Here is a 71320-nt window from a genome sequence, read left to right on the forward strand (position 1 = left end):
AATCTTTCAAGATTTTTTGGTTTACTGTAGTGTATCCTATATTTTATGTACAACAGCTAGCCTACTGTTTGGCGCTCCCTGTGCGTTTGTAACGCATCAGTGTTTTAGGTTACTATAAATATTTTCAATTAAATGTCATGCTTGCAACCAAACAAACACTCTTGGATCCCACTAGTGTTTAGTGTTTCTCCTGTCATAGCTAAGTCTGTCTATGTGTGTGTGTGTGTGTGTGTGTGTGAGTGAGTGAGTGAGTGATGTCAAGGGGCGGCGATGGAGATTGTAGGAGGCGGGGTTTACAAGTTTAGGGCCAATCAAAGATTCGCTCTCCCGCAGCCTGGAGTCCCATTGGTTACAATGTGTGTGTGTATCATCCTGTTGTTGGTTGGCTTGCTAGCTGTTAGCTAGCGGCTAATGTTAACGCTAGCGGTTTCGCCTGTTTCTCATAATACTGCTCATACCGTCAAACATATAACAAGGCATCTTTTCCAAATGACAGTTCTACTGTTAAAGGTAAGTCCGTTCCTCCCAAACGGCATTGCAGCTAGCCAGTTGGTATTATTTACCTGCTAGCAGTAGCAAGCTAACGGATAACCCAGCTGACAACACTTGCTGGCTTAGCTAGATAGCTAAGGTAACGTTAAGGGTAAACATAAAGGGACAAAGAAGAGTCACAGAGAGATACAGAAATGCAATTTACTAGTTATTGGTTTGGTTATATTAGGTCTGATTCAAAATGCTGGGCTACTAGCTAGCTCAGGTTAGTCCACATTAGCTGTCTAACTAACTACTCAGTAAGCTATGATTGCTTGTGTGTTGTGGTTTCATGGCAACTTTATAGCTGTTGCTCCTGTCTTGTATCTTAGCAATGCCACTGTACCAAAACATGGCTCATACTGTGCTGTAATTTATGGTATAACACTAACGATAGATCAGTAATAGATAGTCCCTTATATTATTAAGTAATGGTTTGTAACTCAGACCTATAACATCACATAGTAACGTTAGATTCAACAGATCAGGTCGTAACAGCCACTGTGTATTTAGTATTAAGTATGCCTCAGATGTAGACCTAACTAAAGATGGTGATTCATTACAGACCGCTTGATTGTGTCCAGGACGATGAATGGAAACCCTCCCTCAGCTGTGTGGAGATGACCTGCCACCCCTTAGGGAATGGTCAGGATGGGGCCAGACGTGCCCCTTCTCAATGAGTACAAGCAGGAGTTCTTCTGGAAGCGCTTCCCCCAGACCGTGTTGGGGGGTCCACGCTTCAAGTTGGGCTACTGTGCCCCGCCTTATGTCTACGTCAACCAGGCAGTCTTGTTCCTGACACCATGGCTGTTTGGGGGCATCGGTACCCTGCTGTGCCAGCTGCAGCTGCTGCAGGAGCTCCACGCCGCAGTGCTCTCTGGTATGCTCATGTTCGGGGCTGCAGCGGGTGTCCAGGCCCTGGCGCTGTACGCTGCCCGGAGGAGTGGCACCGTGGAGAGGCTGGGGGCGCCCAACATCCTGGCTGATGAGGAGGAAGTGGAGTTCACCCACTGTGTCAGCCCAGAGACTGTAAGGTTCATTGCCCCCGGGAAGAGGTTTGGGCTGAATGTGGTGCTGCATACAGTACTGGCTGGGGTTCTCTGTGGCTTTGGGACGTGGTACGTGTTGCTCGGCAAACTGACCGCTCTCTACGGCAGCATTGGCGTATCCCTGGTTGTCTTTGTGCTGAGTTGGGTGACGCTGTGTATAGCAGAGTATTCCCTCATTGTAAACACAGCCACGGAGACGGCCACTTTCCAGGCACAGGACACGTATGAGATCACCCCTCTCACCCGGCCCCTCTACATCTTCACTTTCATCGCTGTGGACTTAGCTGATAGGTGAGCAACAGCAATGTGGTTGTCTAATTAACTGGTAAATCCTCTTATAGCATGCCACTGTATTTTACAATCTAAAATCATGTCATGGTAGCATAGCATCAATGTTGCCGTAATTCTGTCAACTTGTTGGTGTCATTCAGGTTCACAGGCCCTGTCCCTGAGCTCCAGCTGGCCAGTCAGGTTCTCCATGTGCTGTTCCTCTTCCTACCTCTGCTGTGGGCGCTTGGTATGCTGTCTCCCCTAGACGCCCTGCTCCTCTGGGGCATGGAGCAGGCTCTCGTGTTTGGTTTGGGAGGCTCACCCATGTCCAGCAACCTCAGGTAGTTATTTGGTCACATCTCCCGATTCAATGAGTTATCAGTCTAAACTGTAGTAGAGTTTTTTGTTTGTCAATATATATGTAATGAAAGCTTAATAAAAGTAGGGTATGCACATTGCTGTTGGAGGACTACTGTATCATCAACACTGTTGGATAGTAACAAACACATTCATATACTGGAGCAATGAGCCTCAAGCATGACTCCTTCAAACAGATTTGATCTTAAATCCCTTATTAAAATAGTTTTCACCTATTCAGCGTTAAATAACACATTTTCACAAATGGCAATTTGAAAATATGGTCCCGCACATTGAATTCGCACATTGAATTCAGTATGACTGCTTTTAGTATTAAGACAGCCTTGCCAAAAGCTAGTCACCAGGCTAATGTTAGAAATTTGACTTATAAACAAATGTTAGAAAATTTGAAAGTAGTGAACTTATCAACAAATACCAGAAAATTAGAACGTGTTTGTAAATGACCCCAGTCGCTCTTTTCTATGCTTTGATGAGATCCTGTGGTACTGTATGGCCATGGTTACACTCATCATTTCACCATGAGTTTTGAGATCTAATTCCAAAGATTGGATTCTGTCAGATCACATAGTTGTATGTCCACAATTGGCCTGAAAATGTCTGTTATGCATCTCCTCTGTCTGTATCTATATAAATCTGCTCCTGCCTTGCTATTTCACGCTCTCTCTTTCCATCTCTCTATGTTGCTTCTATGCGCATTGTGGCTGAATTGCATCCAAACTACATAGAATTCCAATCACGATGCAAGCCTAATCATATATCTGATTTTGAAGATACAGCAATGTGGGCAAAATCAAATTTTTGTGCGTTCAGACTTGTCCCATAATGCGTCCGACCTGTTGTGATTGCATTCTAAAAGTCATATTGAAATGACAAGTGTGACCCTATCCTGTGTATTCTCTGTCCTGACTGTTTGTGTGTACTCTGTCCTGCAGGCTGCTGGTGATGTTTGCTGTATCTGTTGGCGTAGCTGTTTGTAATTTCTTCATCCCGTCCAAGCTGGGTGTGGTTCTCTTCTCCGTCTCCATGGGATTTCTGTTGAGCCTGGACCTCAGCCAGATTGGCACTCTCTGTGGAGGGTCCAGGCCGGCCTGCGGGGACCGTGGATGGCGTAGAGGGGGGTCACCTCCTCCTCCTAGTTCCTTTGGCTGGCGTCTGGGCTGCAGGGAGCTGCTGCTGTATTTAAGCGTGCTACTGGTGGCCATGGCAGAGGCAGGACTACTGCATCATTTCCTTGGTTCAGCCCAGCCCCAGAGCTTGGTTAGCGGACCCCAGGCGCCTGTCAGCTACCTCCTCCTTGTCCTCTTCATCCTCTGCTGGGCTCTCGGAGAGATCCAGGGGGCCTATGTATTTGGAGGGGTGTTGCTCAATCCCCTGTACCCAAAAGGAATGTCCAGTGTGCAGACATTCAAGCAGAGGAACAAAGGTCTATACGTTGCTGCAGCAATCAGAAGAGTCCTTCTCAATCTTGGTGAGCTCGTCATAGATGGTTATTTTGAGTCTCTGATGTTCTTCGGTCTTCATCTCTGCCTCAGGCGTTTGCTATGTGAAAACAGAAGAACAACAGTGCTCTGTATATGCTCTGTCTATGTTGTGTGGGTAAATGTGTGTTGTTGTTTTTTTACCTAGTATTTATTATGTTTCACTCCACAGTGTCTCCATTTGCAATGATCGCTTTCCTGTCCATGGACAAATCTCTGCAGCTGCTCCACACAGCTTCCCTCAGTGTGGGATTCACACGGGCCTTTAGAGTGGTACGCACAATTTTTTTTATTTAAGCATAAACATGGACATAACAAACAGAAACTATTCATCCCAATGAGTATATTTTTTTAAAACCTCCTCTTCTAGTGATCTCCTGTTATTCAGAAGAAATCAGTCAAAAAACGTATCAGTGCATATCGATTGGTGATAATGGAGAAAAACAGATGCTTTTGTCTGCTCTGGGTTAGCAGGATTTCTGTGTTTTTCTTAACATTAAATGTGCTTTTGTGCAGCTTGGTGACTGCAGCCTGCAGCGTTTTTTGTGCCTGTCATGTTGAGTTCAGTGGCTGCTCTATGTTGATGTGCAGGTGTGGCAGAGCTCAGAAGACGCTCTGCTCCAGATGGTGGTGGTGGTCTCAGTGCGGCTGGCAGTTGGAGACAACACACTGCAAGGCTGGGACAACCTGGGAACTGGAGTCCAGCTTCTTCTAGTAACTTACTCCCCTCTCTCTCCCATACCATCCTGTCTCTCTCTCACACTATCTCTGTCTAATAAAGCATAAAATGCCTAATAAATGTAAAAAAAAAAAAAAAAAGAACAACTTCAAATATTTTACCTTCTTTCAGCACCATAGGCCGTTCAAAACCGTATATCGCCTGGGCTTAAAGGATAGTTCCAGTTATTTTCAACCTGGGCCTCATTTTCCTAGTTTTTCCCATCATGACATTTGATTGTGTTCAAAATTGTGTCATTTACTTCACTGTAGAGCTGTAAGTAGCTTCAGATCACCACTAGTGCTGTTGTCCAATACACACTCAAGGGCCAAAGCAAGCTCCAACTGTTGAATCCAAAAGTGATTAAAAAACATCTTTTCAACACAATAAATCTCACACTGTAGTTCCATGTCTTTAAATATCTATTATCAAGACATTTCAGTTATAATAGTCCATTTGATACCTTTTTAGCGTTGCTGACACACTTCTTGTTTACTCTGTTGGCTGCCAGATTTCTGCTGCGTTCAGGTCATATCGGAAGAAGCAGAAGAACAAAGCTTTCATTGCTTCAGCTTTCAACGTTCTTCAGGTTTTACTTATTGGAACACCCTCATCCAAAATTATTTGTATTTCTGAATTTAAATTCAACCATAAACGAACCACAGTATTTCTCCTTTTTCTGATATTTTGGATTTTTAATACCTTGGACTGCTAATATCAGTGGATGCGCTGCTATGTTTACTGCTTGTGTTGACACTCTAATTTGTGATGCCTGGTGAGAGATAGCTGAGCCCACAAAAGATCCCACATATCCTATTTGTAATTACCACTAGCAGGTTCATGTGAAGATTTATTGTTCTAAAGTTTGGGAAATTTGGTTTGCAGATAGGGTTTACTGAAAAACACAGTAAAATACATAATAAAAACAGTAAAAAAACACATAAGAGCGCAATGAAGTACATAACAAATCACCGCAACATATACCACACAAACATCAACATCTGATGAGTAAATGGCATCAGTGCTCTAAATGTTCACTTGTCTGTTTCTGCCTGACCCAGGTGGGCCTCCTGATTGACAGAGTAGTCCAGTTCCTGGCCAAGCTGAAGTTCACGCTGACCGTGTTGGTGACGTCTTGGACGGAGAAGAAGCAGCGCCGTCAGTCGGCCGGAACTCTCCTGGCACTGAATGCCTCCCTGTGCCCGCTGCTGCTGGCAGTGCTGACCCTCTCTGCCATGCTGTCTGCCCCTCTGCTGCCCCTCTTCACCCTGCCCATCTTCCTGGTGGGGTTCCCCAGGCCTCAGCGCAGTTGGCCGGGGCCCGTCGGTACCGCCTGCCCCTGCCCAGACTCCATCTTCTACCAGCAGATGAGTGGGAGTCTGGCCTCGGCTCTGAGGACGGCCTTCGCAAGAGGGTCACTGGGTTAGTTGGCCAAGCCTGATATCACTTACATCCGTCCCTGGTGTCTTCCTCTTCATCTTTCAGAAATATTTTGGAAGTGAAAGGTGTTTGATATTTCGGCATTTATATTATATTTAAAATTAGAATTAGTATTCCAGTTTTATTCCAGTATTTTTTTCCCCAAAAAATCCTGTTCATTACATGAAAAAAAAAAAAACACCCTCAAGAGAAAACCACTCTTTGTTCACTGTCACAAACAGAAATAGACTGCAACTAGATAAGCACTCTTGGTCTAGAGTGTCCAATTGTAGTGCTAAGTAAAAAGTGGTAAAAAAAAAATATGGATTTTAATGAGATAGAAACTAAATCTGATATCACTTGATGAGGCTTGAATTTGGATTGATATTTTGCTATGAGTTACATATTTCTTCTTACTGATTTTGCCATGCTATTTACTGCCCGCAGCAGTAGGAACACTCGAAACCAGGCTACACTTGAGTTGTAAATAGAGTTCATTAGCATTCAGAATTTATTTTTTCTTACAGTGTGTGATGACTTTTAATTGCGGTGACATTGTGAACTTTCAGATGGGTCAAGCAGGGACTGTATGCAGATGAGAGAGCGTGGAAGGAGCGCCTCATGGTTTAATATTAAGAGGAATGTTGTTGTGAGCAGCTCATTGGAGCTGCTGGCAGTAATGCAAGCTCGCATGATCCAGTTGAGCTTCCTGTGAAGTGACCCGAACAAAATAGCTCTGATCTGTATTCATTACATCCAAATGTTTCCACACCATTAACCGCGTAATACTCTTAGGCCAAACGGAGCCGCTACTGGGATTTTTGTACAGTGCTCTATGTGCTATCAGGAGGGGGCAAGAGAAAAAACAGTGCAAATACAAGCTTAATTATTTATGGATTGATGACTCAAAACAGAAAAAAAAACTGCAGTAGTGATGTCATCACTCAATCTTATTGTTTTCTTGGCTAGCTTGGGGTGCCCTAGCTGTGATGTATAATTCAAAATAAGCGCTTGTTAAGTCTTTTGATGCTCACAGCCTAAAGATGGCAGTTTGTAGTGTTCTTTTGCTTTCCTCTGCCCCCTGTGTGACACCGGGGGTTGTGGCGCAGTGAGCAATGAGCAGGAAAGGAGTATGCCCAGCATGTCACTTCCCATCATGAGGTAGCGTCTGTGACTGTTCCGAGATGCCATTATGGGACATGACATTATCCTTGAGCCATGCGAACACTAGTCAACTTAAAACAAAAGCCTCCATCACCTTGCCACTGCCATTCATCCATTTTTAAATAAACGTCTGCTCTTTTCTGCCCTCCAAAAATGAAAAGCCCCCATTGTAGGAATTCTCCAAGTCGTCTCCCATAAGAGGAATGAATTTTAGAGACTAATGGAAAGCCAAGGCCAAGAACAGATTCAATATTTAGATCTCTGTGCAGTCAGCCAGTTTAAACAGTATCATGACCTTCCTGTACAACTGCGATGGTAAGCGTCTCCCTGCAGCTCATCCGGTAGCCAAGTTATCCACATAGTCAGCAGAGAGATGCGCTACTGATGCAAAATGAAAGGGCTGTGTGTCCAGGGGTCTCTTACTTATGTATATGTTACATGATGTATATGTTATGTGTTCCCTTCTTTCTTGCCCTCAATTCTCGTATCACAACGTCTCTCTCACTAACGTGTTAGACGCACGGATGGCTGATGATTTCCTCCCCCTACTGTAGGTTCTTTAGCCCCGGGCTCTCACTTCCTCGGCCGCTTTCAGGACCGCATGGTTTGGATAATGATCCTGGAGAGGGGATACGGCTACTGTACTGTCAATATTAAGGTACTGTATCTGTTTATTTCAGTTTGGCATTGTTTGTGTGTTAGGAATCACTGCTGTTGATGTACAGTGATTCATCAGGAAATTTAGTTGTGTGTGTGCTGTGTGATTTGTTACAGGGTCTGGAGCTGCAGGAGACTTCTTGCCACACAGTAGAAGCACGAAGAGTGGACGAGGTGTTTGAAGCAGCTTTTGAACGCCCCGAGAGGCTTGGTTTCACCCAGGGCCTTAACCTGCATTGGGGTAACGCCCTCACCCCTTGTGCCGCCCTCCCAGTGCGGGTCTACTCTGATGCCCGAAATGTGCTCTCTGGCATCATCGACTCTCATGACAACCTGAGAAAACTCCAGGACGACTTTCTGAAGGCGCTGGTCTGGTTGCTCCTGCGCTACTGTGTTCAGAAGCAGAAAGGCTTTCCCTGGAACAGCGAAGAAGGGCCAGCAGGTGGAGGCAGGAAGTCCCAGTCTTCCCAGCTGGCCCAGTCCACTCACACCCAGCCTGTAGAGGCTGTCATAGTGGAGTCCAATGTGTCCTCTCTGAAGTTTAGGCAAGACAGCTCTAGTTTGACCTCCTTCGGCGACTGGTCAGATGAGGATGACTTATTTGGACCCCAACCAGCCAGGCGGACAGTGGCATTAGTGAGTACAGAGGCCCAGTTGGGACACACAGCACTGCAGACCGGGCCCTCCCTCCCAGGCTCTGTGGAGATGGACAGCCTGTTTGAAAGCATGGCCCTCTCGGCCCTGCAGCCACTGCAGCCTCTAGGACTAAGCCTCGGGCTTCCAGCAGTGGATAAGGGCCGGAACCCAGAAGTCTTCAGAGAGAGCCCCGGATCTCTCCCTCATTTAAATTTCAGCTGCCCTCAGTCAGAGGTGTTCAACCTGCCCACAGGATGGAGGACAGCCCCCTTGCTACCATCCCGCTTGCTGCAGCTCAGGCCTTTGTTCCCTGAGGACTGGTTTCGGTTTACCCTGGGGCAGTTTGGGCCTGCCGTGCAGGGCGAGGCCTCGGAGGACATGACCAAAGCCCTGAAGGAGGATGAGGCGCTGAAAGAGCTGCATGCTCAGGTGGCTCTGTCATGCCTCGTCTCCTTGGGGGCAGAGTCTGCCTTCACCAGCCCCAGTTATGTGTACAGGCTCTACTGTGGAGACGTACCATGGACAGAAGGACTCGACTGGCTTTCTTCTAGTAAAGAACTTTACCAGCTCGCACTTCGAGCTTTCAGGTAAATGGGCAATGGGCAGTGTATTCTAGGTTTTGATCACTACAGCCACAAACACTTATTCCTGTCCCAGCAAAAGGTCTGTGATTTCATGTATGTCCTGCCTCTGTGGTTTTGTTTGCCTTCAGGTTCAGTTTCAAGCTGCTGTTTGATCAGGCAAGTCTGGGGCCCATGGAATCCCCTGAGGAACTGTTCAGCACCTTGGAGGAATATGAAAGGGACTGGTACATTGGCCTGGTAACAGAGAGAGGCTGGCATGACAGTGTCCTGCAGGAGAAACCCTTCCTCTTCTCTCTGGGACACGACCTCACTATGGTAATCAAACACACCAGTCATCCTTTGTATTCTATTTTACATTACCTTACCAAACGTAGGGGACATCTGTGGTTACCTCACATACACCCCCACTCTGATTAAATCATTGCCATACAATATAAGTTATCTAACAACACAATTCAGAGTTTGAGGCAATCTAATTTAAATGTAATATAGTTACTAATATAGTTATAGTGCTGTGCTTGTCCACAGGGTACTTACACGGGGCGAGTCCTGTCCCTGCAGGAGCAGCTGGTGCAGGTTGGCCGTCTGAATGGAGAGGGGGTGCGCGGACAGTGGGCCAACCTGTCCTGGGAGCTACTATACGCTACTAATGACGATGAGGAGCGCTACAGCATCCAGGCTCACCCCATCATGCTGAGAAACCTAACTGTTCAGGCAGCAGATCCCCCTCTAGGGTACCCCATTTACTCCTCGGCCCCCCTCCACTTCCCCTGCCTCTGACCCATGGCTCCTTCTGCCCTTCCTGCTGAACTCCCATTCACTGTCTCTTCTATTCCCACAGTCCGGGGAAGGAAGAGGATGCCTTTCAGTTGATACTACCACAGCAAAATGTCCTTTTCCAAAATGAATGGTTGTCATTAAGAGATTCATGTTAAAAGTAAAAAAAAAAAAAAAAAAAGCAAAGGAAACAATGTTCATCTCTGAAGTTTTATTGTTGAAACTTACTTTAGTTGAGAAGAGTATGTATGGGATCCTTTTTTGCATTTCACATGGATTTGACTTTTTGGTTCCCTGCGCCACACAGGAAGACACGGTGGCATTAACAATCTTTATTCTTGTGCAAGTTACAAAATCTGTTGAGCAAGTTGCAGCAACAAAACAATGTTGAGTGCTTTCTAGAACAGTACATTACAGCAGACATGTTTGCTTTTAACATTTATATCCTAAACAAGAGTTATCCCACTTGTGCCACTAATTGGTTTCCACAGAAGCACATAAGTTTTGTGGTTTGTTTATTGTTTGTGCTTAAAAAAAACAAAGTGAAGAAATTTGCCCACTTCCCCTTCAGGAGATGCCAGCTGAATACCTCCGGTCTCATTGTACTTTTTAGGTTTCACAATTTTCAGGTGTTTCCCTCAATGTCCACAAAAAGGGACATGAATTTTAATGTTTTGTTAGGAAGTGTTAAATTCAAGGATGTGCCTTGGGTTTGTCTTGCAGTATATGTGATGTGGTTAGTAAATATTTGCTATTGTTTTGTTTACAGTTCACTTGTTTACAATTTAGAATGAAGAGTTAATTAAATTTGCCATAGTCTCCTGTATATATTCTTGATTTTATATGTGTAACTGTATATACTTATAATAAAATAGCTTGCCAGAAGCAATTTTGGTATTCGTTTCACTAAGCAAACTTTGCAATACAGGGATTTGAACCAAACTAAATGGTATTAGGCATTCAACCAGTTAGTGCCAGTGGTCAAATGAAATATTATTCCCACAATCATGTAGGCTCTCTGCTAGATGTTAGCGTGAATTGGAAGTAGTTTGGTATAAAGATAGTAAAAGCATCAAAAAATGGATTTACTTTTCATTTTAGATGAAAGCACTGCTCTATATTCATATAATATAGTCTTACATTAAAGTCTGAGTGGGCACATCCAAATTTTAAAGGTGACAACTGGGGGTGAATTGAAAATGCACCCGAGTCTTTTTTCAAACCCTGTAATGCCCTGGGAAGAGAGCTGCGAGCCTTTCAAGCAGTTGTGTCCTTAAACATTTTCCTTTTATGTAAAAGGAAAGACCTTGACATTCTGCAGGCAAATCCCTCTCAATATCCAGTTCAAGCATTAGGAATGCAACAAACTATGTTTTCCTCTTCAGTGTGTGATTTTCAGGAGGACTTGGGCTTAGTGAAGTATGCCGAGTCTGCATCCTGCAAAAGAAGAAGCTCGCTTTTAGCATTGATGGTCGACTATTGTAAATGATAGCAAATTAACAATCTTGCAAAATTTGTCAACAGGCAAGTTTCATTCAAATTCATTGACATTTCTCATTCTTCTTGATAATGCTGCGCAATGGTGTGGAATGTGCTGGTTCATTATAACTTGTTTATCAGTCACATACTAGAGTGCACCAGTAGACTCTGTCCACTATCCAGTTTTGTTTCTATATAGCCAAAAAACAGGCCTAACTCCTGGTTTATTAAACAGGCTATGAATGCAGTGTTAAGTTAATATAGTAATTCCAGCCATATAGCAGCGATCTACCACTCAAAAGGTTTCCGGCTACACCTGTAAATTTAGTGCATCCAGGTGAAACATTTTGTAAATCCAGAATAATTGCAAGATGCATGACCCTGACTTTGCTTTACTGTAGTGACTTCACCATTTAGGAATAATCTTTAGATTTCATTTATACATGCAGCCTACACACAACAGTTTTTTATTTTTGTCTTTCAAAATGATACGTCACAGGCCTTACTGTAGCACTCTCCCAGCTCAACCTATCCAACTCGGGTAACACTGTGACGCTAAAATGTCTGACCGGTTGGAACATGACCTTTTTGCATGGCCATCAGCTGTCACTGTCCAGCAGAGGCCACCAGACACACCGGTCAGTCAGTCAGTCAGTCAGCGCCGCCGGGAAGTAGTCATGCTCACTGTCAGACCCTGGCCACCCCCTTCTTCTTATTAGACTGAAGCAAGGTCAGTAACAGCTGAGCCCCCCCCAGCTGTTAAGAGACAGCTCTAAATAGTGTCTGCCACGTTCTGCTTTATTCAAGTATTTTCAGACTGTTCACACAGCGAGAATCCCCCAATCCCAGGTCTGATGAAGCAAGGTCAGCCTTACACAATGCAACAGCAAGGCTGCGCAAACAGAAACAAACCAGACGACAAACACAATGCCTGTCACATATTAGCACTTTCTGATTGGCTCTATGTAAAATTAGACTTTTGATCCAGTTCCTGCTACAGTGCATTGGCTAGTCTGGAAGTCTGCATAGTCTGAACTCTGAAAACATTTTTGCAACAGCACATGAAGGTTTTTAAGACCAAATGAAAGACTAAAAGCATCACTGGGGCGATCAACACTAACAATAAACCTAGCCTATCATTAAGTTGAATATGTGCCCTGGAAACCATCTTAACCGTTAGTTGGGTTAGTTAGTTGTGTACCTACCAGGCCAGCTTTGAAATTCTGCACTCTTTTTCTGCCCAGCACGTTTGTGATGAACCAGGCCCATGTGGGAGTGTACTGCCACACGTAGTAAAACAGGAGAAAGGGCTGCTGGGCTATCCACATTTCCTTGGCACCATTGGCAATGCCCACCAGGATTAAACGCACACAGCGGCTCGTTGGCATCTTGTGTTGCTGGTCACCAACTGTGGTTATAGGCTTAGGTAAAGGAAGAGAAAAAACAAAAAAGGAAAACATGTCAAGTTATGGAACCAAACCAGTCTCCCATGAAATGGCTAATGGCATATCAAACAAATATTGAATATAACAATAAAACACAGAACAATCTTGTATTCAAAACTTCTAATAAGCTGCATGACTAATAAAAAAGCCTTACCGTGCCCAGTTCCTCTGTGAAGGCATTGTGGACAATCTGTGATTGCACAGGCCCTGGACACACTGTGCTGATGAGTATTTTTGGATAGTCGGTCAGCTCAGTCCGAAGGGAATTGAAGAAGCCCTGTGGACATCACAGTAACCATCAGCAACACGATGCGCTCATTCAAGATTATGATTGGGCAGGTAATAACTTGGAAGGATATTTATTTTCATAGATTAAACTGGAGCCAAGTTAAGGATTCAAATCTGTTTGATCTGCTCCAGTATAATAGGAGCCTATTCCAACAGTGGTGTACAAACCAAGGTGCTCAGTTACAGTAACTATAACACAGAACACATAAAATAATTACATGACACACATTCCACTTAACCCTTAAAAGTACTAACACTTAAGCTGAAACTAAGTAAAAGAAAGGGTAAAGATAAGCACTCCTGAAAAACAAAGTCAAAAATAAATGAAATAAATAAAAACTAATGGAAAACGCACAGTTATGTAACACAGCTCTGGATCAAAGAAATGATACCTGCAGAGCATGTTTGCTGGCAGAGTATCCGGTTGCCAGGGGCGCCCCGGTGAGGCCGACCACACTGCTGACAGTCACAATACTCCCGGAGCCTCGCTGCGTCATGTGAGGCAGCACCTGCTTGGTGAGTGAGACCGTTCCCAGGAAGTTAAGCTCCATCAAGGCCTCGTACACGTCGATACTGGTCTCCAAGCACAGGGAGCGCTGGCTTCGCCCACCATTATTAATTAGGATGTCAACCTGAATTAGCACAAAAGTGGACAGAACCAGAGAGTAAGTAAGAAGTATGAAATCTGAATTATTTTGCAGATAATCAAAATGCATGGATATGATAGTGTGGTTTGACCACGATTAAATCTGAGCACAGTAGTAATGAAATGGGAAAAATCTAATAAAACATCTGAGTCAACTATGAACTGTGTTTCTTGTTAAGCACAATTAAAATTTGGATGAGGTTGGATGTCATTTATGATTTGACATGACAGTTGAATATTCTGTCTTTTAAATAAGTCAAGACAATTTTAAGCATGTGCTCAGAGAGCATGTCTACTATGTGACTGGAACCTAAATCTTGTGATTTGAGTAGTTAATAAAATGGAAATATTCATGCCGTAAAAACAAGATTACTGAAATCCCTGTGAAATAAGTAGAAATAAGGAAAAAGGACTGTATTATAAATGACAAAGTGCAGAGGCCTTACATTGCCAAAGTGCTGGATAGCAGCTTTTGTTTTTGCCTCATGGGACGTCCTCTCCAACAGATCAAGTGGAAGAACAAGAATATCCTGATCTTGTAGGTTGGAACGCTCTTGAGGAATAAATGATGAGGAGAATTCAGCTGATCAAGAACTGAGTAAGACTTAATGGAAAAGAGTCACAGTGAAAGTATATAAGTAATTTATTGGTGTGTGGAAAAGATCACTCAGTCCTATGGCAATGTAATAACAAAAATATATGTTATTATCACCATGTTCTACTGTCAAGTTGCAATTGCACTAAGAGGTAAACACTAATTTTAAGTAGGACTATATGACTTTCCTTTTGAACTTGAATGTTTTTTAACCAGGCGATACTGCAATTTGAGCAAAAAGAAAACCTCCACTCACCCAGGCAGCGACGCTTCACCCTGTCCAGCTCATCCACGCGGCGGGCAGACAGAACGAGGCGAGACCCGCAGCCTGCCAGTTGGTAGGCCAGCTCCTCTCCGATGCCACTGGAGGCTCCAGTGATCCACACCACCAGACCTTTCAACCTGGCCTCTGTGGTTACACAAAACAGATGTTACACAGATGTTTAAACTGCTGGATCTGGGGCTACTGTACATGAACATCAGCCTCTCCTGTCAGGACAGAGATGAATGAGACCATGCTTCAGTGGAAGACTTCCTGGTTAAATTAATAGAATAATTAAGATGTGAAGGCAAAGTTTCACAGCATAGACCATATCCTTACAAAAAAGTCACATGTGAAAACCCACATGTGAATTCAAAGCACATGTGCTTTCTGGATACATGTTAGTTTTTTATATGTGAACATTTTTCCTCATGTTGTATTCTGACATCACTTGACATTTTTTACTTTAGATGTAAACATTTCCATTTCTAGATGACGTGTTTTTTTGTAATAGTTGAAGTTCAAAGAGGTGAATTCAGAACCAATAAATTCAGATACATGGTTTTCAAAGTAAAATATTTCAATGTTATGAATTCAGCTTAATTTTCAATATTAAGTATTCAGTGGCTGCTAAAACTCAGTTTTTTATGGCCCTTATTTGCCATCATACATCAGAACCTCACTCCTTCCAGTTTAACTATAAATGCACTTAAGATGCATGGTTAGTTCTGCTGACTCACAATGACAACTGAGAATGTCAGAAGATAAGTAAACTTTGACCTATACAGATCTCAGAGGAACTTCATGTATGTGGTCAAACGTGAAAACCCCAGTATTGTTTGAGTGAAGCGTCACTGTCAAGCCCCGCTCCGTCCACAGGTGACAGCCATCAACTCATCAACAAACAGCCACTGCCATGGTCTCTCTTGTAAATAAATAAGGGGGATCAAACAATCAAAAGGAAGCGGGGCAGGTTTAGCTTTAACTTACCTGGTTTGGTTCCTACCACGCATGCCCACAGCAGAGTGAAGTCAGCATCCGCAAAGATAAAGCGCAGGAACTGAATGAGTAAGTACAGCGGTATAAAATAACACACTGCGGACAGAAGGCAGAAATCCATTTGTAGGAATTAAAATAGTGGAGCACTTGACTTGGACGATGTAGAGACTTGGGTGAAGATTATTGTGTAAACCACGGGATATGACGCCACTTCCGGCCTGATATTTTCAAAATAAAACCTCGTGTTTATCACATGACGTTCTGAAGGTAGATGGGAACACAAATACAGCAGATCATGAATTTACATTTAAATATGTGTATCCATGTAGATCTCAGCCTCTGGCTAAATCGTTTTGCTTCAAATCTACAAATTTCAAAGGAAAAACATCTTCTGGAGTTAATGTCTGAGTTTTGATGCAGTCTTTCTGTTTCATTCTTTAATTAAAGCTGAAAAAACATTTGTTTTAAAAGTAGACAAATCTATAGGGTGTTATGAATTTGGCACTGAGATTAAATTTAAGGCTTTTGTTTCTATCTATCTATCTATCTATCTATCTATCTATCTCTATCTGCTTTTATTTTGACATTAACATTAAGGCCACAGTCTTCATGCTGGACAGTAAAGAGCTTAGCCATGCCCTGAGGCTGCAAAAGTATTTTTTGTGCTGTGAATGTCACAGCCTCTGGCAATGATTGATTTACTGTGCAATTTACCAGGACAGACTCCTGTACTGTGCATAAGTTCCTGAGACAGACAGCACATCTATAATTCATGTAGTATTGGCTGATAACCACACTGTCACAATAAGCTGATTTTGAATTTTCTGTGCTGGCTGGTTCATGCAAGCCTCATTCAGACAGTTACTGGACATATGTCTGATTTATTTGGGATTTATTCTACAATGAGATCTTTATCTAAACCCATAAACTCCCTTAATCTCATGCACAAATTATCCTCAATTAAAACATTATCAAACATTCCATGGCAGCCATCATTAGTGAAACTCCCATCCGCTACCATTCAAGAATGCTGACTTGGAATGTCTTCTTTCTCCACTCTAGTTCTGTATTGCACATCTTGATCATATTACAGATTAATGTCTTGGTATTTTGAGCCCAGTGAGATACTTGTTCACAAATATTGATCCAACTGTCCTACGTCAAGGTCTCAAGGCCAAAGTTTTCTGTAGGACTCTTCATTTCTTAATGTTTCTTCTTTTTTAACAATTGCATCTGTAGATCTGTTGTGCAAGCCTGTGGTTCCCAAACCGTTGTCCAGGTACCCCTGGGTCCTTAAGGGGCTTGTCCTTGCAAAATGACATAAGTCCAATTTTACTGTTACTTTGTTCATTAGAAATTAGCACAATGAGAGTGTATAAAATGGTTACCCTGGTTTGGGATTTGTGACTGTCCACTGTAATCTCTCCACTTCCAGTGTAGACAGTTATGGTTAAATTATGGTTAAGTCATATGATGTAACCACAGAATCCCTCTCAGATGGGGTCCCAAATGGGGTCATCAAATGGATCTAATGTGTATCTAACTGGGGTCCTTGACATTAAAAAGTTTAGGAACCCCTGTATACACATTACTGTATCTGCCAGAACTGCCAGAGCAGCCAGAGCTCTTCTGGGATGATGTCATGTTTTCAAGTACGCAACCTGCAACATCCGGGTCCTCTATTTCTGTTTGGCTCTGTGCTTCTCAGCAGCTAGCTAGCAAGCTGTCAAGCTGTCAAGTGGAGAGGCTGGGACAAACGTTTCGGCTTCTCTCTATTTGGCCACAAAAAGCTCCGGCCCACAATTTGAAAAGAAAATCTATTAGAATATACCTTAGATCGCCAACTGAGATAATGTAATGCATCACGGGCGTACGCAAACAGGGAGCTCCGCACTTACACAATTTATATGCACTGAGTCTGAGTGACGATTGCTAGCTAACTAGCTAGCTAGCTTAGCTAAACCGCAAAACCCCCTCATCTCGTCGGTGTACCCTCTCTGGTGTGAACTGCGACCAGTCAGTCCTTGCCACTGTCGCAGCTTCTGTTGCTGTTAACCGATATTTTGGATACTTGGTAAGTCATAACGGATAACGACTGCATGATGTTTACTCGTAAGCTAACTGTCAAAATGCTGTTGAGCAACGTTAGTTGGTTAGCTAGCTGTGTTAGCATTTAGCGATAGTAGCAAGGCCGCGGGCTCTCCTTGCCTGGCTAACGATGGTAGGGAGAGGCCTGTCAAAGTTAGCTGTGAGGGACAAGGGTCAAGGCCCACAACGAGGCAAGGGTGTTTGTTTATTTTGGTTGTGCTCTTGCCACAGAGTTGTTAACTTTTTAAGTTAATCGCCAAGAGCGAAAGCCCCCCTTCTTTGTCAGTTTGCTAATGCTGTAACTTAGCACACCACTAAGGTAACGTTAGCATTAGTTAGATTTGTCAAATGTCACGAAATTGTTTTGTGCTTAAGTTAACGAGTAACCAGCCAGTCGGTTAGCTAGCTTACGTTATGCAGGCATTTAACATTAGCTTAGAATGACGTTAGCGTTAACCTAAGTAGCTAGTGTGTTGAGCTGCTCTGCAGTGCGAGGGTCAGATAGATGCTGCCCAGTGGTATATTCAAAATACTATTAAGTAGTTGGTAATATTACTTTTAATGTTGCCTTGATCACCCAGTGGTTATAGGGCGTTTTAATTTGATCTATACTAGCATTCAGTGTGCCTAATATGTAGCCAAATATGTACCCAGGTCTACTATTTTTAGACTAGAGCAGGGTGCCTGAACTCAGCTCCAAGATGCTAATCTTTTTGCCATAAAAGGATGACAGCCGTGCCATCTGTTTTTACCCAATTTATATTAGAATTTTTCTCCTTCTATGCAGTACTCAACATACATATTATTTTTTGGAAAATGATCTTGAACATGTCTAATTAATTTCTGCCTAATAAGTTGAATGGAAGCAGTACATTCCCACACAGTTCCTAGTTGTTGGTGATATCAGAACATACATTTGTGTCTCTCTAAATAGATTTCATTCTTTTTATTTGTTTTGTAGGTTTTAAGAGGGACACAATGGGGGCGTTTTTGGACAAGCCAAAGATGGAAAAGTACAATGCCCACGGTGAGGGTAACAACCTGAACTATGGTCTGAGTAGTATGCAGGGCTGGCGGGTAGAGATGGAAGATGCACACACGGCTGTAATTGGTCTGCCTCATGGTCTCGACCTCTGGTCCTTCTTTGCTGTTTATGATGGGCACGCTGGCTCCCAGGTGGCCAAGTACTGCTGTGAGCACCTGCTGGAGCACATCACGAGCAACCCAGACTTCCAGAGCGCTCTGGAGGAAGAGCCCTCCGTGGATAGTGTGAAGAGCGGAATCCGCACAGGGTTCCTGCAGATCGATGAACACATGCGGACCATCTCTGAGAAGAAGCATGGTGTGGACCGCAGCGGCTCCACTGCAGTAGGGGTGATGATTTCTCCAGGCCACGTCTACTTCATCAACTGCGGAGACTCGCGGGGACTCCTCAGCCGGGGTGGAGCTGTGCACTTCTTCACACAGGATCACAAGCCCAGCAACCCACTGGAGAAGGAGAGGATCCAGAATGCTGGCGGCTCAGTCATGATCCAGCGAGTTAACGGGTCTCTAGCTGTGTCACGGGCTCTGGGAGACTTCGACTACAAATGCGTGCATGGAAAGGGCCCCACAGAGCAGCTCGTCTCACCTGAGCCTGAAGTCTATGCAATAGAGAGATGTGAGGGGGAAGATGAGTTCATTGTGCTAGCCTGTGATGGCATCTGGGATGTCATGGCCAATGAGGAACTGTGTGAGTTTGTCAGGTCCAGGCTAGAGGTGACAGATGATCTCGAAAGAGTCTGCAATGAAATTGTTGACACCTGCTTGTACAAGGTATGGCAACGCTCACAAAATGAACAGTGGCATTAGTAATACACTTGACTTGTTTTTGGTATCATGATTGATTTACATGACATCTGCATATTTTGTTCTTTGTTTTTTTTCAACAGGGAAGCCGGGACAATATGAGTGTTGTGCTAATCTGCTTTCCAGGGGCCCCAAAGGTATCTCCAGAAGCTGTGAAACGGGAGGCGGAGCTGGATAAATACCTGGAGAGCAGAGTAGAAGGTAGGGGGAAAAATAGTAGTTATGCACGCTTCTCAGCCTGGGATTGGGTATTGAGAACCAGTACAGAATTAAATACTGGTTCCTGATTCGTCAGAACCAGTGTCCAAAATTAACCTTTTTTGCTCACCTGCCAACAATTATTGTTACTGGCGAAAATAATTTATTAATATAAATTCATTTTTCATAATTCTTCTTTTGATTTGATTTTCTCCTTGTCAGAGAGTGTGTACGGTGACCAGAGTTTGAGAACAGGCAAAGACCAATGACTGCGTTTACCCAAGGCAATTTAAATGTTATCATCTCAAAAAGTTACCAGCCAGCGTGGTGGGTGTAACCCTTATCGATTTATCCATCAGAAACAACTTTTATCAGCAGCTGGCTCTTGGCGGGTGTTAATTTTGGACCCTGGTTAGAAGAGAAACACCAATAAGCTCCTGGATAAAACATAACTGCTGTTAGTTCTTAACTGTGTAAATTATTTTCATTATTTCACACACAACTTCTCAGGCATTTCCTTTATAGACCAGCATAATGACACTTTTTAGCAGGCCCCTACCAACAAATGTAACAATCTACAGTGTTCTGTGCATTTGAGTCATGGTGGAGAGGTGAAACCGTTTGGAAGTGTGGGCCAACTTTACTAAAGCAAACGGAAATACATGCTAGGTGCAATATATGTTAAAAAAGATTGGTAACATGCCTTGTTACCAAAATAAAAAAGTCCAAAAGTGTGAACTTAGTGAAACAAAAAAAAAATGGCAAGGTGACTTGCTACCTGGTAGCAGTTTTGAATCGCTCTTAATTTCTATCCATAGATACTAGTCAAGCCGCAGCCATCGCTTGCTCGAGTGGTAACTCCCATTCCCTTCACAATTGCTACACAAGAGATTCGTCTTGGTGTTATAGCTAAATGATAGCAAGTTTAGTGACACAAATCTAATGTGCAAAGGGTTCATTCGGTTTTGGGGAATAGAAATGGTTATACCATCAAATATGATATTTTTTCTAAGAAAAGATGTAAAGTTGGCTAATAGCAATAATAATCTACATTTAATTATACACTGATGCTAGCAATCATTTTGTGTGAATGAGTCACATTTTCAAAATAGTAGCTATCTCATTTTGGAATTAATCTTTACAGCTGTTGTCCTGTACTGACCCGACAACCAGAGAGAACTGCTTGTATGTAAAACCAAATTCTGGTTAATATTTTTCTACTGTAGGTAGATGACCTTGATCCTCAACCCCAGTTACCAGCCTCTTATCAAACACCCTTATACCTTCTCATTATGAGGTTGGAAAAAAAACATATTTGAAATCACAAATGTATCAAATTAGCAGTAACTAGTGATGGGTGGACAAGGATCAGTGCTGTACAGTCACACTCCATTACGTCAGTGGAGTAGAGTGTCATTAAGAGTATTGATAAGTATTGGTTTTGATAAGCTCTATCGATAATGGTCTCGGTATAAGCCTCTATGCTGCAAGCCAAAAGTAAGGGCACACACACAAACACACAGATGTTACACTTTACAGTAGTCTACTGAGCTACTCGTAGCACTTTTGTGCCTTTTTATGGTTATGATGGCCTCATATCTTAGAATGCCAATGTGTGGTTCACTGGTTCATAGTTTATAATATACTTGTTTTTGCATTTTATAAAATGAACAGGCAAAAGCTCCGCTTCATGAAATGATTATAGATACAGAGTAAAATAAAATACCAAATTGTCGTTTTCATGCATCCTGTTGTCTCAATAAATCTAATAGCTGCCTCCTTAAAATCACATCACTTGCTGTAGAGCAAGTGGAGTATAGACCTCATGTAATAATGGAAGTGAGTGAAAGGGAATGCGTTTAATCGCACAATTCAATCAGATATTTATTTTTACATTTTCTACCCATGTGACTGAATATGATTTTGTTCTCATTGTTCTCCAACAGAGATCATCAAGAAGCAGGGTGAAGAAGGAGTCCCGGATTTGGTCCATGTAATGCGGACGTTAGCATCTGAGAGCATCCCAAACCTCCCTCCTGGAGGAGAGCTGGCAAGCAAGTGAGTCAGCTTTGTGATTAGAATCAATATTTTGTTTGGGGTCTTTTTGTAAATTTCTGACAGAATTGGTTATTGTCCGAGTTTGATCATTGAGCACAAATTTTTATTTTCCCTTATTTTCATGAAAGCTAACCTGTACTGTTTTTTTGTTTTGTTTTGTTTCCCCTCAGACGAAGCGTTATTGAAGCGGTGTACAACAAACTGAACCCCTACCGAAGTGATGACACAGTAAGTATCCCAGCTTGTCTAGCTGAAAAATGTAACTCCCTGTAGGTGTGCTTTGTTTGAGTGTGCACGCTTCCTGATGTGTGACCAGCAAATTTCAACCTTTTGTGGTAATGTGTGCCATTACTATTTAACAAGATGGATCAAGAAAATAGCTTTGTGGTCAAGTGTTAGGGCTATAATGGAATGGAGTGGCAATTTCTAAAATACAATCAGAAAAAAACAATGGACTAGTGACCTGTGTGGTATGCTGGGATAAGATGGGACAGTCTCCAGCCCCCTGCAAACCTGAGGAAATAAATTAAAGAATCATTATATTGTGGCAATACTACAATATTGCTGTATGACTGACACCAGCAGAGCACGGTCACATTGTGTCCCTTAAATAGACCTAGTAAAACTTGTTTTAATTTTGACAAGGAGCCACAGGTGCACAATTGCATTACATGTTCTATGCCAAAAGATTTGAATCTCACACCACATTAAGGCTGTCAGAATGAATTTCAATATTTGAATTGCAGTGGAATGTCAAAAAATCATAAGGAATTTGAATATCAACCTGCCTGTCGAATGCATCAAAACCCATATTTTTAAAATTGATTTATTTTACTCAGTGAATGGCAAGAATCAGCAGAACACCAACTACAATCTTTTTCACAAACTGAATAACGGGGAAAAAACTCCAGATAGAATTTATATCTGTTTAGAATGTAATTCATAGTCAAAATTGATTTTTAGATAGGGAAGAGCTAAGTGAAGTGGTATATGGTTGGTTGGAATGAGAACCTGCATACTCTTCCATGGACTGGGCACCACTGGTGTAGAGGGAACTTTGCTCATCGTTCCTGTGGCCTATGTGAACGCAGACAGACCACAAAGCTATTGCCCCAGTCCATTGAGATACTGTGCTTTCAAATAAGCAGATAAGCTCACTGGGTCAGCTACTTGTCATCGTGCACATGTCTTTTGGTCCTTGACAGTGAAAACTGGCACTTTGTTTCAGTGTTGCATCTTTGTATGGGGATCGACTTTTAAAATTACTTCAACAAATGGAGTAATCTAAAAAATTACAGTACCTTCAGAAAGTGGTCAAGCCCTTGACTTTTTCTATATTATGTGGTGTTGTAGCTTGAATTCAAAATGGATTAAATTTAGATTTTTCTGTCACCAATCTATACAAAACTTTCCATAATTCAATAAAATGCAAATTTATTGAAAATGAAATGCAGAAATATCTCATTTAAATATGTATTCAACCCTTGGAGTCAACACTTTTTAGAAGCACCTCGGTCAAGTTGGATGGGGAGTTATCTTAAAGTCATTCCTCCTTCTGAAGCCGTTCGAGTTGATCTGGCTTTAGGCTTACGGTCATTGTCCTGTTGGAACATAAACAGTCCCTCCAGTCTAAGGTCTTTGGTACTCTGACCCAGCTTCTCCTCAACAATTTCTCTGTATTTTGCTCCATTCATTGTTCCCTCTGTTCTTACAAGTACCCCAGTACCTGCTGCTGCAAAGCCCCCACACAGCACGATGCTGTCACCACCATGCTTCACGGGAGGCATGGTGATAGATTGGTTATGAGCTTTCCCCCAGTCATAGTGCTTAGCAGTACAGCTTAAGAGTTCAGTGGTCATGTCATTAGACCACAGAATCTTTTGTCTCATGCTGTGAGTCTTCACATGCCTTCTGCAAACTCCAGGTGTGCTGTCGTGCCTTTTTTTCCCCAAGAGTGGCTTCCCTCTGGTCGTCCTACCTTACAGCCCAGATCTGTGAAGTTCTTAGTCTCCTTTCTGACCAAGGTCCTTCTTGCCTGGTTGCTTAGTTTGGTCAGACAACCAGCTCTAGAAATCTCAGCACCTCCATATTTTCTCCATTTCACAGTTTTTGAGCATTCTGTGCTCTGTAAGCTCCCAACACTTTAAGAATTGTTTTATACCCTTCCCCAGATCTACAGTTTGCCTCCTCAATTGTCTCTAATTGTATGGGCAGTTCCTTGGGCTTCATGGTAGAGTTTCTGTTTGTTTCTGTAAATGACATACACTGTCATCTGTGGCCAGTTATAGGTGTTTCGTTCTAAGTCATGTCCAATCAATTGAATTGGCCATAGGTGCACTCTAATCAAGTTGACATCTCAATTATTATTATTATTATTATTATTCAAAAGAATTTGGATGCACTTTAACTAAATTTGTCATTGCAAAGTAGTTTAATACTTTGGGACTCAAAACATTTCAGTTTTTGAATTCAGGCTGTAACACCACAAAATACAGTAAAAGTTGAAGGGGTTAAATACTTTCTGAAGGGACTGTAATTGATCAGATTATGTAGTCAGATGCAGTGGTCTATTATTGGAGGATCTATGTCATAACACACAAATAGGTCAATAGTGTGTCAGCTCATCTAAAATCCCTACAAGTAAAATGGGAGAACAATGAATGCATACAGTGGCCATATGGTCGGCAGCAACAGGTCAATGCAGCTCAATACTTTCTCTCCTTCTTTGTGTGTAAACTGTGACTAACCCTGGAGACTCTGGTAGGTATTTTATATGAACTCTTGTGAAGGTAACGATCCTGCATTGACGAAACATAATCCCACTTTGCAACAACTCCAGTATTATTTCCATGAAATCAGATGGATTGTTGCCTTTGAAAGTGGAAGGCCATTATGATGAAGTGGTAATTATTGAACAGATGCTACTACTACTCTTCAGGGTTGGACCATGTGAGCTATTTTTCTGAGCAACAACAATCACAACATTGAAATTTAAGTGGGCTGACAGACCTAGTTTGAAACGTCCATTACCTGCCAACTATAACTTCTTTTGTGTCACTTCTGAATCATTGTTCTGCTTTTTAAAACAAGTCTCTAGACCTCCACATCACAGATTTCCACCTTGTATTTTGGCACAATCATTTAATAACCTCTGATCATTCAAATGCTATTTTTTTTTTTTTTGTCTCAACAAGGGAAAGCGTTAATGGAGGGGACTAAGAATGGTTCCAAAAAAAGAGATATTGATAATCCCTTTTAAAAAATGTCAGCAATGTGAGAGAAGGTCTTAAAATAAAGGACATATTTGAAAGGACATCATTGGCAGAAGTTTCTGAATAACAAAACAAGTATGTTGTACAATACTGTACAGTACTTAATTATAATTCTGAAAAAAAATTTAAGCAAAGCTTGAAAAGATGTCATTATTATATCTATCCCTCATGTTAATATCATGGTATAAAAGTTGTAAATATGACTATTTTGTGAACTGAAATGACTAATAATTATTTAGTGGAAACTGGAAAAGGGTTTGAATCCAGGAAGGCCTGCTGGTTTCATTGAAAGTTCAATTGACACCTAGTGCCAGAAATGCCTTTTGCCACTGTCAGTCTATTGAGCAAAGACAGGAACAATGTTCTAGTTGTAAATGTTTTTTTGTTTTGTTTTTTTCACGTCTTTCCACTATACATTACACTTATTGTCATCAATTTTTTGATTTTCCACTCAACTCATCATAATACAAAACAGCCTGGCTTGAGTCAACCCCTTTAGTTTCATGTAGCTCTGTTTCAACAGAAGGTGTCGGCTCTTTCCTGGTTTGACATCACTGTCTATTGAACATACCGAACTGGTCTATCAGTCATGTTTTAGCCGTTTAGGAGAGACGAACTGAACGTTCTGTCACCAATTCTGGGAATAGTGCAAACTCCATTACGTCTTGTTGAAGAATCAAACTGATAATTCAGTGTATGCAAGTAGATGCGCTTAGTGAAAAGGTAGTCGGGCATGTGCATGATAATGGCATAATGCTGACTCTGCCTTAAATTAGTAGCTGACACTTGCCTCATGCTATTTTATTGGTTTGGTTCCTTTAGAATTCTTTATAAATCGACCCATATGCAATCAGATATGTTACATGACATCTTCGATTGCCTACTTACCTTTGAAAATGGGTTATAATCAAGCACGGGTACAAATCATGTTATAGCTTATGTGAACTGTCCAAGTTGGGTGTATTTTTTGATGATTGACAAGGATCCAGGGAACAGACTTGGCAATGCACAGACATTTTTATTCACCTTTTGGCTTGTTGTGATCACATTTGAGAACGGCCTACCCACCAGTGGCGTAATGAAGAAAAAAAACAGGAGGGGGCTAGATCTAAAATCACTGACTGGGATGGCCCTATACTGGTCCTGAAATTACACTAGTTTCACAGATGCTAAACAAGCAGTTTGTCTCTCAAGTGAAGTAAGTCTGACATCTTGCCTTTATTTTGGGACAGTGTAGTAGCATTCAAAATGAAATGAAATATATCGGCTGTCAAAAGGCACAATCTATGATCTATGATTTTTTTTCACAAGCATAAAATGAGCCTAAAGGTCTGGATTGTGCTTTTATGGACAGTAGTTGTGGTGTTTGTTTTTGGCAGTGGAGCAAAAAATACAATTGTGGCCCTACATTTCCCTTTTTTTATATATTTGTTTACAACCCAATTTTAGCTCTCACTTTTCAGATAGCTTATATATGTATATAACATAAAATAAATATAACACTTAGAATTTTTAGGGGAGTGACATTAAGCTCAAGTTAAAAATTCGTAATGTTGACTTAGTAGATAGTCCATACTAGGATTTCTTGCTAATATCACTTGTCACTTCTTGTTTGAGTTCAGCTAACGTTGCTGCCACAAGAATGCAGAAAACAAATAAATAAACATCTAAGACAAAATTTATATAAAAATATTCTAGGGTGACTTTTGCACAGTACTGTATGATTTTCAGTGATGTATCCCACAGAAAATGCTCATCCAACATGACAGTTTCATCAGTCATGAGAATAATAGCAGACACAGCCAACATGTGCTTTAGCTCTTAGCCTGTAGTTAATCAATTTACTGAGCAAATCATTAGCCACGATTAAACCAAAAAATCATCCTGTTCACATGGGTGTCCTGAACCAAAAGTGTTGTACCAAATGGATCAATTTTGACATTTACCGTTCTACCGTTCTAATGCCAAGTTTATGTTGAAGTGTAGAAGTGAAAGGGCATCAATTGTTTAGGCAGTAGTGATTTTCGTGTTGTAATGGGTTTTCTGCGTTGTTCTACCCAGGACTAAATGTTAATACTCACAATATGTGTTTAATAACTCAAATAACGCATTGTTTATCAAAAATAGGCTTTCAAACATTGCCCTTTGAAAAGAGCATAAAAGAAATCCTTAAGAGGGCAGGAACATTTTTCAAGTTTAAACGACCATACTTGTGTACATGACCATTTTGCTCATTTACCCATGTCACACCTCTATTTCATAGCCTGAATCTAGCCCCATGAATGGCTCAATTTTGTTTTTGTTTTTGTTTTCATCCATATTTGTTTGTCAAGCATGTGACCATTTGAATTTCGCAGTTCATAATACTGGCTCATGTGTCTTTGGGGCTGCTTTACTGAATACATCATGGCCAGGACCAATGATATCCTGAGCCTGACCAATCACACTGCAATATGGCTTTATAAATGTAGGCATACAGACTAACGGCGTCCATTCCACTAGTTATTCAGTCCAACCAGTGTCCCTGTTGCCTGTTGCTCAAACTTCAGCTTCAGACTGCCAGTCCCAGGAATTGTGAAATGTGCACATGGTTAACAAGCAAATTCAATTAAGAATGGAATTGTGTGATTCATGGGGCTGGATCCATGCTACTGTTTCACCGGAATTTAGGCTTTCTCCAGTTACGTTGTTTGGTTTGTATGAACAGGGGACCAGTCCCTGTGAACTATAGTTTCACATATAGTCTGTGGCTTTGGATTACTGAGACTGTCCATCAGTGGAATGTTTGTTTAAAATCAAATGGATCTTGTAAGCAGCAGAAGGAATGTGACATTGAAACTCTATGTAGAGTAACGGTGCGTTCACACCAAACGCAAAGCGAATCTTCGCCTCACGTTACTCGCGCGAGTTTGACCGCGGGATCATTTGTGTTTACTCACGTTACTCGCGCGAGTAACACAAGTACACAACCCGCGAATATTCAAGTAATGTTATGCCGGGAAAGCCAGCTGTGCTAACGGTTGTGCTAACTGGGGCTAATGCTTGTGCTAACTTGGTTCATAGTAATGTACAACCGATAGCTGGAATAAAATAACAGACACATATTTTCAGAACTTAACAGGTAGTCCAACTTCCTCACTGACTTTTCTCCAAGCCCTCTCCTTTTTGTTACGCTCTCTGTATGCCAGGAGACTTGTGCTCTGGGAGCCCACAGATGGCTACTATTAGCTTATCCTCCATTTTGTGATTCAACGCCAGGACGTCAGTGACGTTGGGAGAATCTCAATGCTGATAGGCTTTCGCGGCACAGTGTCACGCGAATTTTCCGCTCAAGTTGAAAAATTTCAACTCGCGCGAATACGCGACTGAGGCGAATTTTGCGTCATTCATGTCGCGCCATCTGCGTTATACGCGTCTTTGCATTGACTTTGTATGTAATCGCGCCGCGTGAAAAATTTGCTTCGCATTTGGTGTGAATGCACAGTAACACACATGCCATTAAATAATAGAAATAATGGAGAATTTAAAAATTGAGCAAAATGCTCACCAACCACCAGAATGGTCCTTGGATTGTGAAGGTGGATGTTTTTTCAAATGGCAACAAATGACCTGTTTGGCGAAATTAGAGAACCAAATAATTATTGAGGCGTGTTAAAGGTCCCATATTATTCAGTTTTCATGCTTTTGATTTAAAATATACTATGGCTCAGGAAAAGAATAATGTTCTTCATGATGTTTTGCAAATAAATGTAGTTTAGTTAAAAGGGTATTTATAAAATGAATTTGAAGACTAAGTCCTCACAGGCAGATCAGGCACAGTACTAGACCCTGATTGGCTGATTTCAGTGAGTCTTTAGTGAGGGGAGCCAATCAGGACCAGGCCCAGTTGTGATGCGTTGACTGGAGGTCTGAAACTGCCTGTAAGAAAGGAAGGATGTTTGAAAAGGCAATAACTTTAAATTTAACCACTCAAACAAATTAATATTTTAACAATGTGTTCATTAAACATTATTGATCATATATGTTTATAAGTAAAGGAAAAGTTAAATTCCTGTAATAGGGCCCCTTTAAAATAATTATTTGTAAGGGTCATGTGTGAAGGAATGGTAGTTTGCCAAAGCTAATTGAAAAATAAATCACAAAACCAGCCAGCTGTTTACTATATTACACATGGTTAATACACACTAACTTCACATGGTGCAAAGGACATAATTTTTTAGTAACTTGAAGGTCTTAATTTTTGAGAGATGCTATACAGTTTACTTCTAGTTCCTGTATTTTTGTAGTTGTCTTGTACACTTGGCCAGTTGTTATACTGCATTCATAAACAAAGGTATATTTGGCAAAATAATGATTTATTGTTTTATCTTAAAAGCATTTATTTGTAGAAATAGGATGGTTTTAAAAATTGCTGTTGATACTTAAAGATCTCGATATCAACTCCTGGATGACGTTTATTATCTGGCAATATATATCATACATACATGATTAAGCCTGTCCAGCTGTTGATACAGAGATCCCATGGATGTAGACCCCGAGTCTGAAGGGTTTTTCCTTCCTTTCCTCTCTTGTCAAGGACTCAGCGTCCACAGACGACATGTGGTAACACAACCTCCTACCACTAACACAGCATAGAGTTTACAAACCACCATCCTCTCAAGACCCACAGCAGCTCAGCTCAGCAGTCTGTCTCTCCGCCACTCTGAGCATTTGGTTTCTAAGAAGGGAATTTCATGGGATGAGGAGGAGGAGGAAGAGGAGATGCATGCACACAACCCTGGAATAGTGCAGCACCAGTCCACTCTGGAGTTCAGGATCCCCACCGTCTTGTCTCCCCTTTATGTTCACCCACCCTAATACTCCCCTCTAAAGTAATCCATAACAAGTGAGTCCACCAGGTCTTCTTTCTTTTTTTTCTTTTTTTTTAAATAATCAGCTTAAGTAGTAAGATTATTTTTTTTGCTGTAATTAATTTGATTCACATTTCCTTGTGTGTGTTTGTATATTTCTGTTTTTGTGAAGTGCAATTGTCCTGTACAAAAAGCCTGTATTTAATGCAGCTTGATTTTAAGTTAAAAAATGAAAGAAATGAAAAAGAGAACCTTTTATGCACTATCTGCCTTTTCCTGCTCTTCTGGAGTTCTAACAAATGTCTATTCAGTGAATATTACTGTTTGTCCTCCAGGCACTATGTCTTTCCGCTTTTGCTTTTTTTTTTTTATTTTTTTTTTTTTTAGTTAGTCTTTGCTCCTTTAAGAAACGGGTAAATTGTATAGGTTGACAGCACAGTAAGCTCTCTATATCAAACCATTCAAATCCTAATTATTTTCTTTCTCCTGTGCTTTTTTTTATTGTATTTTATTTTTGTATGTGGTTTTCTGTACATGCTCAAGTAATAATGGCAAAGTGTTTCTCAGTCGTTTTGGAAGTGTGGAGTGGAAATGTTTTTTTCATCTCCTTAAGGCAGACGATGAAAAAGGAGTTTCATTGTATAAAGATAAAGCTCATCGAGACCCCTGTTAACACGTTTGTCTGTGCGGATAGATATGTACTTGCAAGCGTGCGTGGGTGCTTGTGTGTATGTATGTGCGCACGTGTGTTTGTGTAGAGGTAGATCTGTATGTGCAACTCTAACTTAACTTTGCTATGGTAGTTCAGATAGCAAACCAACACAGGCTGGAGCTTAAGGGAACTGCTGTCCCAGTGCTTACCCATTGTCTGCCCTTTTCAGCCATCTTTCCATATCAAGACAAAATAGGCTTTCACTACTCCTTATTCCAAAAGCTTTGGATAACACAGTTTACATGCTGTAATGCTATTTGAACAACTTCAAGCTATATATCATAACGATATTGTAAACTGAGATGACACAAGTAGTTCAATTTACCCATGGTGTATAAAGGTTTAGAGCTAGTCAGGGCTTTGACTAGTTTACACACCGATCTTTGTGTCATGTTTGAATATAATTTCCTAAAAATACATTGTTACCAATGCCCATCATGGGTGCCATATGATTTATGATCTCTTGTTTCAGCTTTATGACCTCCTATGCCAAGTTGTTGTTGTTTTTTTTTCCTTAAGATTCAGATTTTGTATGTGGTACAGATAGAATTTTAGCTCACACCTTTAACATCATCTGCTAATTTGACTGATGTGAACAGTTTAAGCACTGACTATTTTGGAGAGAATCACCCGTTAACCAGTCTGGAGGTAGGAGAAACTGTTGACTCTTGACTTCCAAGGTTGTTCTTCTTTTCAAATGGTCTTTATTTGGAGATTTAAACCAAGAACAAATCCGCTAACTGCAATGAGGTCTCATGGTTGTATAGCACCTTTTTATTCCCATCGTGTTTGCTCTGCTTAGAACCCTCCCCCACTGCACCAGAAGCCAGAGCACAATACAGTTTGCTGCTATAGTGTATGATCTGTGGGTTGATTTGCAGTTAATTTTTCCCTTCTTTTAAAAGATGGAATAGTCACTGACTAAATCTGTATTTAACACACACAGTAGATATATTTCTTGAAGAGAAATGGTTTTATTTCAGATTTATTTTCTGCCATTAATTGTCTAAAATTGCATTGTTTGAAATTTATGTATGTATATATTTTTGACTTAAACTTTCAAGGAATAAATCATGTCGCTTGATTTAGTTTTTTGCCGTGGACAAAATGCGATTCTGTTTTGTCTTGGGATGGTTGATTTATTAGTTTGAATATTTAGGCATAAAAAGTTTTCCCTCTTTTGGTGTCCCTCTGATCTCTACTCAGGGTTTGGACAGTTTTATTTATGTAACAGAGCATAATGTACTAAATTTATAATTCTTTGTTAATCTAAGTGACAATCCTAACTATTTCACTGCATTTGGGTCAGTGGTGCATGGTGAGTTATTATATCTTTCACAGAACACAGAGTTTCACTTGTTCAGTTTCAGGAAGGTCCTCAATTAACTGCTTTCCTAATGTGCGTTTGTGGCAAAATGGCCAAAGGCCGCTTAGACGTTGTCATTGCCAAGCCCATATTGCAAGAATCACAATATTATACAAAGGTCAGAGGAACTAGCTGTCAGATTTAACACTTAAAAGATGTCCAGGCCTTAGAGCGACACTGACTTGATTTTGAATTTAACATTCAGCATACGATATTTCCAAGCAGACAGTTAATGTAGCCTCAAACAGCTGAAACTAAATCACACTTCTGTAAACACAAATAACAACATAGTCATAATTCTAACGGCTCAAAAAACACATGGAAGTAGTTCAGGCCCTCTTGAGATGGGGAAACTGAATTCTTGTGAATTTGTTTGCATCAAAATGTACTTTCATTCAATATTCCCTCTCGAAAAAACCACAATTACAGAGCAGACTACTAAAACCCACCATACTTAAGCTGTTGTGTTTAGAATATTGTTTTTAACCCATCTCTTTTTGGTACAATACTTAATATACTTACCTACATGATGTAAACGATTAAAATCTCAACTCTTAAAGGCAATGTATTCACTGTATTTGATAACCTCAGATTGGAGAGAAAGCTATTATCGGTGTATTTCAAACTGGCTTTTTTATTTAGATAAGCAGTAGGTTTATAGAGCATCTGTATAGCTGTATAATTTTGCGCTGGATTGCTTGTATTTTGGTAAGTGAGGTCACTTAATTGTCAACCAGTTTTCAGCACCCAACTACTTATTGTGAACTTGGTAGGTGTTGATGACTCTTATAGGAACGTGTCATTACATTTTTCTGCCAGCTTAATAAGGAACGTACGTATATTTCTCTACAACTCGGGGGGCCATCTCCTAATTTTAGATGCCCGTCCCACTGGACTTTCCTGCACTTCCCCCTGGAAATTCAACAGTTCAGGATGTGGCCCTAAAATGATGCTGGTTAATAAAGCATCGTGCTTTAATGCAGATTTGACTCATCTCAATAATTCCAGAGAATCAATAATGTGGATGTTAACTTTCTGTCTTTACTAAAATTCGCTGAAGTTAGAATGCTAGCAGATATTTACAGTGGCTTGGCTTCACAGGTCTGGGTGTTTTATTTAAATTATATTCACCTTCCAGTGCACCCTCCCACCCCCGACAAAAATGAACAACAACAAAAAAAAAAGATCCCAAGCATCCACTCTCCTTGTTTTAATATTCATGAAACTGAAATACCTCATAACGTTTATAGGAAGTGTGTTTGTCTTGTGTTTTGTAGATCTAAACTGTTTAGAGAGCAGTCCATTCTCTGGAGATCGACATCAGTGAGAGCAGTTTTCTAAAGCCTTGTTGTGTCTCTCTTCTAGAACTTATGGTCTTGTTACACTGATCCATTGGAGTGGGATAAGCCTATGCTTATGTACAGTATTTGACTGAAGTGTCTGATATGAAATAATGATTTAAGTGGCCACTGCAAGTGACGGCTTGTTTTAGTAACTAGGAACACTATTGACCTTGTCTTGTGAGACAGCGCCCCCCCAAACAGCACCCCCAAACCCTCGCTTGTGTAATTTCACCATCTGGTCCCCTTGTGTGATATTCACTTAATTCAAAGATCTAGAATTGTATCAAAGTTCAGGGTTTTAGAAATGTGAGATGTGTGAGATATTAGGTGTGACTAAATGACAATAGTCATATGCACTGATCATCTGTATAATCAGCTTTTTTCATAAAATTGTTATTGTAGAAAAAAGATTATAAAGCTATTTACAGGGTTACCTTTGCCTGGAATGCGTTCTGTATATTCCTGTACAGAGGTCTACCTGGCGGAGGTTGAAGAGATTTTTAACGCTTTCGCCATCCTGTACATATTGATGTACCTCGGTCGTGGCGTTTACTGTGTGACCCTTAGTGGCGGCTCATATGTCCCCTTGCAGGGAGACCTGAGCCTCACTTTGCTGACCTTTTTCAGCTCATAAATAAGCTCACCGATTTGCCTTACCCAATCTCATGTTGCCCCCTAAAGTACTTGTTCAACAGAACACTATGAGGACTAATGCTGCTGACATTACGTCCTCATAGATCAAAACCCGTCTCCATGTTAGGGTACTTACAGTTTCAACAAAGTGACTTTCTGTCTTGGTAGTCACAAGGTACAACTTTTCAACCATTTGTATACTATTTTTTTTCCATGTTACCTTGTTGAATCTTGATCTTGAAAGCTTATTTAATTTTTTCACTGCAGATGATGTCATACTTTTAACAAATGCAAGTGTTTAACATGGTAACCTCGTAAAGCATTCAAAATGTGCATACATACATTCATGTCTGCTATATTTATGATTACATTCAAGAATAGCTTTAGAGTGCCGTAGATAAGTATTGTCAATGTTGATTCAAATGCTTCTCAGAGGCCTCTGTGAGTGATTTTACAAAGTTCAATAACTGTATATTTTGTATTATGTTCTAGCTCCAAAGGAATGGCAGAAAAAAGAAAATGTTTAAAAAAGCTTTGTTCCCTGAACTAAATTGTACTATTTGTGTTGTCGATTGAACAAATTGCATTCCTCGCTTGTGAATTGATGCATTTCTCTCCTTGCTCCCTGAGTTTCCTCCCCTTCTCTCCCTCCTTTCTTTCATTTTTTAGCCTTTGAAGTTTGAATAAAATTTCTAGTTTGCAGAATGTATCACTAAATAAATGGGTTGTTACCTTGTACCTCTCATTTCATCACTCTTTATCTGTTGGCCATATTGCACAAGAGAAACTTTCTGCGATTTCAAATTGAAAATACTTTCGTTTCCAGGCATAAATGCAGTTAAACAGCAAATGCTGGATTATGTAACATAAATAGTGTTGAGTCTTCTGTAAAAGCCAGAGATGAATGCAAGCCAGGAAATGCAAAAATGCTTGTTAATATAGAAACCTACTGGGCTAAATCATGTTGTATGTTGAAGCGTCATTTGTGCCATCCTGCCTGCAGAAGTTACCCCACTGGAAGATGCATTATGCTCCAGACTCTACCTTTAAAGTGCACTGACTGAAGTAATAGTGTGTAGACGTGCTGCAAATGATACTGCTTTGTTTCACATTATAAGTAATGCAGTAGAGGCTTTTCTGTCATCACACAACTCCAGATGCAGGTTAGTCTTAATTGCCCTTGGCTTGTGTCTTCGAAAATAATCTGTAGAAAAGATGGTGTAGTGACTGTAAATTGCAGTGGGGGAAATGTCAATCACTTTCTGGCACCAAGGCTTCATATTGCACACGCAAGCCTAGCGCCTTAATGCTATGAGCTTGTGTTTAATCGTCAACAAGCCCTTCCAGGTTGCACGGCTTGAGCCACATGAACTCTGCAGCACGGTGTTGTTGACCTGTCTGAACATTGGAGCTGTGTTTGTCTCCCTGCCTCTCTGTCTGTGTGGTGGAAGCGTGAGGGGCTTGAGCTCGGAGGATGGGTCAGGGCCGTCCGTGGCCACTGGGATTAGGAACCATGGGAGGGATTACTTTAAATGTCAACATAATGTCATGAGCCGTGTTAGAAGGTCAAACGTTCAAATGGTGCTCAGTGGCAAGCAGTTAATAGATCAGGTACAATTTGGATTGTTGTGCTTCCTGTGATGAATTGACTAGCATGCTAAAACAAGCTATTTTTGGAGCAGCTTTTGGTCCAATATTCAAAGGTACAAAATCAAGAATATCTCATTATTGTTTTCTTATTCTTTAGTTTGATGATTTGAGCACACTGCTGTTAATTCAGAAATTCTCAGTGAGTTAACCTCTGCTTTTAGATAGGGAACAAAATGTATTCAGTCTCCCATGGCCATATATATATATCAATGGAATAACCATGTCCCATTCACTATTTGAGGAGCATCAGCCAGCCAGCCAGCCAGAGGGGGGCAGTGTTAATAGCTGTGCATGTATAGAAATACCAGCAGTGGCCATTCTTACTCTGAAACATGATGTGGCCAAACAATTAAATGAAAGATGATTGATCAGGAGAGTCAGAGTTTGCCTTTTGTTATTTAGTAGTTGTCTATGGCAGGTTTTAGATCCACAAACTAACTGCATAAACACTCAGGATTTACAAGGTGTTGACTCAACTTCCTGATTTGATGACCAGACAGAAGCTGCAGAAATAAATTCATGTTCATGTATATCAGTCAATTACTTACATTAGCTATTATGCTCATTGCCGTGGTCTTATGTTGCCCTGTTAGCTGTGTTGTATTTAGTTTTGTCCCCTCTGTTGCTTTGGAAACCTTTTTTATGGCTTGCATTGCAATGCATCCTTGCCTCTTAATACCCTTAAATATGAAAAAATCTGACAAAATGTGAAACCACAACTCTAGCTAAAACAGGCTTTTTTTATGCATGTACGGCTCTCATTTATCCATTTGCATGTGAAAGCTGTACAAAATGTAACTCATTAGATCCTAGGCCACCTGTGCCCCCTAATGAATCATGCTGCCCTTATATTCCTCCACATCAAAAAGCAGCCGCATCAGCAGCGGCCATCATCAAATAGAGCTGGCTCGTCATCTGCCTGCCATTGTTTAGCGCATGTCATGCTCTGTTTCTCATGGCGGAAACCCATTTGAGCTTGACTAATGCAGCCATGCAGACGCAGCAGTAAGAGGTGGGGGCGGCAGGGCACACCGCATACTCTGTGGATGGTTTCTACTCTGAGGTCACTGAGCTCCACATTTGCTAATTTGCTTTGGAGTGTACTAGGAACCATCTTTTTCAGGGTTGCCCATAAAGGAAGAGAAATTTGAATGCTTATGAGTTAAGCACAGAGAAAGCAAGGGTTGTCTTTGATGGGCTAATCTTTTCTACCAGGTCAGAAAAGAGTTTCATGGACGACACGCGGCTTGTTGATATACTGGCTTAAGAAATGCATTTCACCAGGGTCGAACCCGCCAACACTTACAGTCAATGAAAATCTCACATTCAAAACAGCATTAAACATTCATCGGTCAGGACACTGCTTCATCTTTTGCCTTTGTTCTCCTGTACAGTTACCATCTCTCTTATGGCTCCTGCCTCACACCGGTCCTCCTCGCTTTCTCTCTCCATTTCCTCTATCTGTGAGTGTACTTGTTGCCCGAGGTCAGTTTGTCACAGAGAACACAAGCTTTTCTCACTTGGTTGCAGCGATTCAATGATTGGAGTGTACAAACAAGCATATCAAGCAGGGATGACATCTAGCCCCCCCCCCCCCCCCCCTCTGTGCCCTTCTCTCTCCTACAGACACAGACACTACATCAAATATGTCCTTCTTTCTCTCTCCCCCGGTCCTCCACTCTCTCTCTCTCTCCCTCTCTCTCAGTCTCTCCCTCTCTCTGTGGGAGTGAGTGTCCCCCCCTGCATGAGGTGGGTTACACAAGCCGCTGCCCTGGGAATCCCGGGCCAGCTCATTATCCCGCACCCCAGAGACACAGCTCACTGTAAATTAGGACACCAAACGAGGCGGCCTCGTTAAAGACCCACAGATACACTCATTAGCATCAGCACCTTTCCTTGTTAGAGCCTGTATCAGCGTTCGCTCCCACCGCCACATTGTGCCCTGTCATTCCTCCGCACTGACTGGAAGATTTAGGATTAATGTCAGCTCTAGCCAGCGGGTCGGCGCTGCTATGGTCCAGATATGGGACTGATTGATCAATGGTGGCGGAGAGCTGTGGTATTTGTTGACAGCTGCCCGCTCTACCCCTACCACTCCTCCCCATATTTCACTGTACTGAGGAAACACACCCTCTGTTAGGATAACTCTTGTCTGGCAAGTGGCTGGCTGGTTTTGTGTCACAGCTACGTTGACCAGGGTTTTCATGATGTCCTGCAGAATTTACCAACACTCTAGTGAGGCTTGTTTCTTGTCTGTAAAGTGATCAAAATAAGATGAAATTATATTGTTTCTTTTACCTGAAAGACATTTGATTAATTACCCTGTCTCTTTCTTTTTTCTGGAGCAGTATTTCTGGATTGTTATCTTTGCACTGCCAAAGGCGTATTTGTTCGGTACCTCTGCCACTGTCTTCTGTCAATCCATAGCAACAATTTTCTTCATTCCTCCTTTTTTCCAAGACCAAGAGTTGTCTCTCACTGTGAAGATGTATTGATGTGACTGATGAGAAATTGTTTTTCTTTTGTACCTGCCCTTACAGAAAAACCACATGTGGAAAACCACATATGAGTGTTCCCACATGCAGCATGCAGGGCTTACTTAAAACTAGTTCAATAACAAGAACAACGAAAACAATTGACACGTTTCTGTGCTGAATGAATGAATATTCAACACAGCATTATTAATCTATAAACCTAGTGCAATAAGGATAACTGTGGAGCCCCCCAGGGGTCACCTGGTACAAAAAAATGATGCGGAAATCAGTGGGCATGGTTTTCTTACAATTTACTCCTAAACCGTGCCCACAGATTAGTAAACCATGCGCACAGATTTGTAATATCTACGTTGATAACATCAAAGAGGGACTTTTAGGCCTATATACAGTGAGCCAGAGCCATTACACACAGCTTGGCATACATATAGTGAGCTGTAATAGCCATTAGGCACCTAGAGCATATGTGAACCATAACCATTGATTAATCACATCAGTAGGTATAATTTATGATCCGATGTGTGTTTTGGTGACAATATGAAACCCATTTACTCCCTATGAATCATGCTTGTAGAAAAAGCATGTTAATTAAATTTTATATGCAACTCTGTGGGCCGCTGTGGTGTCCGTTTGACGTGATCAATATACATATTACAAATCTGTGTGCACGGTCTACTAATCCGCGGGCATGGTTTAGGACTCCGTGCGCACTGATTACTAATTCGAGGGCCCGGTTTACTAATCCATGTGCACGGTTTACTATTCCGTGCGCGGTTTACCAATCGGTGCCCGTATGGATTATTTTTTTCTTACCAGGTGACCCCTGGGGAGCTCTGTAGAGAACAGACAAAGCAATGCCATATTTTTATGCTGAATGACGATTGTAAATTGTGAAAGACAGATACCGTTCAGGTCTGTCATTGCTGCTGGGTCGGCAGCTCTAACTATCGCTCCCGGTGTGGTCAGATATCGGAGTGCGCAAATAGCGGCGTGTGTGGGATTTACCTCATGTGGAAAGCGCACTTTATTTCTGTTAGTTGAGCACACAGTGCAGAACAAACACCCGGTTCCCTTAATTTGTCGCACCAAGTGTCAAACGGTTTCCCGTCTCCACCCGTTTATTCAATCCATACCTATCGCCGTTTGTTTTTCCCTCCTGTCTCAGTGACGCGTGTATCTTCACCAGCTTTCATAAACTTCGTTTCCATATTTCAGCTGTGCTACAACACGGAATCGGTGCTACATTGTGATAGAAAGTAGGTTGCTGTTTATTGGATAAAAAAAAAAAAACTTGCTCGCATTCCATTGGTAAATGTAAAATATTGCTTCGCTTCGCTGAATATGATTGTATAAAACGCATCAAACACAAATACCCACGTGGAGTATGTTTTTTTTGTCGAAAATAGTTTGTGAATCTAAAACGTCCATATGCCGGAAATCCCGCACCTGGCCGGAGGTCTTTAAGCCCTGCACATGTGATCTTGAACCACATGTGGTTTTTGGACACACGTGTTTTGGTTTTTCACATGTGATTCAAACCACATGTGAATATTCCCAAATGTAATCTTAAAAGCACGTGATTCAACATGTGGTTATCCACATGTGATCTTGAACCACATGTGGGGCACGTTCAATCTGAAAACGGTGTGCACCGTTTTGCTACGGTTTCCGGGTTGAGCGTCATGTTTCCTCGAAACGGTGTGAAACGGTGTCCAACGGGCTTTGAGGTACGTTGTTTCTCGTTTGGTGGGTCCGACAAAAGTCCTTGACAAATGCGTCCGCTGCAGCTTGGTGTCTGCAACAATTGAACTAATTAGAAGACATGTTTGTATCTTTTGCTATTGTTTGTACCATTGTGGAGTGACACTTTAATAAACGTTTCTACTCCACTCTACTCTAAATATATAAATATTACAATATCATATCACAACAACAGTGATCAGCAATAATGACAGGTCTAATACTCATAATAAAATAATTAGCTCATATAGATGGTAACAGTCTCGAAGGTAAGAAGTGGATTATCCTTCACCTGAACTGTTTGCCTTGTCATCCTGAAATGCAAACGAGGCAAATGTTGGATCATTATACTTAGGAAGCACAGTTTCCACAAACCCCTTCACTCGATTGGGATGTTCTGTGCTATTCTGGACGGCAAGGGAAGTGACTGTAACATTGAGCGTATTTTGTAGTATTAAACACGTATTTAAACCTATTTCATCAGGCTCCGAAAATTCTTCGAAAAGAGCGCAAAGAATGGCCTTCTCAGCTGCCATAGTTGCAACACTTGCGTAACACAACAGGCTGTTCAACGCACCACCGTTTCCGTTTAAATCAATGTTTTGCTACGTTTTGTCGGGGCTGAATGCAGCTCAGGTTTTTGGACGTGTTTTGGTTTTTCACATGTGATTCAAACCACATGTGAATATTCCCATATGTGATCTTAAAAGCACATGCGATTCAACATGTGGTTGTCCACATGTGATCTTGAACCACATGTGGTTTTTGGACACGTGTTTTACATGTTGGTTTTTCACATGTGATTCAATTCTACATATGTGGAAAACCACATGTGAATATTCCCACATGTGATCTTAAAAGCACATGTGATTCATCATGTGGTTGTCCATATGTAAACCACATGTGAATGTTCCCACTCCAAAAACCACATGTGGTTCAAGATCACATGTGGGAACATTCACATGTGGTTTACATGTGGACAACCACATGATGAATCACATGTGCTTTTAACATGTGAACATGACCACCTATCTACCAAAGCCGAAATTCAGAGAACTAAGAATTGAACCTGTGACATCTACAAAATATAAAATCTGGAGCTGGAAGTTGTCACTTGTCACATTCACATGTAAACCACATGTGAATGTTCTACTGTATATATACACCTATATAAATATAAGCAGTATAAGCAACAAACAACACATATACGGGCTAACACTTCCAAACCATTATGCCATTTATTGAATACCCAACATATCACCAACAATTTACAATCCCCCTATGAGGAAATTAATAGTCTAATCTTTCCCGCTGTTTGATTTAACCAATGAACAGCATTACTTGAAAAACAAGTATTTTGGGAGCAGCCCAAAATCTCTTGCTAAACTACATCAGGAATATCTTGCTTCGTAGAGACTGTACTCTTGGAGTGCACTTAACACCCAGAAAGACCTTCCTAAATTCTAAGGTGCACTTTAGGCCCTTGCAGTACGCCATGTTCAATGTGTAAAGCAAACCAAACAGAACAGTTAAGGCATTTGTGATGTCTCCTAAGATGTCCATAACAACAACCTCCTCCAGGATAACAGTTACATCAACCACAGTGGGAAGCGATCTTGGTAGGGCTGCATCGTCCTTCACCACCTCAAGAATCCCCAACGCCATGTGTGTCGTGTGCCTCCAACCCTTCAGTATCCTAGGGAAGACAAGAAATAATATTACAGCATTACAGTTTACTACAAAAAAGACCTGATAAAATACAGGCTCATTCACACTGTTGTGATAACTCTACCTATAAAAGGACATGAAAGCTATTTGTAGTTGGCAGAAAATTCACACGGCACCAATGTGTAGTTGAATAATGTAAATTTGTGCCCTCTACTTTTTGGTTCACATGCCTTTCTCTAATACTCTCTAAAACAAAATCAATAGTCAAAGGGAATTTCTATTGTTCAGACTTAACAAAAAACTTAAAGGGCCCTATCTTACACCTGGCGCAAAGTGCAGCGCAAGTGTCATTGCTAGTTTCCGATCGACGCCGTTGTCATTTTCACGCCCAGCGCCCACATTGTTTAAATAGCAAATGTACTTGCGCCCATGGGCATGTTGGTCTTATAATGAGGTGTGGTCAGGCGCATTGCTATCTTGAGGCAGCGGAAAGCGATTGCGCCATTGACCAACAAAAACCTGGTCTAAAGTCTGGCGCAGTATTTTCCTGCTATTTAAAGGGCGCATTATTCAGATAGTAAGATGCGCCTCTCTCTCTCTCTCTCTCAAACACACACACACACACAACGTTACCATGCAAAATAGAAAAATAGGATCATCTACTATGAAAATTTGCACTTTACTTCGTTCCTGACATGTATTTTGTTGCCAAATTGCCATATGCTTTCACCATTACACTGTGTCAGATGCCAAAAACTACGTGTCTCTCTCACCATTACGCAGTGCCAAATGCGCAACATACGTGTCCCATTAACCATCATCACACATTGCCAATTGCTAAATACGCAACCTACAACCAAGAAAAACAACACAGTAAATATGTAAAAAGCACAGCCCAACAAAAAGTCATGCAAATAAACTGCAAAAGCATCTTACCTTCCCCCGACACAGAAGGCCTACCTGCTGCACACACACATCGCCATCGCGCACGAGCAGATCCGTTTCCTCAACAAAAACCGTTCATTTCTCCAACTTGCCGAATCCGCCTTTTAAATAGCAATGCGCCAATATGCAAGCGCACCTGGCTCTTAAAGGGAATAGGAGATGACACTCTGATTGGTTGAGTTCATGTTACGGTCAAAACACACCTATGATTAATTAAGGGACTTAGTACAACCCCTTTGCGCCTTGCGCCTTACTACCTTATTACCTTACTTTGCACCCACATTGTGCGTCATTTAACTAGCAATTTGGATTTGGACACGCCCTAAATGCACTTGCCCCATGCGCTTTAGACCATGCACCATGGATCTTTTAAATAGGGCCCAAAATGTTATCCCAATAACAACTACCATTATCATTGTGCTCCATTGTTGTAGTTATTGTTACAGTGTGAACAATGTCATTCACTAATGTAAAAAAAAGATCTCTCCTGTTATTGCTGTAGTGTGAATGGTTGTGAACTAAGGGCAGCACATAAAAACAGACAGATCTGCGTTACTTTAATATGTCAAAAGAGTAACTGCTGGCTGCACAGCTGGCATTTTGCTTTTGTGTTACCAAATGTAGCCCACATGGGTCCCAAAAAATGTATCAGCAGCATTCATCATGACAAACTCTGACAGCGAGTGGAAGGATGTGCTTGTTTTTAACGCCGGGGCACTCAGGCTTGACATAGGCAGAGTTAGCCAATAAAATAAACATCAACCAGAGGTGTAGGTCAAAAATCATTAATAAACAGGTCTAAATCTTACGAGCACCATCTATGTTTGTAAACATGCAAACATCAAGTACAGCAACAAGTACAGCAAACCCTGACACAAGTCCATCTAAATCTGACAAACTGCATCTACAAATGACAAAGGCAGCTGAGGATGTCCTAAAATGGCCAACGTACAGTTGGCTAGATAGACATGTCTGTAGTAGTAGCAGTAGAAAGAGTGAAAGCCAGTGCAAGTCTTTAAAACAGCTAGAGTGGAGTAGAGAGACTGCTCAGAAGTTGAAGGAGCCATTCAGAACAGCAAGATTTTGAATATTGAAAGCTGATTGGCTGGGAAGGCTAGCGTGAATTCTGAGTAAGACGGATAATAACAGTGTTCTTGCTGAAGCAAGTAGACTAAGAAGTAAATCAGAGTGTATAAGTGTGATTTGCTGAAGCAAGCACACTGCTCACCAGAATGGTCTTTGACAGTGAGGCCGAATCTCTCAAGTAAGGGAAGACCCCGAAGAACAGTAAGTTAGATCTCCCGTGTGCAGTTCAGTCTGTAGTCTGCAACAAAGGAAAGGAAAATGGAAAGGAAATGATCTTGTTTGAAATGAAGCACAAAGAAAAATGCCAAAAACTAGTTATTCTAGCAGAGATAAAGCTGGAAGAGAGAGAGAGAAAGGGGGACACAAAAAATTATATTGATTATAATTCCAGTAGGAAGAAAAATGGAAGAAAATATGTATGTAAATGTAAAATGTGTAAATTCTGCATAAACCTGGGGGTGAGGGAGAGAGAGAGAGAGAGAGAGAAGACAGAAAATTACCTGTTCCTCAACAAAGAGCACTTGCCATCTTTGTTTAAATGTTGACAGCAGTGGCTGGTCCTGTAGCTTTGGTCTAGCTAGGCCAAAGGTAGAAATTGATATCCAAGTGGTGGCGCTACGGGTGACACACACACACACACTCACACAAACACACACACACACACACTTAACACTCATTTCGTGGCAGTCTGCTTGCTTGATCAGTGTAACGTTAAATGCCAACTTTCTCTTACAGAATACATCTTGGTGGTTCTGTTTTGAGCTAATCTCTAATTATCTTATATTATCACAGAGAACTACTCACCCGAGATTTGAACCCGCAAAGGAATAACATTACGGGGAAAAAATAGATGCAATTCGTCACATATAGGTCATTTTCAATGATGTAACGTTAGTTAGCTAACGTTAAGGTTTAAATTAAAACCAAGAGGGTAAAATAAAGTGTTCTTCTTGTATTACACGATATATAGACCTTACGTTGGGGAGTATTTCTGAAAGAAACCGAAGCTGATGAACTCTGATGACTTGGTAAAGTCTGATAAAACAGCTTGTCTTTAGCTGACTTTTCACTGGTGACGAGAAGCTTGGAAAGCGGTTATTTTCCTCCTCCTCAATGCGCATGCTCAAACCTGTGCACTTCCTCCGCTTGATTTTGAACCTGAATTTTTGTTTTCCCTTGTAACAGTATTTACAATTTGCTGAATATAATTTGCTTAGTTTACTGGCAAAATATACATGGTCATTGCCAAAACATTTTTTTATATTGTCACAATCATTTTCACATCTTATGTCATGCCAACATGTCTTTATCCATTCCTACCACTTTCTGAAGCATATGATTTGAACAATTTGTTTCATGTGAAAACTTGTTCACATGTGAATAAAGCCAATAACACGTGAAAATGTCAAATTCACATGTGACTTTGTGACACAGACTTCATTTTCCCATGTGAAAACCTTTTTTCTTTGTGATACACACATGTGAAAACTTGTTCACATGTGAGTAGATACAATCACATGTGAAAATGTCAAATTCACATGTGACTTTGTGATACATACTTTATTTTCACATGTAAAGATTTCAGTTCACATGTGAATAAAGCCAATCACATATGAAAATATCAAATTCACATGTGACTTTATGACACAGACTTCATTTTCACATGTGAAAACGTTTTTTCACGTGAATAGAGACAGTCACATGTGAAAATGTCAAATTCACATGTGACTTTGACGCACATTATGTGGAAATGGAAGATTTCACATGTGACTTTTTTGTAAGGGCACGCAGTCTATTCTCATCAAGCATAGTCTCTTGTCTCCCAGCTTGGGCTCTCAGTGAGCTGTGGTGCGATGGAAATGCTCATGACCCTCCGCAGATGTGTGTCTCATTGTTATCACGCCATCTCCAGTGGGCCCTCTGCTATTAATGGGTTTCTTTCTATATAATGTCGCAAGATGTTTGTCCCTTTTTTCCTACTGGAGTGTCTTTTTCATCCCCTCTGCATGCCGTCTGAAGTCTGCTGTCAGCATGCAGCCCATGAGTGATTGAGCCATCCTCCTGCATGCTGTCACCGCAGTTTATCTGTATCTCTAGACTTCACCTCCACCCTGCTCTTCTCCTCCCCAGGACCCAGACATCCTCTTCTTCCGTGGTTTCAGCTAAAACAAGGAACTAATCAGAGGATGTCAACCAGGCATTTTCCGTTGCACATTGTCAGTCACATTAATAAGTATCCACTCTCACTTGTTATTTTATTGTACGTGTTTCTCATCAATGTAGACACCTGAGATACCCCTCTAATCTGTCAACATTTGATTTCTATACTATTTATCCATTTTTAAGTTGTTGTCCACACCTGTCTTGGCCATTACATAACATCATTCCAAACAATGGCGTAAATACTAATTTCATTCATTCGACACTCCGTGCAGGGATGGGAACTTACTTGTAGCTTGTATTTTTCTGACCGCGCTAGTGCCAAATTCTCATCTAGCTGGAATTTGAACGGAGCAGAGTTGGCAGCCAGATAGACGCACCAACCGCCACAACATCGGGTTCTTCAAACCTCAATCGAGAGGTAATGTGTCAGCCTTGTATAGTTATAAACCAGGGAACCAGGGTGTCTAACAGAAGTAGTTGGAAAATAATGAAATCTGGAAATAACAGCATTTATATTCCCTGCCAATAATCCAAACACACAGGCCTACAGATAGTTTCTGCCTCCTGTAAGCCACTTACTAGCACAATATGAATGAATTATTATGTGTTGATGTCATTGAGTCCCCATTTCAATGCCGTTGCTTTCACCTTTGAACTGGTTTGGTGTTTGGGTAATACAACACTGAGGATGAGGGTAACTTTTCACTTGCAGTTTTGGTCAATACACTACCCTACTAGTAAAATCTACTGCAAAGTAGTGGTTTTAAAGATTGTGTTGTTAGATAGATGTGGGACGGGGACTGAAGAGAGGTAGGAGAGGACAGAGCGCAGGCCGAGGCACAGATCCAGGGGCAATTCCAGCTGAGCAGTAGGAACCTGTGAAATCCACTAAACCTAAGAGGAAATTGTAGAAGACAGCATCATCATGGCCAGCTGGAATTGGGTGTATGACACCTGCAGAGAAAGTCTGCAACCCCATGAGAGACTCGCACTGCATTTGTTGTACTCCATATTCTGACTGGTGTGACGCCAACATCTTTGCCTACATCTTACAGGAAAGGTAAGGGGCTTTCACCAAACATCTAGGTAGCAGATGAGTGAGCTGACATTTCTGACATTAATGATCCACAAAAGATGTACTAATATATATTTCTATTCAAATCACGAAAAAATCCAGTGTTTAGAGGTGCAAATAAGTAAAAGAGCACAATTAGAAAATATTTTGGTCCACTAGATCATCATTACTTCCCTACTAGGAGTACGGTTATGGTGACAGTCAGACATATTACATGGGTTGCATGTGAGTTCGTTTTTAGTGTCCTTACATTTCACTGGCTCACCAAACTCCTCACTTTCTCAGAGGAAAGGTTAGAACAACAGGGCGGGGTCGGTCTCCTCGATGGTCCAAATGTCCATCATATTCCTTGGCCTGCAATTTGAATAGTCAGTCTTTTGTTAACCCTTAAATTCCAATCCAGAAAACCAAGACACAAATATGTGACACTTGGAGTATCTCCACCGTTTGTGCCTTTACAGCTAAATCGACTTTATTTCATGTTAGTCCTCTTTTGCACCTCTTCACATGCAAGTTTCTCCTTGTTTCACCACTTGAAATACAGTATAGCAGTACAGTGTTGGGCATTGTGTTGCTCTGCATCAGACCAGGCAAGAAAATAAAAACAAAATTCTAGTGTAATGCTTTGAATTCCCCATGAGCTGTTTCATCCTCACATCAAAAATGGTTGCTGACAAGTATATTTTACCCTGATTCCTGTGGAACACCAACCAGGCAAAGCTGCTGGGATCAAGAGCTTCCTCCTGCAAATATTTTATCAGCTTAGTATATATCCAGTGAGAAATAATTTTTTGTTGTTGTTTTTAAATCTATTTCCATTTGCAACACGTACTTATAACATCCATTTTCCCAGAAAGGAAAACGAACAGTAAAACAAGTAAAAGGCCATCATGGTGGTAATCTGTGCGACCCTGTGGTGCGCCGCTCTGCAGCCGCAGCATCGTGCTGATGCATCAACTATTACAGCTGCACAAAATCTTCAAGTTCCCTCCCTGACCGTGAGTCCAGGCTCCACAGTATGCATACTTGAAGTCAGGTTATGGCCATTGTAATAATGTTTCTAATCACATCGCATTTAAATGGACATCAAGCGAGGCCTTGAGCCTAGGTTTTCAAAGCCTCGCATGCCAGCATGTTTGACTCATCAAGTGGGTTGTATTCCTCACTTTTTCCTGCCGTTGCCTTGGTACCTCATGAGACTGTGTAGAGCTTTTGTCATTTCTCGACCTCGCCACAAGACTGTTAAATTAATAGTCTGCGGTAAACAATGGTGCTGATCTAAGTTGCTGGCTCTAAGGCTGATCCTCCCAAGTGAAGAGGTTGCAGGTATTTGTTCTCACTGTACGACCACAGAATAGTTAACCAATACAGCCTATGAATCAGCACTTACGACTCCAAAAGTTAACACTGAGTATGTACTGTATATTTTCCAGGCCTTTTTTGTGTCTCGACTGTCTGTTTAGTTTGAGGGTTGTGACTGTGACTCCTGAGGGATTTGATAGGGAAATATCTGACGATGTAACATTGTTCTCTGTGTAATTTGTGTCCAACATTGTGCCCAAAGATCCACGAATAAAGTCTTGGAAGCAGTTGACACTCCATCATATGTTGTATTGTGATGTGTGAAACCCATTGTAAGTATTAATCGCTGTGTGTTTTAGGTCAGCAGTGAGTTGAGAAAGTTACATCTCATCCTTTAAGTGACATCGAAGAGGTTAAGTGCCTTAATTCTCTTTCTCTCTCCTTTTCTCTCTCACTGTATGTCTCTCTTCCTATCTTATGCAAACACATTCATTCCTATATAATAAGCAACAATTCACTTAAGCAAAATACATGAATGGACAGGTCAGGAACTGAGTAGCCAGACTCCATCAGGATTTAATTTTCTTAATGTATGCCTTCAATGTGTATGAGGAGTGACTAAATCATGCATGACATTAAGTGTAAATCTTATAGAATTTCAATCTTCTCATCATTGAAGTAAATTAAATCCCAATTTGTTGAATCTTGTTTAATTAGTTAGGCTTATGGTCCTATACTCCACAATACTCCACCTCTGTAAGGTCAGAATATACTAATAACCAGGCCATGAATAATTCTCTAGCCTATATGTGTTAGTCTTAATTAGCTTCTTAATGTACTAGTGACCAATGGCTAATGCAAGATGCTGAACATAAAGAATAAGAAACACAAGGCACAGATGGTTAAATATAGAAATATTTCATCCTACCTGTTTTCAATGTCAGAATTCAGTATGTTTTTTGAATATTAAGGTCACAGTTTGGTACGACTGTAGTAACTTACATTTTTCAATTCTCTTTTTTTCTCTTTCATGGTGCTTCGAAATGTCTTAATTACACACTGAATCTTTATTACACAAAGAAATCTAGTCCACCAGAAATCTATTCTTTACAAGCTGAAAATGATACTAGGAATTTGTGATCTTGTACTTGAAATACAATAATATTCCATCTGCATTCACCTAGTTCATTTAAGATTAATCCTTTCAGGGGCAAAAAATACTCAAGATTTCAATTTTTTTAACTTGTTTATTGTAGAAAAGCTGATGGCTCATCTCTCCTCTACATGTCAATGAGGCTTTATGGCGCTGAGTGGATTCTCCCTCTGAACACACAGCCACAGTGTGGAATATATGATTCTCTTATGGTTGACATTCATATCCAGTTTCTCAGTTTCCGCCCTCCACGATGTGAAAATATTTAACATTTTCTATATTTTTTACTTTGTCCATTTCACTATAGGAGTCATTGGGTAAATAAGAGAGGAAAACCTCACTGATAGTGTGTCATATCTGCTATCTTTACATCTAGTGGCATGAGAGTGACAATATTTAATTCATATTTATAATAATATTTTCTTTGAATCCTCAGAAAGTGGAGTCAAATGTCTTCCATAAACAAATTATGCCTTCCACGCTTTTCTTAATTATTCTCATGCAGATTCCAACATACCGGCAGGGATGTGCTGCATTCAAGGGACATAATAAGAGAAATGGAGAATTTTTTAACGGAAATTATTGTTTAAAACCTTGTTACAGTCTGTAGATGAAGCCTGAGTAAAATATGAAATGTCTGTCCCTGAGGCAATGAAACTCAATTGAAATAGGTGATGTGGTTGACCTTACAATTTTTCTGTTGTCAAAATTTTCTGTCTTACATTCAGTATCTGGAAACTACAAGTGTGTGTTGTGAGTAAAATCATTTTGTAGCAGAGCGAAAAAGTGCAAGCTTTTGGAAGCAACAGTATTTCCACATACAGTATGTTATGAAATCTTTTCGGAAGCAGGTGGACCCAGTGTTCAGAAAGACCGTCCTGTATCTGAAATGTCACAGGTTCAATTCTGCAACAGTCCATGCCAATCATAAGCCATGTGTCCTGTTTACATGCCCCTGTTCAAGACACTAAACCCCTTTTTACTCACACAGTGGAAGTGTCTCCGTATAGGAGCATCAGCTGAATGTTTCAAGTATAAAATTAAATGGTTTCTGCACAGTTGAAGCTACTGGAAGAAATCATATAAAGGTATTTACATGTCTTACACATCCTACATGTCGCACTACTCTGCTTGATTGGGGTTAATCAGATTATCATGATCAGAATATAGTGTTTACATGCATTGTGTCAGATTGGGTACATGTAAACAAAGGTTATGTCTCTGGAAACAAAGCTAAAAGGTGTGGGAGTTTGGATGCAGCTATGAAACTGTTCATGGAAGTGTAATGACACAGCATCACTTACTGTAGTTGCTCCATTGTAATATTGATATAGCAAAACTGCATAGATTCATGGTAATATTGCCATATAGTTCAAAGTGGAGGCAGAGCATAAGAAGGTGCTTGAAGATGGGAACAGTAGGCGGTCGTCTCACATGTTTTTAACCTTGAACATGAATCCTTTGTGAGTCCGTCAACAGTGAAATGACGTGAAAATAGATTAACTTTATCCGATTGGATGTGTTGCATTTTGGTGTAAGCGGTCTGGTTTGGCACAAAAACCCAGCAAAAAAATCTGCATTAAACTACCAGCCACAATGCACAAACCGCCCATTTTGCCTCAGCAGCAGCAGCAGCAGTCCTCATGGCATCTTATGACTTTCTTGCCAAACCGGGAATTATATCCTGTTTGTCAACCACAGATTACTCTAATTTGACCACAGGCTTCTTTTGCCGTTGTGTGAAAGGGTTTCCCATTCACCACGATCCATCTGAAGAAACAATTTATTTGTGACTCTGCTTCAGTCTTATAAAGAGATGTGTTCATGCCCTGTCTGGAGCCTCACACAGAAACACAATTCATCAACAGGTGTGGGAGGAAATATTTTTTGTGCACAAGGATGTTAAGTTTGGAGTGTGTGTGGGGTAAGTGTGAGAGAACAAAAGTCGCTCACAAGGGGCATTCAGCCTCTAGAGGAGGATTTCCTCATGGGCTGCACTTGCTCAGCACAGGGAAGAGAAGGGAAGCCTTGATACATTGGTTGTGCAGTGGGCTACAGTTACACTTTATATAACTGCTGCTGAATGAGATGGCCTGCTCTTAAAATACAAAATAGTCTGATTTTACCATCAGGGGTAAAGCTCTGAACTAATTTGTAAGAATAGGATAAACCCGTGAATTTATTTAGCTGCAATTAAAAATTCACCTTTATATTTTGATCTGCAGCACGATTTACTGGTTTATTGTAAGAAACCTTCAGATGAAAAGCCATCTCAGTCTGTTTTGACATTTATTGAACAGCAAGCTTACTGCAGGCCTATTTGCAGCTGCAGCCCATCTGAGTCATTTGCTGTATGTTGTAGCATCACTTGAAATTGAGGCTACACGGTTTATGTATATACTATGAAAGTAAGCTTCACAAAGCAGGAACTTCAAGTATAAGCACTGAAAACATCACTGGTGAAAGCTTAAAATATATTTTATGGAAGGATTGAAGTTGCAGCTTGGGCTCACCAAGGTGTGACTTGAAATGGGGGAAAGATAATAGGGAAGAAGAAGAAGAAGAAGAAGAAGAAGAAGAAGAAGAAGAAGAGGTAGAAGTAGAAGAAGAAGACATATTAATGGTATTTTGATTTTTAATGGTTTTTCTTTAATCTCTTTGATATTTTACCTTTCATTTGAGAGTTGGGATGCTTGGCCTTGCCATCAGCAATATCTTTTTTTCAATATCATGTTCCAATCCCCTTGAAGGATGTTTTATGTAAAATATGCTTTTTGTACCCTGGAAAGACATTTAATCAAGATTAGCCTTGGTATTTTAGTAGCCAGTGGTCTAGCTTTGTGAGATTTCATAATGGAAGACAATTAAGCACTACTTTCAATAAGCTGGTGCTGAGGACCCGCTCTTGTGGAAAAAAAGAAAGTTATTTATTTCATAAGACCAGAATTTTTTTGGTATGTTATAAAAGAACTTGGAGGGGGGAAACTTTTTTAACTTTCATTTGAATTATCTTGATGTCTAATGCTGAATAGCCCGAGTTTTCTATCTCCCTGCTAAATCTATTGAGATTCCATAAACCTGAAGTGGCTTTAAAAAATAAACATTTTTTGTTGATTTTATTTGCAAACTGTGATTACCTGCGATAGAATATCTGCAAATCTGCAATCTACAAATGTCTTGAAGCTATAATGGAACAAAATGTATTTCACAAAATAGCCTGGCCTATAGAAAAATAATATGCACCTATTATTTCGCCGATTTTATGACTATATTTTAAATGTGATACTTAATTGTGTTCAATTAAGCTGGGCCTTATTCTGCATTCTTTCCCTGTAGGTCTTCTGTCCCAAACATGCAGCCTCATGGTCAGCTCAGCGAAACACAGCGGCCCAAACCTCATCAAATAAAATGATCTCTGTTTTTGTCCAAAATACTTCACCTTTTTTTAAATACTTTAATCACTACTTACAGCCAGCCATTAGCCTGCTGGTAATGTGACAGTAGGGGAGCACTGCTCTTGTGAATGTTCATTCATGGTTTTCAGAGCATGGCAGACTCGAGTATCCTCACATTGTCCGCTAAGAAAGTGCAGAGAAAATAGTTTTCCTGGGTGGTCCGACTCATTAATACACTCCGCACATCTTGATTTACGGCTCTCAGTTCAACTGCTGCCAATTAACGTGAAAACACACAAAAAGGAAAATGCCATGGGGGAGGAGGAGGCCAGGTCTGCGTTTCCTCCCGCCTGGCACAAAACTGTCTCAGGATGAACCTGCCCTCGACATCAAGGTAGGACATCAGAAATTATACTAACTTACAGCGCGGGGGCCAAAAATCATTTGACTGAGCATGAAGCTCCTAGAATATCTGAGCGATAAAGTTCAGTGGCATTTAACCACCATGAATTTAGCTCTTATTAGGCGATATGATGCTCTGTATAAACAGATAGGCTACTCACAAGTTAATTAAATTGTTGATCTGCATTATTATGTTTTTAGCATTACATAAATTTTCGTTGAAAGGTTGTTGGGTTAAATCGGCATTATTGGGAGTCTAAAAAATCAGTTTCGAATATTTAAGACATAGGCTAGGCATTTATTTATTATTATTATTATCTTTTATTTATTTATTTATTTATTTACTTCTTTATTTATTTATCTATCTATTTATCCATGTAACCTAGCCCTGTAGGAAACACAGTACAATGAACAATTATTCGTTCGAAATAAACTGAACCTTTTTTTTTTTTTTTTTTTTTAAATGAACTAGCTACTATATCTCCAGCTATACTCCAAATTTAGTTTGGTTAAATTTTAAAGTGAATGATTCATGTGTGCGTAAGCGCCAGTGTTTGTGTTTGTATGTGTGTAAGTGAGAGAAGACTTTCGGTTTCTTTAGCTGAAATAGTTCAACAATAGGTCTGTCTGCCATATCTGACAAGTGTTACAAATACTTTGCACTGTAGCTAATAAAACGGGTTCAGGCTCAGAAATGAATGTGTAGGCCTGAATAAAAGGGCCTAATGTGATTTGCTGTCTGCATAAGCCAGATGTAATTTTATCATTCTTGATAAGCAACAAATTAACAATTGATATCAGATTTGAGTTGCATTCAGGTGCGCCTCCTTTCAGTTTATTGTGTTTGTATTTCAAGTAGGCCTAGTATGGGCCTTGTGGTATTTGTGTGACTGACAACATTATAAAAAGAGGAAGCACTTCTGTGACTTCGAAGACAAGATAACTTTCATACAGAATATACTGAAATCACCAACATTTCTAAATTACTTTTGCCTCCTCACCTTGAAGGCAGTTAAAGGACAAGAAGAAATCATTATTAAAAACATAGCAACTACAAACTAACTACAACCCGAATGTTTGTTCCTCGCAGTACAGAAGGTGTGTGTTGGATTTCACACAAATCATTTCACAATTTTAAACTTTGGCTACTACTGTTGACTTAATGTAAATTATCTGGGACAAAAACTTCAGCTCAACATCTAATATGTAGACAAGTCATTAGACCATAGTTCAGTTTGTTTCATTAATGGTTTTAATATTAAGCCTTTTTCTAAACTCTGTCTGCAGTTAGCTGATCAAATATTTAGATTAGATAGATTATTATCAAATACTTTGCTATTGAGCTTTACAGGCTCTTCACCTATCCATGCAGACCAGACCAGCATTTATTTTCGTCTCTTTTGAGCCCCAGTGTGTATAAAGTACTGAAGTATTTTCTCTTTGCATGCTTTTATCTTTTCTTCAAAATTAGCATCTCCAGGAAGCTAGTACGGTGTTAGTAAAATCAGTAGCTGTCTGCTGAGGTCGTGCACTGTGGCACGGTAGACCGCGACCTTGTCAAAAGCAATCACCGTGGCAACACATGGCTATAGTTTTCCTCTCATCTTAAGACATAATCTCTCTAATTGGTGTCAGAGTTGGGGTCCTGATGGTGAAAGTCCCGAAAATACCCACAGACAGATACGCTCACTTGTTGACACTTTGAAAAACAAATGAAACGGGCCTCGTCAATGTGGTGAAACTTGTTAATCCACAGTGAGGGGGGTGTTAGCGCAGGCCCTCTAGCCACTCCAGCGTGACAGGATCCTTAGACTTTAGCCAGTCACATCTGACCCCACACACTATTCAACCCCTTCCTCTTTACACCTGTTCACTCCCAAAGAGGGCTGAGTGTCCAGAGATTAGGGAGGGCAGACCATGTCGGGACGGAAGAGTATATTTGCTTCAAATCTCACTGGAAGAGATCTATCCCATCGCGTTGTCCCGGAGCCTCGTATCCATTTATTCCCAGTGTGTTCCCAATGTTCAGCCATCTGATTCACGTATTTGTTGAGGAAATATTCAGGAAAGCGGTGAATAGTAGGCTTGATGCTCGCTGCTGCCTGATGTGCTTATCATCGGCTGATTTAAAAAAGGATGTTTTGGGATGTTCTCGTAATTCATGGGACTTCTACAAATTTGACAAATGCAGTGAGAGGTATTAAATGAGTCTGTAACATGAGGTGGCCTCTGATGCTGCACCTGATGAAAGACATGATTCGGTTTGTTGGGAAAGCCACAGTTTACCATCGGGGCTGGGGGGGTCACACAAGCCAACCTCCCGTCCAGGCCTCCTACAGCGGGACCTAAAGAATCAACCTGAATATCAGTGTGCAGAGGTCAGCTGTGTCTAAATTAAAAATCTTGTTTCTTCTCACCTGTGACTCTGAACAGACACATGCTTTATCAAGGGGTTGCTTTGGGATGGCAGTGAAAATGGGGCCGCATCTTCAACCAATTAAACCACTGAATAGCTATCCATATGGAGTGTGGGGAGAAACCTTGAGGAATTCAAAAACGCATCAGCTTCTGACGAAAAAACATATGTAACATGCCAGCAATCACCAAAGAAACATGGACAGCAAATTATCAAAGAAAGCCACTGACCCCTTTGAGGCAGGAAGGCTGTTTTTATGAGATACAAAATCCTGTCAAGCACAGTGCAACCTTTCAACAAAAATTAAACCGAATAGTGTTGAACTTTGAGTTTTTAGATTTTCTCGTTTCCTGGCCTGGACATTCACCTGGATGTTCATCACCTTCGCCACAGGATAGTAAAGAGGAGAAAAAGACCAAGTGAATGTGGAAGGTTCACACTAATAAAACAGGAAATTGGGGGCTAAAAAGTGCAAATAATCACTGGATGTGAATGTGTCCATTGAAGCACTCTTTTGGGTACTAGCCCGATGCTCCCACTAATGGTCTGTTTCGCTGAAGTAGCACCAGGAATGCTACCTTCTCAATGCTTCACAACTCGGGGCGAGCAAGGCAGAGCTCCCATTTGTGTGTGTGTGTGGGTGCATCTGTGTGCGCCTCTCTGTCGTTATCCTTTCTGGGAAAAAAAACCCTCATTCTCGCATACTCTCCCGTCCTGTAATGAACGGGGTCTACATATTTATGTTGTTGCCAGTGAACACTTGAAACACAAGAGGGGTTAAAGTAAAGAGTGGGGAGGTCTTTGGACCATTTTCAATATTTCCCCCCTGTGCCCCATAGGGCAGGCGAGGGGGTGCTTCTTTACAATCATCAGGTGACCAGAGGAAAATAGTGTGGCCTTAACAAGCCCAAATTAAAAAAGAACATCATTTTCATTATGCAGTCAAACACAAATTACAAGCAAATGTTTTCTCTGTGGAGCTGCCCCTGCTTTCAGGGTCTTTGTCCCTCGCTCCTTAGTGTGTGCAGAGAAAGGCCCCGGTGGTCAATGGGCAGCTGAGTGGCGTGTTCAGCGGAGGCCCACATCCTTAGCCCCCAGCGCAGAATGCGTTTTGTTAGAAGAGCAGCCATACATTCTGAGCAGATTTGTTGAATTAGAGAGCTCAGCGGGAGACGGGGAAGCGGGGGGTAAGTGATGGGGAGGACTTGTTGCTAGGTGACTGACATACAACTGCAGCATGCCAGTTTTCAGAGCTTGGCACTCCTGTCTGTTTTCCTTTTTGTTTTGTTTTCCTCCTTATCCCCCCCCCCCCCCCACCCCTCCCACCCACCTACCCACCCATCCACCTCCACCCATCAATTCACTTGTCTAGCCCTCATTGTTGCTGAAGTGTAGATAATAAAGATGAAGAGAGAATAGACAAAACGGGGCGAATCGCGGAGGTTTCTACAGTATACTTTTAGCATCTACTAAGAACCTAGTCATCAGCTTTTCAACTGTGTCAATACTTAAAAACCGTACTGCTAAGTGTTGTGGGAAAAGAAAAGTGCTTTCATGGGGAAAGTAAAGGTGGATTCCCTCTTTTTTTCTAATGCGCTAGTTAGTATAGAATCTGACATAAAGCATTAGCCTCATGGAGACACTCTGCGCTATCAGCAAAAAAAAATCGTCTTTTCCTGGGGCTGGTAAGTGACACACAAGGACAGGCAGGATTTCTCTTTGCCCCCACCTCCCTCCAGGCATCGCTACTCGGGAGATTTGAGATATGAAATGAACGTGTTCAAATACAAATATAATCTCCTGCTAAGCTAGTGAGATATTTCCACTGATTCCTTGATGAGCTGCATATATATTTTGCAATTATTCCCTCCTTGTCCCAATCAAAATCCACTCTTTAATGATTACACTGCGGGTGTTTATCTATTTCTTTCTTTTTTTTACATGCTCATTGAAATTTCCTGAGCAGACACTTCCTTCAGCTCTCTCCTCATTCTGTAAGTGTGTTACCCGGCTCCTGACTACCTGACTTAGCAGTCTGGCCACTTACCCTGTCAACCCCATCACAGCATGTCAAACATCCCGGTCCCAGCCACGCATCCCTCCTTTCAGGGGACCATCTGCGGACAGGGGGAGAGGGAGAAGGACGAGGAGAAGCATTGGAAGCACTAGCGGTCCGAAACACAGTTTGACCCTTCCAGCATCCATTGCATACTCTGTCTCTCCTTCCATTTATTTCTATGTACTAATATTTCATGTCATTTCCATAACAAACTATACTGTAAAATAGAGTGTAGCATTTAAGCCTAATAATCTCAAAGACAGTAGGATTTACATTGAGGTTTACAAGTGTTCAGTAACAGTAGGATGCATGATGCTTAATGTATATTGTCAGTGTTATTTCTGGGTTTATGTGGGCACAATTGTCATCTATAAGAGTGTGAATGCATCAAACGACAGGATTGGGGGTGCTGGTGCTGCGGTTTGTGGAGAGGCATTATCCACACTCCGGGTTGTCTGAAAACATATTACACTTTCAGACTTTCTTTTTTTTCAATCATCTTTCAACTTCACGTATTCATTCCATGCTACTGCATGGTGTAGAGATTCAGGGTCATCAGGATTTTTGATTTCCCCCCTCGGTGTTGCATTTATTTGAAGCTGTGCCTGAAGGTCAAAACCAAATACACCAAGACGAAAAAGCCATTGTTGATCTGTTTCTCCACCTCATACATCCCTATTCCTTTTCACCAAGGAAGCATCTTTCTTTCTTTGTGCTGCCTGAGGTTTATGAGACTATCAGGGCACAGGTGTGCCCTGAGGAAAATTCCCCTGCTCTCTGTAAAGCTGTTATTCAGCACAAGGCCATGACAGCCAGTGTTTCTAAAAGCATTTGAAAGATTGTAAATGGTGATGATAAAAACTGTCAGCAACCTACCAAGGCACAAAAAGGAAAAAAATATATACAATAGCTTCATTTTATATGGGGTAGGCTGACATTGTCTGGAACAAGATTGGATTTTACTATCCATTGGATAGTAAAATAACCCTTGATATAGCTGCCTTGAAGTATGAAAACAGCCTGATCGGACTGTAGCTTGTGCTTTGCCAAGAGTCTAGCGTGTGTTGATTTTGATATCATAAGGACTTAAGACACTCGTGGCCTTACGCTGAATATAACTCTATGTATTGTCTCCATTAGGCTCATTGTTGGATTAGCAGGTGAAGCACTGCAAGCTTCAGCACCACTTTTCTCTCACTAACTTGTGGCTCAGTAACAGTTAAGGTGGTTTTGATACATAAATGAAACATATGACAAGGATCACTGTCAATGATTCTCTAAATTCAGATCAATTCAAGCGGTTATAGTTTTTTTATGAACAAATCAAAGGTGTTGAGTCATTTTGTTATTTATTATCTGTTAAATATGGAAAATGCAATTACGCCAACATTAAAAATAGTTAATGTTACCAGTGTTATATGGTTTTGAAAGTCTTTTTAACTGACGCATGACAAAGCCAAGAATAAGTCAATTTAGAGTAGCATCGCACACTGTACTATAGGGTTTTTTTTGTTCTTTTTTTTTTTTTTTTTTTACAAGAGCTAATACATTTCCCATGACTTCCAGCATTTATTCTAACAGTTAACACTGTAAATCCTAAAAGGTTCTTCATTCATCAGGTAGTACAAATGTACAAGTGTTTTTTTTTTTGTACATTAATGCTCATAATGTTGTTCATTCACATGAGAAGTGCTTTGTGGTAGTCAGGCGTGTTCTGCTGTGGTCTGCTTGTGTCTGTCTACCTGTGTATGTACATTTGTGAGTTTGTGTCTGGCAAAGAAAGAGCAACAATTATTGATTGGCTCAGCTCAAAGCATATGGGCTTGTATTTTAGCTGAATTGGATTAGCAGCCCCATCCCCTTGGCCACCCTCCATACAACTACCAAGCTAAGATGGCATTAACACTGCCAAAGGTTTTACTCTCTCTCTCTCTCTCTCTCTCTCTCTCTCTCTCTCTCTCCCTCCCTCAGTCTCCCTGCTGCTGTCTATGGTGATGTGGTGCAGTCTGCCAAACAATTTGGCAAGGCTTCTAATGAAATTGGATGCTGATGAGTCCACCAACTAACTTGTATCACATTCTTTAACAGTTAAATGACTAATACATTATGCTCCTTGAAACTAGAGAAACTGTGAAACATTGCCTTCCATTTCACCTTAGTGATTTAATCCAACCTTTAGGCCTATAGCTGATTTCTATGTGCATTTGTGTTGTTTTTTTTCTGAAATGACTGAAAGTGAAATGTTAATGGTGCCAAGCTCTGCTTTGGCTGACTTCAGCACTGCTATATTACTATCAAAAGCTGGCCTCTACCCAACACCTGAGCGAGGACTTTTATTGATCACTGCCTCTTCTTCCCTTTGATGTGTTTTTTACAGAGTTAGCAGATCCACTGCTGACTTTGGTGTCTGATAGTTTGCTCATTTACACTGACCCTAATCCTCAGAATGTCTATTAAGGAAAATGATTTAATCTGCTCTGGCAGGACTACCTAGAACACCCCTCTGCTTACCCTCCAAACATACATTTTTAATCAGCATATTAGAAAACCACCTTAAGATGTCAGATAACAGTCTGAGCTCATATCCAGTGCCACTGGCCATAGCAGATGTGGACTATTTACAGTAGCATTAGACCTCAGCCGCTGGCTATAAAACAGTAATCACTGACTGCTGAATGTGGATGTGTAACATTTATTTTAATCTAGAAGAAGAAACAACAGCCTGCCAGTGGTGACAATCCAGGCACAGATAAAATGTTTAATAGTCATGCAGCTTTTTTTTTTTAAAGGAATTGCATAGAGTCAGAGACAGGATGTTACCTTCATTGTGCATTTGAGAGGAGCGGGGACCAGTGAGAGATCATTTGACTCATCCTCTTAAGGTCTCTGATGTCTCCACAGGGCCTTGTCCTTGTAGCACAAGACTGCTGATGCCAAGCAGTGCAGCGAGAGGGCCGCGCACAGATAAATATTTGAGTATGTGTGAGGGGTGAAAGCGAGATGACTCTCAGCCTGTCAGTTGTGTTTGGAGTCGCGGCATCAAGCGGGGACCTGCTCAGTGACACCGGGTAACTCAAGCAATGACGTGAACGCATACACACATACTTTCTCTCTCTCTCTCCCTCTTGATTCACCCCCCCGCTCTCTCTCTGTGTATCAGGCACACACACACACACACACAGAGAGATAGCCCTGTCAGCTAAGTCCTGTCAGAGGCATCACCCTCTAGGTACAGTGGTGAGCTATGTGCACACAGTGATCAGGCAGCTTGCCAGCTCTGCCTTCTCCTGCCCCTACCTAGACGACTCCCTTCATCCTAATGAGCTCTGTCAGAATGGCATTTGACATAAGCCATCAATAAAGCACAGCTGACAGACATTAAGACTCTGGAAATCCAGGATATCTCTGGCCTCTGCCCCTTCTAGTGGAAACAACTTGCAATTCTGACCTGATGGTCTGTATGCAGTTGGAAGGCAGGTTTTTACCTTCATGCTGCAGTCTAATGAACCGTACCTTACATCACTACGTACATAATCCATCATTTGTTCTGTCAAAAACACAGTATGTTGTGTGTTTTCACACTGACATGTTTATTTTTACTATAAGATGTGCTGTTTTAAGACTGTAGATAAGGATTGTTATTGGCATTTTACATTTTATTATCAACTCTAATTTTATGTGCATGTGTTTTGTGAAACAAAATACGTTAGCCAATGAAAGTGTTACATTTTTTCAATAAGCACTGACTATAATTGTCCCACGTTCTATTGGACACTCTGAACAGCTCTTCTTAGAGTAAGCGTCACTGTAGCAATTAACAGATTGTTGCTCAATGCGTACCACAGAGGTACACAGCTGTCTGCTTACGATCCTATTGGATACATGTGTCACTTAGCACCCACAGCAGTCACTGCATAGTAACCTCCGCTGCGGTTGGTGCTAATAAAAGACTATTTCTAGGAAACAATTCTATTTTTTATAGGGCCTAATCAAATTAAAGGAAGCTTTTTGATCCTTAAAGTGTGCACTCTCCAGAGAGTGTAATGTAATGATGAGTGTACCATTTACTATAAAGTAAGTCTGAGCTCAGGGTGAAGTCACTGTACTACGAGGGGCTTGGTATGAATCATTCACCGGAGCTAATGGACACAATTCGGGCTCTTGTTTTTATTTTTTTTCTCAGTCAAATTGCCATAAGATGCATTCATAGTTATTAGGGGAACGAATACAAATAAATACATGAAATAAATACAGGATACCCCATATCTGCTTGGAGGTATTTGAATGTGATGTAGTCGATAGAATCTCCTTCTCTACTCCTTACAGTTTTCACATAGGACACATTGAATCAGACTATATGTAAAGGTCACTGTAGAAAAGCTGCAATAGTGCAGACAAAAGAGCAAAGTCTGTTCCTAGAGGAGACATTTATTGACAGTCGTCTGTGTGTGTGTGTGTGTGTGTGTGTGTGTGTGTGTGTGTGTGTGTGTGTGTAGGGCCTAGGAGGAGCAGGGGCTCTTAGACAATGTGAAGTGGAGGTGAGTCCCAGGCGGCATGGCTGCGGCGTTGTGACCTGTGCCCCGACTCACGCATCATGTAGCTCCCTGGCGCCAGAGGACCTCCTGACCATGATGAGTTTTGACTCATGTCACCTTTGGGTGTCGTCAAGATCCTCTGACATGGACAGGATGGGGGGAGTGGGGGTGGGGGGGTGGGAGGGCATTTCGTCAGCCCAAAACGCTGTACGGGTGACCACTCTCCCCACCAGTGAGGAATGGAGAGGAGAAGAGACAGAGTGAGGAATACTTTTTCTTTCTTTCTCCAGGCGCTGAAGACAGAATAAAGACAGCAGAAAACGAATTAAAAAACTCGGGTTTACTGCTGGCACACACGGGCTGAGTGGTCAGAGAAAACTGTTCTTGAGGAACCGTCTGTCATAACGATCATAATGCCATCGCCATCTTCACTCTCAGCACCCTTCAGTGTACTGGTATCATGATAGACTGCGGCTTATGAGCTGTGAAATGTTATGTAAACAGCACCTTTATCCTTTTTGTTGCAGGCAGGATGCTTTGTAAAGTATGTATTTGTTAGTGAGTGAATGAAGGAGATGGAGATAGAGAGACAGAGATAATGCGTGGGCGGCTGTAGAGACATGTCTAAACACCAAGCATTCAATCCACCCACCTACTTTGACATTGTTTGTTTCTTTGGCTGTAGCTGTACTGGGCAGAAAAGACATTCACTGAAAGGCTTGTTTTGAACCTGATAAATATCTTGTCATGCAGCGCAGGGGGCGGGACAACAGGACAATTACTTTGCACGTCTTATAAACATTTAGACTGTTAATCACTTTGGCTTTACCATACTTTACAGCTACATTTCAATACGACTGAAAACAAGCGGCTGATTGAAAAGAAAAACTTGCAAAAAGCACAGCAATTTCATGTGTGTTTTGTATGTGGAACATGAGTTCTACTGTGTTTAATTTAATTTCAATTTCATGAATGCTGTGTGAGACTGTGCGTGAACACAGGATTTACTGTTTATATTTACCAGGTCGGCATTTTAGCTCTAATAGATAAATCCTGCCTCACATACATATTCACTTTGTTGTGCAAGCCCTATAGGTGATGCATGCTTTTGTTCAATTGTAATTTCTCTTCTCTCTCTCTCTCTCTCTCTCTCTCTCTGTCTTTCTCTCTGTCACACACACACACACACACACACACACACACAGGCACACACACACACACACACGCACGTGCGCACACAGGTGCACCATGTACTCTCCCTACTTTCATTTAGCCCTTTATCTGACCAGAAATTGACTGCATTCAAGGGGGGAATGGATGTAATAATTGCATGCACTCTATAACATGCTCCGTAAATGCGTTTTTAAAAAAAACGACCGGGTGGGTTTCAATATATTCCTAATGGCTTACTCCCAGGGACTGGAGGTTCACTCTCGCTGTATTGTTTGTTTGCAGCAGCCAGACGTAGTTCTCTCACTTACTTCCACGACCTGCAGGGAAGACGAAGCAGGGAAACCTTTGATGAGACCTCACTTTCTGCTGCATGACAATGGCACCGACAGGATTCAATGAAGTTGTATTAAAATGCTGCTTTATTTACAGGCCACAGATGGTGGAAAAAGCCTAGCGTAACATGCGTGAGCACTGCAGAGATTTATGCAATGGAAAATCTCTTTGACTCATGTGTAATGGCACTCCCGCTTTTGTGTTGATTATTTCCCACTATGAATAGTTGTTCTCTCAAATCTAGCAAATATATTGTATGCCCTCACAGCACATCACTGCACAGTACGATGCACTGTCCTGTGGATAATGACTCTTTTCATAGTAGCATTGTGGACGTACACCCCAGCATGAATATTCAGTAACTAATTTCAATTTCAATTTTGAAAGAGGCATTATGGAATTATGTATTCAGAATGCAATGCTAGTGAGAATTGGCTTAGTGGATATGAGGTCAAATGTCATGTGCACTGATTATTATAACAGTGTTCTGGCTGTGCTATGTTTGTGCCCTGTGAAACAAAAGCTTGGGGGAGGAGTATGTGTGTCAGGACAGGGCCGGCCATGTGTGTGCGCCCCCACGCTGATTGCTGCAGTGTATTGGCTCTCCTCTATCCGTGTCAGCAGGGCTGTGTGACTGAAAGGCACTGGATTATGTACACTGGAGGCCAATGGGTCACTGGATAAGAAGTCTTCTCTGTTACCGCAAATCCACAGATTAAACGCAGCGTCGAGAGCTAGTGCTGCCCCGAGGGCAAATGGGTCTGAAAACACGGCTCTCAGAGGGCTCCGGCTTTGGCTTAACCCTTCTGTCACTGCGGAGCCGCGAGGCGGTGTGTGGACCAAGTGACTTCCCTTTAAGTCCCACTGTATGAGGCTGGCTTTTAAATACATCCGGGGCATGCAAGGGTTATGGCTAGTGTTGCTGACATGATATCTTAATTGGAAAGTTAATCCTGTGCTGGGACAGCTGAGTCTGTTGTGCAGAAGGAAGTCAACATAACACTGAAGTCAGGCAGTCACCCCATGAAAATAAACAGTAATGTTTGCATCCTCCCTGTCTGCCTAGCAGAAGTGCCTATACCTGCCCCAGGCAACATACATGAGCAGTGTGTGGCTATGTGTTGTGCATTGCCACTGCCTGCCTTCTCTTGATGCTGTTTAAGTGCTGTGAACAGGCTCAGTGGCTTCACAGACAGATCAAAGGATGTACAATAACAGGGAACGCTAACATTGGTGTGATATTATTTGTTTCAGATTCAGATTGGCTGTTATCTGTTATGTTTAGTGTGTTTAGAGTGTGAACCTGTTTGTCTATGGGCTTATGAACATGAGGAGGGGCAGTGATGATAGTGGCAGAGTGGGGGGGGGGCAGATGGAGGCAGGGAAAGGGAAAGGTACTGAAGGTCTGTATGGGATAGTGGCAGGATGGCTGTTGGTGACAGGCTCTTGTACCGTCTCGTCTGCTCCAATGATCCCAGGGAATCTGGGTCATTTCCAGCTCGTTCACATGTAACTATTCCCCACTCCTTCCCTCCCTCTGCCCAGGGCGAGCTACGACCCAGCTACATGCTAATGATGACTCAAAGTAAATGTACTCGTCTCTTATGGCAAATTGGGAGAAAAATGAACAGTATTAGTCTGCAGCAGTGTGCTCTACACCTCTCCGGTGTATCATCCCCCTGTTCATTTTGTGGAAGCCTTTACGTTGCTCTTTGTCTCTGCACCGCTGTCTACCTTCAGCTACAAACTCTATCTATCCATTTCCCTTTTTGTTAATCTCCTTGTACTTCTCACACTCTATAATGCAGAGAATGAGTTGTATCAGTGCTGGAATAAGCTGCTCACTGTGCCCAGTAAAGTACCACTGAGACCTCTATGTTCTTCATGGTATTGTAGTCATTGCTGTAGATTTGTTACAAAAAATATATATAATAATAAAGAGCAGCTTTAGTGCAATCACTGTTCTAGGGTTGTTTATTTATTTGAAAAATAATTAATTAATATTTTGATAATTTATTTACATTTCAATTTGTTATATGAAGAAGTATTATGCCTGTAAAAATGGATATTCTACAAAGTGCACCAGAGCACAGGTGAATGGACATTTACATATAGGCTATATATATTGGAGTACTGAGTTTAATGTTGTTCAACTGTATAACATCTGTGATCTATCTGTGACTTTTACCCATCTGATATAAACAAGTCTGCATCTGGAGAAAGGTGATACCTGACTGACCACCTGTGTTTTAATAAACAGTCAAACAATTAACTGAATAATTCTGCACACCAAAAGGGATGAAAGAACCATTATATAAAAAATACTTGATATAGGTAATTGTCCGACAAAACAGCCTCAATAGGCATGTGAAAATCAGCCTAAGGTCCAACATAGAAAACAGAGACTTAATACAGCATCAAATTCAGTTGTGTCTGACAGAGGCTGAGGGCATGGCTGTGGGATCTATGAAGCAAATGGACAAAGAAAAAAATAGATGTGTTTGAATGAGATCCACTGTGTTGTGCTCGGGGATATTGGTGTCAGGATAGGCCTACTATCTCCTGGCACAGTGAGATATGCTCATATAAAGGGAAACAGTGAAGGGTAAACCCCCGAAACTCAGTTTGCCCACTTTTCTTTATGCTGACATAAATATTTATTACATAAATTCACAGATTATAGAAGGTGATGTCAAACCGATGTGAGGATAGGTGTCTTTTAAGGAAAAAAGCATAAACTAGTGTTTTTCTGAAAGAGTAATTGATTTTAGTCTATTTTGGGATTGTTTTCCTTATGATGAACACCAACTGGAGTCATAGTTTACTCAACATTTTATTTAGGCTACCATTTCTAGCAATTATCTAAAAAAAAATATCCTACATTATATAGACTAGTATTCGGCGTTTTCCATAAGACTAATTCACATAACTTTAAACTTACTGTCCATTTTTCCAGAACATAGCCACCTGTTTATTAGCGCAGTAGCCTAATACTGAAACGAAAATTCACCAGGAAAAAAAAAACATGTCCACTCCTTCCTTTTTCATTTTATCGTAAATTTTTAAATAGTGCCTATATGGCAGTGTTGCTTACAGAGCATAGTCTACAATTGTTATTTCCAGACCTCCGTTTAAGATATCCAAAACTTGCCCATAATTTATTGATGCGCTCTTCCTAGAAAAAGTAGCAGTCCCTGTAAATTTCGGTTGGGGTAGGCAGCCTGCATGGATGAAATATTTACAGGCAGCTAAATATTTCAGAGCAGCACCTTGTCAGTCGTCCTCGCAATTTACTCCCCGTGGCTGCATCTGATGGAGGTCTTATCCTTTATTTACCGTTACTCACCGATCGGTGCTAAACCTGTAATAATAGGCTATGGCTTTATGAATACTGAGCCCGCTAGGAAGAATTTAAATCGTATTAATCTGTCTGCTGCTCTCTCATAGTGGTCACACCATCTGCTATAACTTGGTAATTTCATAAAATGATACGGCCTATGGGTTTGTTATTTTACAGTCAGTGCAGGCCTGTTTTTGTGCATTGTAATATCGACATGATGATATGCAAATATAAGACAGCTATGGCTCCTGGATTATTAAGATTAACAGAAATGCGCCGATATATAATAATGATGTTACTGATGTGCGTCTCCAGTAAACCAGCAAGAGAATGAACAGCTTCCTGTGCAGAAGGCATTTCATAACACCGCATCAAGAGCCTATAATTCATGCAAAAAGAGCCCGAAGGGGATTCAGATCAAGTGTGTGTGTGCGTGTGTGTGCGTGTGTGTGTGTGTGTGTGTCACAGAGAGAGAGATAGAGGGAGAGAGAGAGGGAGAGGGAGAGAGAGAGGGGGGTGAATCTGTGAAAATAATATCAGGCTTTTCCGTCAGAATGAACTTTACTACTGTATCCAGCCATGAAATAATCTGACCCGACACTTCAAACCATCTGCGCTATCTATCCGCCCTCTTATTTACTAAATCAGCCTGTGCACAAAACGGAGTGTGTCTGATACTAAAGCCGAGTAGCCTGGCAGGGCCACGATAATCCTGTATACACACAAACATAACGTTTTCCCCGGCAATGTTTTAGCCGTTCAGCTCTCTGTGGAGTGGAGGGACTAAAATAGCCTCCTGCGTTAAGGCTATCGGCAGTGATGCGGCGGTAAATAAAAAGGTGGGTAAACTATGAGCTCCGGTCGGTGATCATCAGAGGAAAACAGACATTAATAGAGGAAAACAGACACCGATAAAAACAAATATCAATTAGTGTGTTTTCAGAAAAGCGTTAATTTATGCTTTTCCTCTTAAAATACTCTATCCTCAACCTCTAACTTTGATTATAATACCTAGCTATAATTTATTATGATGAATTATGAATTTATTAGAAATAGGCTAGAGGAGAAAAAAAAGATTTTGTGAGGTTGAAAAAGATGGATAAACTCTATGGGAAAACTGGGTGTAGGTGGGTCAGTAGTAGGCTAGGTCAGTGCTTCCCTATCAGGATTTTAGTATTTGGATTCCTGTTTGAAGACTCGTCTCTCCAGTTTGAATCATGTCTGTGCTGCTGTTCTTGATTTCAGCATCACATGGGCTCCCACCCATAAGCCCATACAAACCTATGTACCTAGCTCTCATTTTTGATTAGCCTGGGCTGATTTTTAAACGACTCTTATGAAAAAGAACGATATTAATCTTATAAAAATTAGAGGGATACTAGCCTATTCAGATATCACAGCAAGCATATGAGATAGGCTCTATATTATGGTGAGACCATAAGGACATAAAAATAGCCTAGCATAAAGTATAATGTCGCTACAAAAAAAAAATCACATTTTAGTAGCCTACGACAGACACACTAAGAGGGAGGCTATAGCCTACTAGTCTGTGGGAATCTGACATTTTGCAGTCTAAAGTGCTAGCCTATTTCAGGAGCTCTAAAGGCAGCTGAGCGTGTTTGTTGGCTATGACACTTCAATATAGGCTGCGAGAGTGGATGTCTTTAACACCGCCTGGCTTACAAAGGCAGAGGATGTTGAAAAACCACGGTAGGGCAATTACACGTTTGAAGACGTAAAGGAAAAGGTCAAAATGTTTACATTATTTTTAAAAAAGGGAGGTGCTGAGATCTCCTTTCCGCCTGATTGGCCGAACTTGACAGTGATTGACGTGCATCCATGGCAACCAGGCAGCCAATCTGCCAAGTCCAATAGGAAATCATCAGAGGGGGCTTGACTGTCTTTTTCTCCCCCTTCAAAAATACATCTCGGCTCCAGCTTTAATTCTCTCCTACTTTCAATCCCAGCCTACCTTCAAAAATACATCGCGGCTCCAGTTTTAATTCTCTCGTACATTCATCCCTTTGCCTACCAAGTTTACCCAGCCCGAGGATGCGGTAGCCAGCCCCAGACAGCATCGTTCCTCCTCCGCGGCGCTTGGTGTTGTGTGTTTTTTTTTAGCGGTTGGTCTGACGGTTGGCTTGCTAACTTTGGGATTGCCTTGTTTTGGTGTCTTGGATAGCCTCGGCGCGCGGAGCGAAGACGCGAAGGACTCGACACGGAGGAGAGAGGAGAGAGGAGGGGGAGAGGAAAAAAGGAGAAGCCTCCATGTTTCAGCTGCCTATCTTGAATTTCAGCCCCCAGCAGGTCGCCGGGGTCTGCGAGACTCTGGAGGAGAGCGGGGACGTCGAGCGCCTCGGCCGCTTCCTCTGGTCGCTGCCCGTCGCCCCGGCGGCCTGCGAGGTCCTCAACAAGAACGAGTCGGTGCTGAGGGCCCGGGCCGTCGTCGCCTTCCACACCGGCAATTTCCGTGAACTCTACCACATCCTGGAGAACCACAAGTTCACCAAAGAGTCGCATACGAAACTACAGGCCTTGTGGCTCGAAGCACACTACCAGGAGGCTGAAAAGCTGCGGGGACGCCCGCTGGGGCCGGTGGACAAATACAGGGTGCGGAAGAAGTTCCCTCTGCCCAGAACGATATGGGATGGAGAACAGAAAACCCACTGCTTCAAGGAGAGAACCCGGCACTTGTTAAGAGAATGGTATTTGCAGGATCCTTACCCGAATCCGAGTAAAAAAAGAGAGCTTGCACAGGCAACTGGACTTACACCCACACAAGTAGGAAACTGGTTCAAAAACCGGAGACAAAGAGACAGAGCGGCGGCTGCGAAGAATAGGTAGGCTGTGCATCCATGTGTTTGTGAATGGTGTCTGATGGTGTCTGATCACTAGCCTACCTGCTCCATTAAATTAATGCAACCTATTTGGTGATAACCGAAAAAAACAACAGCCTGCATCGTGATTCCATCAATGAATCAAAGCGAATGTAGGCTATCATTACCTCATCATGTAGTAGGATTAGGATGCATCGGATGGAGCCAATTGTGAAATTCTGATCTAAAATGTTTGCAATAGTCTGGACATTAATATTCAAATTCACCCTAAAATCATAAAATCGTGGCCTCTTCATAGCTTAAGATGTTATGGTAAATGCCGCTCACATTGTCTCAAATGAAATGACAGCAAGGGGAGATGAAATGCAGGAAAAAATGTCACACTGAAGACAGAAATGCAATATTGACTGTAAATTTATTATCTTATAATGTCCCTTATAATTTGGAATGCCATCGGGAGAACAGTGCCTGAATAACTGTTTTTACTTCTCGTTGTTGTAACTCAATTTAGCCTGTTACCATCACAATATAAGACCTCGGTAGAGAATAACATGTAGAATACTATTAAATATTTCTTATTTGATTGTGTAACCAGTTAGACAACTCACGGATGGCTCTAGTCGCCAATAGCCTACTATTTCAGCAGAGAAATAATAAGGTCTAATATTAAAATAGTAATCAGTCTGCTGAAAGGATGCGCCTTGGCCTTCAGCAGTACAGCCTGTGTGGGCCGAGGTCATCTGCAGGCCATGAGGAAAAAACACTGTAATAAAGCTGTGCTATTCCAATAGGGACTAGTACTGGGTTCAGATCATACTCTACGGTATTTTTTAATCCCCTATGGTATCACTGTAATATTCCTGTAATATTCCTATAATATTTATATAGGGACCTCATACTGTGATGTTTGTGTAGCATCCTTACAAAATCTATCATAGGAGTAGCCTACTAGAGGTTTGTTTTTGTTTTTTTAATAAGAGATATCTTCTTATATAGCCTACACTCATATATTCAAATACACTGCAAAAACTTCCATTTTAATAAATCATTTAATCTCGTATTCAGTGTTAAAATCGAATTTCTTTCTTAAAACAAGTGAAAATTAGACTGCTGCCAGTGGGTGAGGCAGTTCTGTTTGTTTCCAATGCACTTCTCGTTTCTGGGATTTTCTAGAAACAAGAATCAATATTTTGAAGGGAAAAAGAAGAAGAAAAAAGCAGATTAAGGCAGATCACTTGACTGTCGAAAAAATGACATTTGATTCAAGAATTTTCCTGAAACAAGTTGATTTGCATTGTAAACAAGATAATTTATCTCACTCTGTTGGCAGATTTTTTCACCTGTTTTCTGAAAAAAATAAGATTTAACAAATAAATAAGATTTTAAGACTCAATCAGATTAAGAGATTTCGGCAGTGAAGGCATTCTGTCATGAAACTGAAACGAAGAAACGCCCGGTGCACAGTGTGTGTCATGCAGTTTTTCATGTGATCCCCCCTCTCTCTCTCGGTGTGTTGTGTCCAGGCTGCAGCAGCAGGTCCTGTCCGGCGGCTCGGTTCGCTCCCTGGCGGACGAGGACGGGACGGTGGACCGACTGGGGAACTCCTCCAGTCCGGAGGCCAGCCTGTCCAGCAAAGCCGCCGCCTCGGCCATCTCCATCACCTCCAGCGACAGTGAATGTGACATCTGACAAGCAGATCAAGGGTGTTAAGAGAGAGGATGAATTAAGAGGATACGAGTGAGAGACAATCTAATAAAACAAGTCATAGTGCCTGCGTTGAATTATAAAAACACACATACAAAAACTGTTATTT

At 41.3% G+C, this 71320-nt stretch overlaps 4 protein-coding genes across 6 annotated transcripts; 3 read left to right on the plus strand and 1 right to left on the minus strand.

Moving 5' to 3' along the window:
* The first annotated feature begins 403 nt into the window (after nt 1-403).
* On the plus strand, nt 404-9683 carry pcnx4 (pecanex 4). Of its 2 annotated transcripts, none has more exons than XM_071527746.1 (11): nt 404-510; nt 1097-1871; nt 2012-2191; nt 3161-3696; nt 3879-3979; nt 4298-4420; nt 5486-5846; nt 7562-7665; nt 7782-8887; nt 9013-9199; nt 9395-9683. In XM_071527746.1, the coding sequence occupies exons 2-11, from the start codon at nt 1174-1176 to the stop codon at nt 9662-9664; spliced, it is 3666 nt and encodes a 1221-aa protein (XP_071383847.1). In that variant the 5' UTR covers nt 404-510; nt 1097-1173; the 3' UTR covers nt 9665-9683. The 2 variants fall into 2 exon arrangements, with proteins under 2 accessions (XP_071383847.1, XP_071383848.1); XM_071527747.1 differs by having other exon boundaries at nt 9413-9683.
* Nucleotides 9684-10966: 1283 nt separating this feature from the next.
* dhrs7 (dehydrogenase/reductase (SDR family) member 7) lies at nt 10967-15548 on the minus strand. 2 transcript variants are annotated; one of them, XM_071527749.1, is made up of 7 exons: nt 15367-15548; nt 14371-14523; nt 13966-14072; nt 13266-13505; nt 12740-12862; nt 12346-12561; nt 10967-11098 (listed from the first exon to the last, which is right to left on the minus strand). In XM_071527749.1, the coding sequence occupies exons 1-7, from the start codon at nt 15494-15496 to the stop codon at nt 11057-11059; spliced, it is 1011 nt and encodes a 336-aa protein (XP_071383850.1). In that variant the 5' UTR covers nt 15497-15548; the 3' UTR covers nt 10967-11056. The 2 variants fall into 2 exon arrangements, with proteins under 2 accessions (XP_071383850.1, XP_071383851.1); XM_071527750.1 differs by lacking the exon at nt 13266-13505.
* Nucleotides 15549-17111: 1563 nt separating this feature from the next.
* On the plus strand, nt 17112-34481 carry ppm1aa (protein phosphatase, Mg2+/Mn2+ dependent, 1Aa). Its single transcript, XM_071527745.1, has 6 exons — nt 17112-17449; nt 18425-19278; nt 19395-19512; nt 21456-21567; nt 21738-21795; nt 29416-34481. The coding sequence occupies exons 2-6, from the start codon at nt 18442-18444 to the stop codon at nt 29443-29445; spliced, it is 1155 nt and encodes a 384-aa protein (XP_071383846.1). The 5' UTR covers nt 17112-17449; nt 18425-18441; the 3' UTR covers nt 29446-34481.
* A 34457-nt stretch (nt 34482-68938) lies between these two features.
* On the plus strand, nt 68939-71196 carry six6a (SIX homeobox 6a). Its single transcript, XM_071527768.1, has 2 exons — nt 68939-69510; nt 71031-71196. The coding sequence occupies exons 1-2, from the start codon at nt 68939-68941 to the stop codon at nt 71194-71196; spliced, it is 738 nt and encodes a 245-aa protein (XP_071383869.1).
* The last annotated feature ends 124 nt before the right edge of the window (nt 71197-71320 follow it).

The sequence above is a fragment of the Centroberyx affinis genome, unplaced genomic scaffold (assembly GCF_046629955.1).
Source record: "Centroberyx affinis isolate AG114_WGS23_722 - 3 ecotype Tasmania unplaced genomic scaffold, CSIRO-AGI_Caff_v1 ptg001575l_1, whole genome shotgun sequence".
NCBI lineage: Eukaryota > Metazoa > Chordata > Actinopteri > Beryciformes > Berycidae > Centroberyx > Centroberyx affinis.

What these genes read in the sequence shown, in the direction of transcription:
- pcnx4 (XM_071527746.1), top strand. Translation starts at nt 1,174, where the DNA reads ATGGTCAGGATGGGGCCAGACGTGCCCCTTCTCAATGAGTACAAGCAG. An exon ending in TCACACGGGCCTTTAGAGTG is followed by an intron (nt 3,980 to 4,297) that starts GTACGCACAATT and finishes GTTGATGTGCAG; the next exon opens with GTGTGGCAGAGCTCAGAAGA. An exon ending in ACTGTACTGTCAATATTAAG is followed by an intron (nt 7,666 to 7,781) that starts GTACTGTATCTG and finishes GATTTGTTACAG; the next exon opens with GGTCTGGAGCTGCAGGAGAC.
- dhrs7 (XM_071527749.1), bottom strand. Translation starts at nt 15,496, where the DNA reads ATGGATTTCTGCCTTCTGTCCGCAGTGTGTTATTTTATACCGCTGTAC. An exon ending in CGTGGTAGGAACCAAACCAG is followed by an intron (nt 14,524 to 15,366) that starts GTAAGTTAAAGC and finishes GTGTAACCACAG; the next exon opens with AGGCCAGGTTGAAAGGTCTG. An exon ending in AGAATTTCAAAGCTGGCCTG is followed by an intron (nt 11,099 to 12,345) that starts GTAGGTACACAA and finishes CTTCTTTTGCAG; the next exon opens with GATGCAGACTCGGCATACTT.
- ppm1aa (XM_071527745.1), top strand. Translation starts at nt 18,442, where the DNA reads ATGGGGGCGTTTTTGGACAAGCCAAAGATGGAAAAGTACAATGCCCAC. An exon ending in GGAGGAGAGCTGGCAAGCAA is followed by an intron (nt 21,568 to 21,737) that starts GTGAGTCAGCTT and finishes GTTTCCCCTCAG; the next exon opens with ACGAAGCGTTATTGAAGCGG. An exon ending in CCTACCGAAGTGATGACACA is followed by an intron (nt 21,796 to 29,415) that starts GTAAGTATCCCA and finishes TCTCTTGTCAAG; the next exon opens with GACTCAGCGTCCACAGACGA.
- six6a (XM_071527768.1), top strand. Translation starts at nt 68,939, where the DNA reads ATGTTTCAGCTGCCTATCTTGAATTTCAGCCCCCAGCAGGTCGCCGGG. An exon ending in GCGGCGGCTGCGAAGAATAG is followed by an intron (nt 69,511 to 71,030) that starts GTAGGCTGTGCA and finishes TGTTGTGTCCAG; the next exon opens with GCTGCAGCAGCAGGTCCTGT.